General features: G+C 46.7%; 2 non-coding genes across 2 annotated transcripts; both read left to right on the forward strand.

Moving 5' to 3' along the window:
• The first annotated feature begins 28,477 nt into the window (after nt 1-28,477).
• trnan-guu (transfer RNA asparagine (anticodon GUU)) lies at nt 28,478-28,551 on the forward strand. The gene has a single exon. It is a non-coding gene; the product is annotated as a tRNA-Asn (tRNA).
• A 13,612-nt stretch (nt 28,552-42,163) lies between these two features.
• On the forward strand, nt 42,164-42,236 carry trnav-cac (transfer RNA valine (anticodon CAC)). Its single transcript has one exon. It is a non-coding gene; the product is annotated as a tRNA-Val (tRNA).
• The last annotated feature ends 29,853 nt before the right edge of the window (nt 42,237-72,089 follow it).

The following is a 72,089-nucleotide window of genomic DNA, read 5'->3' on the forward strand; positions in this document are numbered from 1 at the left end:
CGAGAGGCACGAGTGCGTGGTTGGTGAGGCCTATAAAGGACAAGCGGCAGCGAGAGGCGGCGGCAGTCCGAGAGGCGGGAGTGCATGGTTGGTGAGGCCTATAAAGACCCAGCGGCAGCGTGAGGCGGCGGCAGTCCGAGAGGCGGGAGTGCGTGGTTGGTGAGGCCTATAAAGACCCAGCGGCAGCGAGAGGCGGCGGCAGTCCGAGAGGCGGGAGTGCGTGGTTGGTGAGGCCTATTAAGGCCCAGCGGCAGCGAGAGGCGGCGGCAGTCCGAGAGGCGGGAGTGCGTGGTTGGTGAGGCCTATAAAGACCCAACGGCAGCGAGAGGCGGCGGCAGTCCGAGAGGCGTACCTGTGCAGCTGCAGCGGGGAGAGAAGGCAAAAAAGAAGTAGAAAGAAATCAAAAGGTGACGTCACAGCCAAGAGGGTGAGTGATTGGTGAGCAGTTTTTCTCTTTTCTTTTTTCTCTTCTATATCAGTGAGTAACTTTTAACATTGTTGTTGCCAATTTAAGTGTATCTAAGGATTAAGTCATGGCAGGAGTGCTTGGTCGGGTGTTATGCTCCCCCTGTACCATGTGGGAACTCAGGGACGACTCCAGTGTCCCTGACGACTATATCTGCAGAAAGTGTATCCACCTCAAGCTCCTGACGGTCCGCGTTGCGGAATTGGAGCTGAGGGTGGATTCACTCTGGAGCATCCACGATGCTGAGAATGACGTGAGTATCACGTGTAGCGAGTTGGTCTTACCGCAGGAGAAGGGTCCACAGCCAGCTAGGGAATGGAAGACCAGCAGGAAGAGTAGTGCAAGGAAGGTAGTGTAGGAGTCCCCTGTGGTCATCCCCCTGCAAAACAGATACACTGCTTTGGGTACTGTTGAGGGGGATGACTCATCAGTGGAGGGCAGCAGCAGCCAAGTTCATGGCACCGTGGCTGGCTCTGTTGCACAGGAGGGCAGGAAAAAGAGTGGGAGAGCGATAGTCATAGGGGATTCGATGGTGAGTGGAATAGATAGGCGTTTCTGCGGCCGCAACCGAGACTCCAGGATGGTATGTTGCCTCCCTGGTGCAAGAGTCAAGGATGTCTCGGAGCGGGTGCAGGACATTCTAAAAAGGGAGGGAGATCAGCCAGTTGTCGTAGTGCACATTGGTACCAACGACATAGGTAAAAAAAGGGATGAGGTCCTACAAAACGAATTGAAGGAGCTAGGAGCTAAATTAAAAAGTAGGACCTCAAAAGTAGTAATCTCGGGATTGCTAACAGTGCCACGGGATAGTTAGAGTAGGAATCGCAGAATAGCGCAGATGAATACGTGGCTTTAGCAGTGGTGCAGCAGGGAGGGATTCAAATTCCTGGGGCATTGGAACCGGTTCTGGGGGAGGTGGGACCAGTACAAACCGGACGGTCTGCACCTGGGCAGGACCAGAACCAATGTCCTCGGGCGAGAGTTTGCTAGTGCTGTTGGGGAGGATTTAAACTAATATGGCGGGGGATGGGAACCAATGCAGGGAGACAGAGGGAAACAAAAAGGAGGCAACAGCAAAAGACAGAAAGGTGACGAGAAAAAGCGGAGGGCAGAGAAACCCATGGCAAAGAACAAAAAGGGCCACTGTACAGCAAAATTCTAAAAGGACAAAGGGTGTTAAAAAAACAAGCCTGAAGGTTTTGTGTCTGAATGCAAGGAGTATCCGCAATAAGGTGGATGAATTAACTGTGCAAATAGATGTTAACAAATATGATGTGATTGGGATTACGGAGACGTGGCTCCATTATGATCAGGGCTGGGAACTCAACATCCAAGGGTATTAAACATTCAGGAAAGATAGAATAAAAGGAAAAGGAGGTGGGGTAGCATTGCTGGTTAAGGAGGAAATTAAGGCAATAGTTTGGAAGGACATTAGCTTGGATGATGTGGAATCTATATGGATAGAGCTGCAGAATACCAAAGTGCAAAAAACGTTAGTGGTAGTTGTGTACAGACCTCCAAACGGTAGTAGTGATGTTCTGGAGGGCATCAAACATGAAATTAGGGGTGCGTGCAATAAAGGTGCAGCAGTTATAATGGGTGACTTTAATATGCACATAGATTGGGTTTACCAAACTGGAAGCAATACGGTGGAGGAGGATTTCCTGGAGTGCATAAGGGATGGTTTTTTAGACCAATATGTCGAGGAACCAACTAGGGGGGAGGCCATCTTAGACTGGGTGTTGTGAAATGAGAGAGGATTAATTAGCAATCTCGTTGTGCGAGACCCCTTGGGGAAGAGTGACCATAATATGGTGGAATTGTGCATTAGGATGGAGAATGAAACAGTTAATTCAGAGACCATGCTCCAGAACTTAAAGAAGGGTAACTTTGAACGTATGAGGCGTGAATTGGCTAGGATAGATTGGCGAATGATACTGAAGGGGTTGGCTGTGGATGGGCAATGGCAGACATTTAGAGACCGCATGGATGAACTACAACAATTGTACATGCCTGTCTGGCGTAAAAATAAAAAAGGGAAGGTGCCTCAACCGTGGCTAACAAGGAAAATCAGGGATAGTATTAAAGCCAAGGAAGTGGCATACAAATTGGCCAGAAATAGCAGCGAACCTGGGGACTGGGAGATATTTAGAACTCAGCAGAGGAGGACAAAGGGTTTGATTAGGGCAGGAAAAATGGAATACGAGAAGAAACTTGCAGGGAACATTAAGACGGATTGCAAACGTTGCTATAGATATGTAAAGAGAAAAAGGTTAGTAAAGACAAATGTAGGTCCCCTGCAGTCCGAATCAGGGGAAGTCATAACGGGGAACAAAGAAATGGCAGACCAATTGAACAAGTACTTTGGTTTGGTATTCACTGAGGAGGACACAAACAACCTTCCGGATATAAAACGGGTCGGAGGGTCTAGTAAGGAGGAGGAACTGAGGGAAATCCTTAGTAGTCGGGAAATTGTGTTGGGGAAATTGATGGGATTGAAGGCCGATAAATCCCCAGGGCCTGATGGACTGCATCCCAGAGTACTTAAGGAGGTGGCCTTGGAAATAGTGGATGCATTAACAGTCATTTTCCAATATTCCATTGACTCTGGATCAGTTCCTATCGAGTGGAGGGTAGCCAATGCAACCCCACTTTTTAAAAAAGGAGGGAGAGATAACAGGGAATTATAGACCGGTCAGCCTGACATCGGTAGTGGGTAAAATGATGGAATCAATTATTAAGGATATCATAGCAGTGCATTTGGAAAGAGGTGATATGATAGGTCCAACTCAGCATGGATTTGTGAAAGGGAAATCATGCTTGACAAATCTTCTGGAATTTTTTGAGGATGTTTCCAGTAGAGTGGACAAGGGAGAACCAGTTGAAGTGGTATATTTGGACTTTCAGAAGGCTTTCGACAAGGTCCCACACAAGAGATTAATGTGCAAAGTTAAAGCACATGGGATTGGGGGTAGTGTGCTGACATGAATTGAGAACTGGTTGTCAGACAAGAAACAAAGAGTCGGAGTAAATGGGGACTTTTCAGAATGGCAGGCAGTGACTAGTGGGGTACCGCAAGGTTCTGTGCTGGGGCCCCAGCTGTTTACACTGTATATTAATGATTTAGACGAGGGGATGAAATGTAGTATCTCCAAATTTGCGGATGACACTAAGTTGGGTGGCAGTGTGAGCTGCGAGGAGGATGCTATGAGGCTGCAGAGTGACTTGGATAGGTTAGGTGAGTGGGAAAATGCATGGCAGATGAAGTATAATATGGATAAATGTGAGGCTATCCACTTTGGTGGTAAAAACAGAGAGACAGACTATTATCTGAATGGTGACAGATTAGGAAAAGGGGAGGTGCAACGAGACCTGGGTGTCATGGTACATCAGTCATTGAAGGTTGGCATGCAGGTACAGCAGGCGGTTAAGAAAGCAAATGGCATGTTGGCCTTCATAGCGAGGGGATTTGAGTACAGGGGCAGGGAGGTGTTGCTACAGTTGTACAGGGCCCTGGTGAGGCCACACCTGGAATATTGTGTACAATTTTGGTCTCCTAACCTGAGGAAGGACATTCTTGCTCTTGAGGGAGTGCAGCGAAGGTTCACCAGACTGATTCCCGGGATGGCGGGACTGACCGATCAAGAAAGACTGGATCAACTGGGTTTGTATTCACTGGAGTTCAGAAGAATGAGAGGGGACCTCATAGAAACGTTTAAAATTCTGACGGGGTTAGACAGGTTAGATGCAGGAAGAATGTTCCCAATGTTTGGGAAGTCCGGAACCAGGGGACACAGTCCAAGGATAAGGGGTAAGCCATTTAGGACCGAGATGAGGAGGAATTTCTTCACCCAGAGAGTGGGGAACCTGTGGAATTCTCTACCACATAAAGTTGTTGAGGCCAATTCACTAAATATATTCAAAAAGGAGTTAGATGAAGTCCTTACTACTAGGGGAATCAAGGGGTATGTTGAGAAAGCAGGAATGGGGTTCTGAAGGTGCATGTTCAGCCATGAAGTCATTGAATGGTGGTGCAGGCTAGAAGGTCTGAATGGCCTACTCCTGCACCTATTTTCTATGTTTCTATGTTTCTAAATACAGTGGAGGAGGATTTCCTGGAGTGTATTAGGAATGGTTTTCTTGACCAATATGTCGAGGAACCAACTAGAGGGCTGGCTATCCTAGACTCGGTGATGTGGAATGAGAAAGGACTAATAGCAATCTTGTTGTGCGAGGCCTCTTGGGGAAGAGTGACCACAATATGGTACAATTCTTTATTAAGATGGAGAGTGGCACAGTTAATTCAGAGACGAGAATCCTGAACTTGAGGAAAGGTAACTTCAATGGTATGAGATGTGAATTGGCTAGAATAGACTGGCAAATGAGACTTAAAGGGTTGACGTGGATAGGCAATGGCAAACATTTAAAGATCATATGGATGAACTTCAACAATTGTACATCCCTGTCTGGAGAAAAAAATGAAACGGGGAATGTGGCTCAACCGTGGCTAAGAAGGGAAATTAGGGATAGTGTTAATTCCAAGGAGAGGCATATAAATTGGCCAGAAAAAACAGCAAACCTGAGGACTGGGAGAAATTTAGAAATCAGTCGAGGAGGACAAAGGGTTTAATTAGGAGCGGAAAAATAGAGTATAAGAGGAAGCTTGCAGGGAACATAAAAACTGACTGCAAAAGCTTCTGTAGATATGTGAAGAGAAAAAGATTAGTGAAGACAAACGTAGGTCACTTGCAGTCAGAATCAGGTGACTTTATAATGGGGAACAAAGAAATGGCAGACCAATTGAACAAATATTTTAGTTCTGTTTTCACGAAGAAAGATACATATAACCTTCCGGAAATACTTGGAAACCGAGGGTCTAGCGAGAAGTAGGAACTGAAGGAAATCTTTATTAGTCAGGAAATTGTGTTAAGCAAATTGATGGGATTGAAGGCCAATAAATCCATAGGGCCTGATAGTCTGCATCCCAGAGTATTTAAGGAAGTAGCCCTAGAAATAGTGGATGCATTGGTGATCATTTTCCAACAGTCTATCGACTCTGGATCAGTTCCTGTGGACTGGAGGGGAACTAATGTAACAACACTTTTTAAAAAAGGAGGGAGAGAGAAAATGTATAATTATAGACCGATTAGCCTGACATCAGTAGTGGGGAAAATGCTGGAATCAATTATTAAAAATGAAATAGCAGCACATTTGGAAAGCAGTGACAAGATCTGTCCAAGTCAGCAAGGATTTATGAAAGGGAAATCATGCTTGACAAATCTTCGAGAATTTTTTTAGGATGCAACTAGCAGAGTGGACAAGGGAAAACCAGTGGATGTAATGTGTTTGAACATTCAAAAGGCTTTTGACAAGGTCCCACACGAGAGATTAGTTCGCAAAATTAAAGCATATGGTATTGGGGGTAATGTATTGACGTGGGTAGAGAACTGGTTGGCAGACAGGTAGCAGGGAGCAGGGATAAATGGGTCCTTCTCAGTATCGCAGGCAGTGACTAGTGGGATGCCACTGGACTCAGTGTTGGGAACCCAGCTATTTACAATATACATCAACGATTTAGATGGAATCAACGGAATTGATTGTAATATCTCCAAGTTTGCAGGTGACTCTAAGCTGGGTGGCGGTGTGAGCTGTGAGGAGGATGCTAATCGGCTGTAGGGTGACTTGCACAGGTTCGGTAAGTGGGCAAATACATGGCAGATGCAGTATAGTGTAGATAAATGTGAGGTTATCCACTTTGGTGGCAAAAACGTGAAGGCAGAATATTATCTGAATGGTGACAGATTAGGAAAAGGGGAGGTGCAACGTGACCTGGGTGTCATGGTACATCAATCATTGAAAGTTGGCATGCAGGTACAGCAGGCGGTGAAGAAGACACATGGCATGTTGGCCTTCATAGCTGGGGAATTTGAGTATTGGAGCAGGGAGGTCTTACTGTAGATTTAAAGGGCCTTGGTGAGGCGTCACCTGGAATATTGTGTAGCAGTTTTGGTCTCCTAATCTGAGGAAGGATGTTCTTGCTATTGATGGAGTGCGGCGAAGGTTCACCAGACTTATTCACGGGATGGCAGAACTGACATATGAGGAGAGACTGGATCGACTGGGCTTGCATTCACTGGAGTTTAGAAGAATGAGAGGGGATGTCATAAAAACATATAAAATGCTGATGGTACTAGGCAGGTTAGAGGCAGGAAGAATGTTCCCGATGTTTGGGGAAGTCCAGAACCAGGGGTCAGAGTCTAAAGGATAAGGGGGAAGCCATTTAGGACCGAGATGTGGAGAAACTTCTTCACTCATAGAGTTGTTAACCTGTGGAATTCGTTGCCACAGAGAGTTGTTGATGCCAGTTCGTTAGATATATTCAAGAGGGAGTTAGATGTGGCCCTTAAGGCTAAAGGGATCAAGAGGTATGGATAGAAAGCAGGAAAGGGGTACTGAGCTGAATGATCAGCCATGATCTTATTGAATGGTGGTGCAAGCTCGAAGGCCCGAATGGCCTTCTCCTGCACCTATTTTCTACGTTTCTATATTTCTATGTCCTGATACTGCTTTTTTAATAATGGACGCCAACATTTTACCAACCACAGACGTTAGGCTAACTGGTCTATAGATTCCTGCTTTTCGTCTTGCTCCTTTTTTAAATAGGGGCATTACATTTGCAGTTTTCCAATCTGCTGGGTCCTCCCCAGAATCCAGGCAGTGCATGTCCACAGATCCCTGAAAGTAGCAGGCCAGGTCGATAAGGTGGTTAAGAAGGAATATGGAATGCTTGCCTTTATTATCCGAGGATAGAATACAAGAGATGTGGTTGGTGGGGCAGGTTTGGCCGCTGCTGGAGTACTGCGTGCAGTTTTGGTCGCCATATTACAGGAAGGACATGATTGCACTGAAGAGGATACAGAGGAGATATACGAGTCTGTTGCCGGGAGTGGAGAATCTTAGCCATGAGGACAGATTGGATAGGCTGGGATTGTTTTCCATGGAACAGAGCCTGAGGGGAGACTTCATTGAGGTGTATAAAGTTATGAGGGGCCTAGATATAGTGGATAGAAAGGGCCTATTTCCCTTAGCAGAGGGGTCATCAACAAGGAGGCATAAATTTAAAGTAATTGGTAGAAAGTTTAGAGGGGAAATTTCTTCAAGCAGAGGGTTGTGGGGGTCTGGAACTCACTTCCTGAAAGGGTGGTAGAGGCTGAAACCCTTACCACATTTTAAAAGTGCTTGGATGTGCACCTGAAGTGCCGAAACCTGCAGGGTTATGGACCTAGAACTGGAAAGTGGGATTAGGCTTGAAAGCCTCTTGTTGGCCGACGCGGACACGATGGGCCGAAATGGCCTCCTTCCGTGCTGTAAACTTCCATGATTCTATGATCTCCTTCACAAAGAGTTGAGGTGCGTGTGAGGTGACTTGGGCACATCTTTCCTCACGTGACAACATTTCAAAGGCAACTCAACAACTGTAAAGCACTTTGGGGCATCATGAGTTCCTGACAGACGCTGCAGAAATGCAAGTCCTTCTTTGCAAAAGTTCGATGCAAATTCAAAATTCGCGGCAAAATGAGGGCTCGTCAGGGATTTGAACCCGGGACCTCTCGCATATTTCAAATAACAACCCCGAAGCGAAAATCATACCTCTAGACCAACAAGCCAACTATGTAGTTTATTTGGAGATAAGATGTAACCATTATTAAGCATTTTTAGTTTGTTGCTATTCCTGATTGGAGGAGCACATGAGACGGAATCAGTGACTTTGTCTTTTTGACATGTCTTCTGAAGCGCCACACGGTCCCACTCCTGCAGTCGGGACGTTAATGTATCCATCATCATCATCATCATAGGCGGTCCCTCGAAATGAGGATGACTTGCTTCCACGCCAAAAAAGGATGAGTTCATGGTAGTATGGTGTTACTCCTCCCTGTGCGATGCCCAAGTTTGGCCAGGGAGCGTACAGCCTGACCTGACGGCCTCTGCGTTTCACTCAACAAGTGAGACACCATAAGTAAAGAATAATTGCGAGTTGACAGACAACCAAAAAGTGGGAAGCTATTCTGATCCCGGCAGGAACTTCTATATTTCTGAAAATGTCCCACCAAGGTGGAATTGTGATCTCTAGAATCTTTCTCCCTATCTCAATTGTTTTCTGTTCTCGAGAATCAAAATGTTTTTGTGAGATTACTACAGCTGCTAGCAGAGCAGTAAGTTGTTCGGGGAGTGGGGGAATTTCATCGCCAAATGAAAAACATAATCCTGCAGGTTTGTGATGTTTTCTCTCACAGTGAGGTGAACAGTGGAGGGTTCAGGAATGGGGACAACCCGTTCCTGGGACACTTGAACTTCTGCCTCGAGTTTAAAGCAAAAACTGCTGTCACTGACCGGACACCAGAAGTGTCCATGTTGGTAGTGGGGCGCACTGGTGGTGACACAATATGTCCCACCCCCGATGTATGCTCCCTGTGGAGGGACATGGTTTTGTGCCATTACCTCCATGGTACAGTTGATAGACTGTGCACCAGCAGCTTTAAACCCACACTGTGGTTTAGAATAGGTGTTCAAGTGCTGGGGACACAGTATTATGTGTGCACCCGGAGAGGTCAGTACCCGTCACAGCGTGTTCCCACTTTATGACATAGGGTGGGACTGCTGTGAAATGAACATGTGCAGCTCCTTGAATGACTCCAATGTTCTCCACCCTGTATACAGTGTGGGAAGGGCTGTCCCACCCATGACCGACATCCTTAGTACTATCCCCATGATGGTGTGATTAGAACATCGCGATCGACTGGGACAGGGTAAGTTTCAGAAGCTAGGCCGAGCTGGCACGGGCTTAGTGAGTTACTGTACGGGTGGAGGGCTGCGAGGTTCTTGTTACTGATCCAGTAGGGGACTAAACCTTGTTTTAAATCCTCCAGGTTGTTGCGGCCCTCGCCCAACAACCATGCCCCGTACAGCACACACACCTCGTTCTGTGCAACCTGGTCAGAAGCATTCCTATCCTCCCGTATGAGTGTATTCCCTGTCTGTGCATGTTTTTCCAGCTCAGCCACGATTTCCTTTCAATGGATCATCATAGCCTGGTCCTCGTGTAGCTCTGAGCCTTCTCGTGTGTTTTCTTCTTTCATGATGTTTCTCAGTTGGTTCTTTAGACCATTTATCTGCATGTGTAGTTCTATATCGTCCAGGCTATATATCACAGAGGATCCTGCATGATATGCAGTTAAAATGTTGTTCAAGGTGCCCCTTCTAGGTCTTCCCGTGCCCATGGTGTCCCTAGCGTATAGGATGTATATATCTGTTTTGTCTACATTCTCAAATTCTAACTCATAAAAGTTCTTGAACATTTCTCTGAGTAGGGCCTGGTATAGCTGCTCTGTTTCCTTCGGGCACCAGTCAGGTATATGCACCTCGGTAAAGTTTAAAATAACTGAAGCTACTGCATAATGTAGCCCCTGGTATAACACCTTTTCGGTTGGTACCAATACTAATCTGTTCCCGAGTCACTTGGTGGTGGTCGGACACCTTTCTATTATTGTTCTCACTGGCGGGGTCGTGGGCAGGGGTTTCTTAATGTGTGCTATAAGTTCGGTGGTGTTAATTGGGAGTGGGGAGTGTGGGACCACAGACCCGTGTAGGCTGGAATCCCACCCCATCCCTTCCCCCTCATCTTGCCATTGCCTGGCAAAGGTGAATGATATGCCTGCAGGACAGATCTCCTCTGACCACCACATGCAGACGTAAATTCCCTGTTCAGACTCCCACCACTTGTTCTAACACACCTTCACTCCTCCCCGTGTCCCCGTGATGGTACGGTACGTGTCATTCCCGAGTCTTTCCCAGTCAGAGTGCTGATCCCCCACATCCTTGCTCAGCTTCCTGAGCCAGCACCATCTACCCAGGGGAATCTTTCCTTTACAAGTCAAACATACACGTTTTCCCTCCGTGACACTGACCCTTGCAGCAACGACCCGTATCCTGGGGCATGGAACGGAGGCCTCCCCAGAGGTAAACCCTTCCTGGCTGGAGTAGTGGGTGGAATGAGACCCCATCCACCCTGGCCACCTTCCCTCGTGGGCGTACATGGCGAGCTCGCTCACCCCCTGCATTCTCGATCGGTGCTCTCTCTCCTGAGACCATAAATGGGGGATTCTTCCACGTCTCCTCAGCTGTCGCTGCTCATCCTTATCAGGGTGAGCAGGAACAGGACCCTGTTCATGTTGTTATCGATCTTGTAGTGCCTCTTTTACTGCCGACAAGGTGGGGTCTTTTCCTTTACCCAATACATATGTCACTATTTAGTCACCGGCTGTCGGCTGAAACTCTTAACTTCTATATTCATATAAACATCCTTATCCTATTCTACTCGTTTCACACCTTCCATACGTGTGGTTTCTTTTCGGTTGTGGTGCCCTGAAATTATTACACGCATAATCTATACTACGCTAGATTCTTACTAAACATACCTTAACACATATCGTATTATTTATGTACATCTGCCACCCATCTCCGGGTGGCCAGGTTAATTTCTGTCCTTCTCTTTTCTTCTCCGGCCTCTGGGTTTCCAGCGGGGCCGGTAGTAGGTCGGACTGTACCGCAGGACCTGGAGTGTCCTGACCGGAGGTGGGTCTGAGTCCCACACTATTGGGGGAATGTCCCCTCCAGTGATACAGCACACCGCTCCTTTGTGGGTGGCTGCCTGTTTCATTTTGTCCCCTGGGGGTTCTGCCTGGTTGAGGGCCGTGGGCTGGGGACCCCCAATTAATGGCTGGTCCACCACTATCTCATCTGGGGCTCCCTCGTCGCCCGAGGCTACCGGCTGGGTGTCCCTGCTCGCAGGCTGGTCCCTGATCTTAGGTACCCTTTCACGGCAGGTCCCTCTCCCGGGGCTGAACCACTTAAATTGGGGCGCTGGTGACCACGGTGCCTTCGGCCGTGGCGTGCGGAGAGTCCTTCTCAGGGTTTTGACCCCTGGGGGTGCGTCCAAGTCCTAAATGATTGGGGGGATAGCTCCTCCAGTAACTCAGTCCATCGCCCCTCTGGTACAGTCTGTGTGTCTGCCACGTCCCCTGTGGGATTTCCACAGTCGGGGGCTGCTGGCTGAGGGTCCCTGCCTTTAACACGGTTCTCTGTTCCTGGCTGTCCCTTACGTTTAGCTGCTGTCCCGGGGTTGAAAAGTTTGCACTGGTTTATGTGGAACCACTTTGTACGGCGAGGTATTTTCACGGCACAGACCATGGGGCTTGCCTTGTCGACAATGTGGTACGGCCCCATGTACAGTGCCTCATAAACCCCTACTCGAGCGTAGTTGCTGACCATAACCTGGTCCCCTATCTCCCATTCGTGGTGTTTGAGGGGCTCTAACAGCAGTCAGTTGCTCTGATGCTGTTTTCCCATATTGTCAGCAGCCTGCCAGTGAATCTGTTTAATGTGTTCAAACAGGTTCCTGACAAAGCTGTCCCTGCTCGCTTCCCTAAGCTGACCTTCCGTGAGTACCGGGGCTAATACATGGGTGGGGGTTCACCTGGCTCTGCCGGTCATGAGCTCATACAGGGAGTACCTCGTGATCTTTGACTGGCTGGCCCGGATCCCTATGAGGACCAGTGGTAGGACCTCTACCCACCTCTTGGGTGAGTCCCCTGTCTCTTTTCGCAGCCTTTCTTTGATGTTGCGGTTTAAACGCTCCACGGGCCCGGATGACTGCGGGTTGTGGGCGACATGCCATTTACCTTTAATGCTGAGCACCTTATTGGGTCTCCTGCATCACCTGCCTGGTGAAGTGGCTCCCCTAGTCGGACTTCACGTACTGGGGTAGTCCCCATCGGGAGAACACCTCCCTGACCAGGATCCTGGCTGTTCCCAGGGAAGTGGCTGTTCGGCATGGGAAGGCTTCCACCCATTTGGTGAATACATCCACCAACACGAGACAGTACTTGTAACCTCCCTGGGCAGTGGGTAGGGGCCCAATGTAATCGACCTGGATCGACTGCCAGGATCCCTCTACCCTCCTGATATGTCCCATAGACACCTTCCTTTTCTGGGGGTCGGGGTTGTTGGCAGCGCACACCAGACAGCTGGCACAGAACTCGCGACGTCTTCCCTGAGTCCCGGCCACCACCCTGCCTGTTCCACCTGTTGCCAAGTGGTCTCAGGTCCAGGGTGTCCTGCTCCTGGACCCTCGTGGGCCAGCTGGAGGAATTCTCTCCGCTGTTGTTGGGGTACTACCCATTGCTCCCCCCTGAACAGCATTCCTTCTGTACGGGCCGTCTACCCTATCCCCTTTTTCTAGCGTGTTCAGGACAGTTTTGGAGACGGGGTCTTGGATCTGAACCGTTTTTAGGTCCGGGGACAATGCTACCCCTGCCCTCCCTGTCATCCCAATCCTGCCCCTGACTGCTGCGATGGGGCCTGGGTTGTACAGATCCTAGAGCTTGCCCGTGCGCGCACCTTGCTTGGCCAACATGTCAGCCTGCTGGTTTCCCTCGCTACGGGGTTCAGTGGTGGAATGTGCCTTCACTTTATGTATATAGATCTTCCCTTCCTCCCCCACGGCTGTCATGATCTTTTCCAGTTGGGGCTTCATTGCCAGGGGCCTCCCGTCTGCAGATGTGTATCCGCGACGGAACCAGATAGCCAGGTACTCCAGACACGAATTGCATGTGAACATACTGTCCGAGAAAATCGTGTGTGGGCTGGGGAATTCTTCGGGGTGTGTGACTACATACACCACCGCAGACAGTTCAGCGTGCTGGGCACTCATCGTACTGGGGAGTTTAATCACCAGGGCAATGCCTGCCTCTGGGTCATAAACTCCACAGCCTGTGAGTCGTTCACCTGCAGATCCGTGCTTGAATCGTCCACAAGGATCTCCCAGCCCGAAAACCTATGTTAATTTCCCACCGTACACAGGTGGGCAGTCCCTGGATAGATCATGTTGGCTGCGAGTCTTGGCTCGCAGAGACCCTTTACCCTCAGGTCCATCTGTGAGAGGAGTCGGGTCCAGCGAGCAATGCGGGCACTGCTCTCTGTCCCGTCCTTGATCCGACCATCCAGGAACATTTGGGTGGGCGTATGGTGGGGAAGGAGTGTGATAGGGGACCCCCCCCTGTGAAGATCAGTGAACTTTTCACAGCCCAGTGAGTGGCTAGGAGATGCCGCTCACAGTTGGAGTGTCCCTTCTCCACATCCGTGAGTATCCTGGAGGAGTAGACCACTGGTCTGAGCCGGCCATGCCACTCTTGGAGCAGTACTGCACTCAGGCTGTCCCTTCACTGGCTGCTACCTCCAGGAAAAACTCTTTTCCCCCATCAATAGCCCCTAGAGCTGGTGCGATCTGCAGGTCTTTCTTGAGATGGATAAATGCTGCCTCTCAGCCTTCGTCCCATTCCCACTCCACTCCCTTGTGTCGGAGTCGGAGCAGAGGGGCTGCTGTGGCTGCATAATCCTCAATGAGATCTCTGCTGTTCCCGGTTAGCCCGAGAAAAGATCTTGCTTCTGTTACTGTGTCGGGAGCTGGTAACTTCTGCACTGCTTCCCTTCTAGCTTTGTCAATGTCCCTTTCCCCAGCGCGCACAGCCAGTCCCAGGAATTTTACTTCCTTCAGGCCGATCTGTGCCTTTGTGGGATTCACTTTAAACCCTTCTTCTTTCAGCAGCTCCAGCAGTTCAACCAGCAGTGGGCCATGCTCCTCCCCCTCATCGGTGAACAGGAGCAGGTCGTCCACATACTGTACCAGCTGCTGGGGTCTGCTGAAGCTCTTTAAACAGTTGGCCATACATTGATGGAAAATACTGGGTCTGTTGTGGAAGCCCTGAGGGAGACAGTTCCAAGTGTATTGCTGTCCTTTAAAGGTAAAAGCAAACTTGTGCTGATCGTTCCTTCTTAAAGGTGTGGACCAAACCCATTGGAAATGCCCAGCACTGTGAAGGTGGTCGCGGAGGCTGGGATACGTCCAATGAGGTCGACGACAGCAGCAACAGTGGGTGCACAGGCGGGGATGTTACGGTTGAGTACTCGATAGTCTACAGTGGCTCTCCAGGAGTTGTCCTGTTTCTTAACCGGCCACAACGGAGAGTTCACATGGGTAGCCATTGGTCTCAATACCCCTGTTTCACTAAAGAACCCAAGGCTGTTTCCATGTCTGCCTCCGCCTCCCTGGGGAAGTTATACTGTTTCTACAGTCGCGTCATAGGGTCCCCATCTATGCTAACCTCGACCACGTTTATCCTCCCACAGTCATGTTTGTGAGTGGCAAAAGCTGCAAGGTTTGCCCTTACATACTTTTGGTACTCCATCGGAGTGTTACTGACCAGTGATTCATGGTCGTAACACTCCTTTACCTTCATGGTGCACACTGTCCCCTTTCCCCGTTTTTCTGGGATAACCATTACCTCACTCTCCTGTCCCGTACAGACTGACCCCCAAAGACAGTCGTTTCTTAAATCTACTAGGATCCCGTGGCCGAGAATAAAGTCAGCCCCCAGGATCCCTCTCCCTTCCTGTTCCCACATCATCAGGACACAAGTCCACTTGGTGTGGAGTGTTCCTAAATGAACAGAGAGCGGAATGGAGAATGAGCCAACCTGCTCGGTGCCTGTGAAACCCACTAAGCTCTAGGGGACCCCGTTAGACAGAGATGAGGCGGCGGGGTTATTTACATAGACAAGGGTGCTTGATGCACCGGTATCCAACAGGTCAGTCCCTTTCACCTTCTCCACTTCCATCTGAACGGTCGGTCTCCCCCACGCATCGTACTCGAGGGAACACAGGTGAACAGGCTGTGTCTGTTCTAGTCACTGTTTTGGCTGGGATGGGGCAGATGGGATTTCGGTACCGGTGGCGGTGGCTACCCTCTCAGAGCCATCCAGCATTGTTCGCAGCGCAGTCAGAAAGGTATCAAACGTGTGGGGAGGGGCTGGCTTCTCGGTCTCGGTATTTTGGGTAGGGGCAGGAGAACTCTTCCCTCCGCTACTCTTCCATGGGTTTCTACAATACTTTCTCCAGTGCCCACTCTTTCCGCACCCAAAACAGGTACGTTTTGTACCGGAGGGGTTGCCCCCCTCGTGGCACCATTCCCTCTTGTCCTCACTAGGTCTGATTTCGAGGACCCTTGGGTGGGTGCTCTTCCATCCCCCTGCCGTTTCAGTAGGCTCGGGTCAGTTCCCTGACCACTCCCTGTTCGGTGGCCTGGGGATCTCTCGGGTCAAACCAGGCCTCAGCCTTTGTCCTTATACGTGGTAAATTGTTTGCCATCAGGCTTCGGAGCCAGTGGGCTCTCTCATCCCGGCTTAGGTGATTCCGGTCAAGGTCCCCTCCACAGACGCTCTGGTACACTGGCCACAGCCTGTCTGCGAAAACCTGTCGGGTTTTCCCTGTGAGCTGCACTGTTGGGACTCCCATCATTACAGTCCATGGCTTCTAGAATATCTTCCTGGACAGCGGCACATGTCCTCTGCTCCCTTTTACTCTCGGCAGAGAGGGACTGGTACAGCTTGCTGTCCAGTGAAAGGAGGTGCATCTTGGCTATCTCAGCATCATCACACCTGTTAATATCCCTTGCCTCTTCCACGTCCATAAAGTGGACCGAGGTGTCCCCCTTTGGGGTGAGCTTTCCCAGGTGACTTATCATAGCCCTAAGGTGTTGGGTCATGTGGGGAACCACAAACTGACTTTCCAGGGGCCCCAGACCCCCAGCACCGGTGGGCGGGCCAAACGTTTGTTGCCGGACTGGGCACATTGGCCCTGGTTCTGGCCCTTCCTGTTCTGGCTCGCCTACCCCTCCTCTCTGCTGCCAAGCCAAGCTGAAACTCGGTGCCACAGGTGGTGGTGGTCCGCTATCCCTGTCCGCCCCACAACTCGTTCACCCTCCTGCTGCCGAACCGGTATAGTCACCGGCACCACAGGTGGTGGTTGAACAGTTTCCTCCTTCTCTTACAGGTTTACCCGGGCCATACCCGGGTTTATTAGGAATACCTTGCCTTTTGCCTTGCACAGAGCAAGGGTTAAACTTTTGTTTGTTGCTGGCAGGGACCGTGGTCTCCTGACTCAAACCCATTAGTGCTGGCTACTTTATAAGCTGCTGTACGTCTCTTAACTTATCCTCCAGCTCTTTTACTTGAAGGGTGAGGCGAGTGTTTTCCTCCCACAGTATCTTTTCATTATTCTTAGCCTCGGTAACCTGACACTGAAAATAGTCCTGCCTGTTTTTGAACCTTTCCATTCGCTGTGTCTTTCCATGTTTTAGTTTACGGAGTTCCCCCCACACCTTTCTTCTGCCATAGCCCTGTCATGTGATGTTTCTGCACATTCACATTGTTCTGCCTGCAGTGACTCGATGTTCTTATCTAGGGGTTGGACCTGTTGCTGTCGTCAGGACAACCAAATTGCCTTTTCTACTGATTCCTTATGGTACTTGCTGGCTGTCCACTGGGCCGCAGCGTCTCCTGAACGCTCAGCGCGCAACAGACAAAGCACCCATTCCTTAGTGACATTCACTTTCTTATACACATAGGAGGAAATCCTCTCTTCCATCTTTGTTCTTTTCTCCAAAACAGCAATCTCTGCATCACATCCTTTATACCAGAGTCCTGCCGTGGTCGCCATTCTGTCGGGCGTGGTGTGTGAGGTGAGGTTCACCTATGACCTTCTGAGCGGTTTGAATCGCTCGCACTTTCTGGGTTCTAGACTTTGGATTTATTTGGGGATGTGACAAAGTGCAAGAGACAATTGGTTTTGGTGCAAAGAACCTCAATTTTATTAAGGGCAAGAACGTAAAATGTCGAGCTTGTAATTACTCGAATAAAAAAACACTTACACACTTTAAAGGGGTTACAGAAAAATAATACACCTCCCACCTCCCAATGCCTAACTCTGACTCGGTGAAACTCGAGGGCAAACAGGGATTATTCTTCTTGAGGACTTTTGTTCTTAGAATTTGCCGATCGCGGTGTTTTCGATGTTACCACGTTGGCTGTGGTCAGTTGCTGCCGCGATGATGATGTCCGAAGTTACTGGGAACTGCTTTCTCTGCTGTGATGTTGTTCTTCCTTCTCCTTCGGTAGCAGGGCAGTGTGGTCCAGGAGTGTCGTCGAGGCTGAAGATGTTGGAGCTCAGAAGAGCTGTATAGGAGGCTGTGTAGCAAACTCTCTGGAAGGCTTGTTACAAACTGCTGCGGCGATCTCTCTCCTTTTTCCCTCCTTCCCGTTCTCCTTCTTTCGTTAAAAAACAAGGCCCCAGTTATACTTTGGGAGCATTTCTAATCTGCGTGCAAAATGAGCCCCGATTCTTTGTTTTAATTTTGGCGGGCTTGATATCTCTTTGTTATATTTTGGCGGGCCCATTAATGGTAACCTGTCTCAGATGTGTTGATCTTTTGAATTTGTTTCTTGATTGGGAAAATTAGATTTTTGGTATTTGCAATGTCAGCCGAGGCCTGGGTTTTCCATGCGGGCTGGATGGGCCATTGTCATTATGTATACGCTTGATGGGTTTCCTGCTCAGAGTGATGGCTGGCTATCTCTGGGTTGATTGTTGCTATGTTAATGTCTCCCGGGGAGATGGGTTTTTGAGTTTACACAATTCCCCAGACAATTTGTTCAGCTTCAATATCCCAGACAGCTTCAATATCCAAACTGGTTTCTTTGAACGATCCTTTAGTTCTCAGCCCTTTCCACACGGACCCAATCTGCCTTGTAAAATTCCAAATTCGATTAAAACTTGTAGTTTCTTCCATGTGCACTTTAGGATCCCAAACTTTCTGGTTGATAGTTCCAAATTAAATTTCCTTTCCAATGAGCCCACACACTGTGGGGTTGTCCAACGAATTTTTGCAATCCTACTCCTGCACCTATTTTCTATGTTTCTATGTTTCAAAAACTTTGGCATGATTGGTTCCATGGTGTAATGGTGAGCATTCTGTACTCAGTAAACCAGTGATCTGAGTTCACATTGTGGTGGAACCTCAATTATTGCTGTCCCAGCTGCTGAAAATTTGGGACAAACAAGTGAAAGACACCTGGTGTTGGTGGGCAGTTTTGTTGCCTTTGTCAGTGATGCTTGATCTGCAAGTCTAGTTGTCAAATCGTGTGTTCAACAATCAGTTACCTGTTACAAATCAGCGGAGGAGAAACCAGTTTTTTTATCTAATGCTGCCTTTACCTGCACAATGTGTGCTGAGATTATCTGTGCAATATGCTTTGAGCAGAATGAATAAACGCAACGCTTTTTGAAAGGCAGGCACTGCATGTTTTGTACTCGAAAAAATTTGCATTTCCTTGTCTGGGGTAAAAATAAAAAAGGGAAGGTGGCTCAACCGTGGCTATCTAGGGAAATCAGGAATAGTATTAAAGCCAAGGAAGTGGCATACAAAGTGACGTGGAATCTGTATGGGTAGAGCTGCAGAACACCAAAGGGCACTGTGTACAGACCTCCAAACAGTAGTCGTGATGTTGGGGAGGGCATCAAACAGGAAATTAGGGGTGCATGCAATAAAGGTGCAGCAGTTATAATGGGTGACTTTAATATGCACATAGATTGGGGTAGCCAAACTGGAAGCAATACGGTGGAGGAGGATTTCTTGGAGTGCATAAGGGATGGTTTGCTAGACCAATATGTCGAGGAACCAACTAGGGGGGAGGCCATCTTAGACTGGATGTTGTGTAATGAGAGAGGACTAATTAGCAATCTCATTGTGCGAGGCCCCTTGGGGAAGAGTGACCATAATATGGTGGAATTCTGCATTAGGATGGAGAATGATACAGTTAATTCGGAGACCATGGTCCAGAACTTAAAGAAGGGTTACCTTGAAGATATGAGGCGTGTATTGGCTAGGATAGATTGGCGAATGATACTGAAGGGGTTGACCATGGATGGGCAATGGCAGACATTTAGAGATCGCATGGATGAAATACAACAATTGTACATTCCTGTCTGGGGTAAAAATAAAAAAGGGAAGGTGGCTCGACCGTGGCTAACTAGGGAAATCAGGAATAATATTAAAGCCAAGGAAGTGGCATACAAATTGGCCAGAAATAGCAGCGAACCTGGGGACTGGGAGAAATTTAAAACTCAGCAGAGGAGGACAATGGTTTTGATTAGGGCAGGGAAAATGGAGTACGAGAAGAAGCTTGCAGGGAACATTAAGGCGGATTGCAAAAGTTTCTTTAGATATGTAAATAGAAAAAGGTTAGTAAAGACAAACATAGGTCCCCTGCAGTCAGAATCAGGGGAAGTCATAACGGGGAACAGAGAAATGGCAGACCAATTGAACAAGTACTTTGGTTCAGTATTCACTAAGGAGCACACATACAACCTTGCGGATATAAAAGGGGTCAGAGGGTCTCGTAAGGAGGAGGAACTGAGTGAAATCTTTATTCGTCGGGAAATTGTGTTGGGGAAATTGATGGGATTGAAGGCCGATAAATCCCCAGGGCCTGATGAACTGCATCCCAGAGTACTTAAGGAGGTGGCCTTGGAAATAGGGGATGCATTGACAGTCATTTTCCAACATTCCATTGACTCTGAATCAGTTCCTATCGAGTGGAGGGTAGCCAATGTAACCCCACTTTTTAAAAAAGGAGGGAGAGAGAAAACAGGGAATTATAGACCGGTCAGCCTGACCTCAGTAGTGGGTAAAAGGATGGAATCAATTATTAAGGATGTCACAGCAGCGCATTTGGAAAATGGTGACATGATAGGTCCAAGTCAGCATGGATTTGTGAAAGGGAAATCATGCTTAACAAATCTTCTGGAATTTCTTGAGGATGTTTCCAGTAAAGTGGACAAAGGAGAACCAGTTGATGTGGTATATTTGGACTTTCAGCAGGCTTTCGACAAGGTCCCACACAAGAGATTAATGTGCAAAGTTAAAGCACATGGGATTGGGGGTAGTGTGCTGACGTGGATTGAGAACTGGTTGTCAGACAGGAAGCAAAGAGTAGGAGTAAATGGGTACTTTTCAGAATGGCAGGCAGTGACTAGTGGGATACCGCAAGGTTCTGTGCTGGGGCCCTAGCTGTTTACATTGTACATTAATGATTTGGATGAGGGAATTAAATGTAGTATCTCCAAATTTGCGGAAGGCACTAAGTTGGGTGGCAGTGTGAGCTGCGAGGAGGATGCTATGAAGCTGCAGAGTGACTTGGATAGGTAAGGTGAGTGGGCAAATGCATGGCAGATGAAGTATAATGTGGATAAATGTGAGTTTATCCACTTTGGTGGTAAAAACAGTGAGACAGACTATTATCTGAATGGTGACAGATTAGGAAAAGGGAAGGTGCAACGAGACCTGGGTGTCATGATATATCAGTCATTGAAGGTTGGCATGCAGGTACAGCAGGCGGTTAAGAAAGCAAATGGCATGTTGGCCTTCATAGCGAGGGGATTTGAGTACAGGGGCCGGGACGTGTTGCTACAGTTGTATAGGGCCATGATGAGGTCACACCTGGAGTATTTTGTACAGTTTTGGTCTCCTAACTTGAGGAAGGACAGTCTTGCTATTGAGAGAGTGCAGCGAAGATTCATCAGACTAATTCCCGGGATGGTGGGACTGACCTTTCAAGAAAGACTGGATCAACTGGGCTTGTATTCACTGGAGTTCAGAAGAATGAGAGGGGACCTCATAAAAATGTTTAAAATTCTGATGGGTTTAGACAGGTTAGATGCAGGAAGAATGTTCCCAATGTTGGGGAAGTCCAGAAGCAGGGGTCACAGTCTAAGGATAAGCGCTAAGCCATTTAGGACCGAGACGAGGAGAAACTTCTTCACCCAGAGAGTGGTGAACCTGTGGAATTCTCGACCACAGAAAGTAGTCGAGGCCAATTCACTAAATATATTCAAAAGGGAGTTAGATGAAGTCCTTACTACTCGGCGGATCAACGGGTATGGCGAGAAAGCAGGAATTGGGTACTGAAGTTTCATGTTCAGCCATGAACTCATTGAATGGCGGTGCAGGCTAGAAGGGCTGAATGGCCTGCTCCTGCACCGTGTTTCTATGTTTCTATGTTTCTAAAAAACAGGGCCCCAGTTATACTTTGTGAGCCGTTCTAATCTGCGCGCCAAATGAGTCCCGTTCTTTGATTTAATTTTGGCGGGCTTGATATCTCTTTGTTATATTTTGGCGGGACCATTAATGGTAACCTGTCTCGGATGTGTCGATCTTTTGAATTTGTTTCTTGATCGGGAAAATTAGATTTTTGGTATTTGCAATGTCTGCCTAGGCCTGGGTTTTCCATGCGGGCTGGATGGGCTACTGTTATTATGTATACACTAGATGGGTTTCCTGCTCAGAGTGATGGCTGGCTATCTCTGGGTTGATTGTTGCTATGTTAATGTCTCCCAGGGAGATGGGTTTTCGAGTTTACACAATTCCCCAGACAATTTGTTTAGCTTCAATATCCAGACAGCTTCAATACCCAAACTGGTTTCTTTGAACGATCGTTTAGTTCTCAGCCCTTTCCACATGGACCCAATCTGCCTTGTAAAATCCCAAATTCGATTAAAAATCGTAGTTTCTTCCATGTGCACTTTAGGATCCCAAACTTTCTGGTTGATAGTTCCAATTTAAATTTCCTTTCCAATGAGTCCAAACACAGGGGAGGTTGTCCCATGATTTTTTGCAATCCTACTCCTGCACCTATTTTCTATGTTTCTATGTTTCGATGTTTCTATGTTTCAAAAACTTTGGCATGATTGGTTCCATGGTGTAATGGTGAGCATGCTGGAATCAGTAAATCAGTGATCTGAGTTCAGATTGTGGTGGAACCTCAATTCTTGCTGTCCCAGCTGCTGAAAATTTGGGACAAACAAGTGAAAGACACCTGATGCTGGTGGGCAGTTTTGTTGCCTTTGTCAGTGATGCTTGATCTCCAAGTCTAGTTGTCAAATCGTGTGTTCAACCGTCAGTAACCTGTTACAAATCAGTGGAGGAGAAATCAGTTTTTTATCTAATGCTGCCTTTACCTGCACAATGTGTGCTGAGATTATCTGTGCAATATGCATTCCGCAGGATGAATAAAAGCAACGCATAGAAACATAGAAGCACAGAAAATACTTGCAGGGGTAGGCCATTCGACCCTTCGAGCCTGCACCATCACTCAATAAGATCATGGCTGATCATTCACCTCAGTACCCATTTCCTGCTTTGTCTCCATACCCCTTGATACCTTTAGCCGTAAGGGCCACATCTAACTCCCTCTTGAATATATCCAACGAACTGTCATCAAAAACTCTCTGCAGTAGTGAATTGCACAGGTTAACAACTCTCTGAGTGAAGAAGGTTCTCCTCATCTTGGTCCGAAATGGCTTAAACTGTGTTCCATGGTTCTAGACTTCCCCAACATTGGGAACATTCTTCCTGCATCTAACCTGTCCAGTCCCATCAGAATTTTATATGTTTCTATGTGATCCCATCTCAGCCTTCTAAACTCCAGTGAATAAAGGCACAGTCGATCCAGTCTCTCCTCATATGTCGGTCCTGCCATCCCGGGAATCAGTCTGCTGAACCTTCGCACTCGACAAAACGTTGCATTTTCTTTTCATGCCAAGCATTTTACATTAATGCATTGCAATGCCAACGCACTTTTTACCTGGCAAGACTGAAGTACAAGCTGTGATGAACAGTGTGAAACAGAAACAGCTGCTTAAGAAACCACATCGACGGCATCTATGTGAATTGCTCTGTGCCGATAATTAGCAGAGCGTAAGGAAGGGAAACTGATGCTATACATGAGAAAAGGCCGAGACAAAGTGTAATGTTGGCAATTTTGAGAACTATTTCAATGATTTTTGTGTGATTGGTTCCATGGTGTAATGGTGCGCGCTCTGGGCTTTGAATCAAGCAATCTGATTTCAAATCTCAGCAGAACCTCAATTCTTGTTGTCCCAGTGGCTGAAAAAGTGCAAGATACCTGGTGCTGGTGGGCAATTTTGTTCCCTTTATCATTGATGCTTGATCTCCAAGTCGAGTTGTCAAATCCTGTGCTCTGTGTTAGCACAGTCCCGCATTGCTGAACTCTTTGCTTCAGCACGCAGTCTGAAGTTTGGATTAAAAAACAGGAAGTTTGAAGTTTGGATGGAAAATAGACTGTTAGACAATGTGGTGCCTTCAGCCAGTGAGATGAGTAACTTGTTATTGTCTGGATGTTATACATTTGAGTACCTTGTTACGGTGGGAATATTGGAAATTCAGGACTAAACGATTTGATGATGTCTGCATGTTCTGTATTTGACTGTAACCTTGTTACTATATAATGAGATCTGTAGGTTAAACAAGCAACATTATGTCTGTCTGTTAAACGATTCAGAAAGCAGTTCGTCACGATTGTCTGAATGCAAAGAATAAGAGTTCAAAGGCTTTTTCAGTATAAAGATGAGACTTTTATGGACTGCAGAGACACAGACAGCAGAGACACTGGACATTTGGAAGGTGTGTGTCTCAAGCAGCCACGGAAATCGAAGCAAGCTGCCTTTGTGAAGTGCTCTCAGTGACTTTCATACTTGGTTTGTTGAGTATGAATGTTTAAATAAAAGACCCGACCCTGCCTTTACTACAACGGAGTGTGCGCGGGTAATTCGACGTTAAAAGCAACAAAGCGAAAAGAGCAAGACAACTGTTTACAACATTTTGGTGACCCCGACGTGATATTCGAAAGTTCGTTGGCTTCTTCGAAGTCCCCAACGTGAAGCAGAAAGTTGGCTGAGTTGTTGGAAGAAGTGTTTCCCACACATCAGTTAAAGGGGTGAGCATTCTCTTCGTTGTCGTGATTAAAGGGATCTTCAGTTAGTAATGGGAGGCTCAGGGGATATTCCAGTTGAAGTCCGGTTATTTCTTAATGAGTGGATTGAGTCGAAAGGGGGACCTTATGGGATAAGACAGGAAACAATGACAGGAGGATGGAGAGAGACACGGCAGTCCTTAGTGGAGAGTGTCCAGTTAAAAAAGATTAAAGTGTTTGGGTTAAAAAGTGATAAAAAGAGAATAGCGTTAGTGTTGCAGTGTCTCATGCTGGGGATTCAAACGTAAGGAGAAGAGGCTGAGGCTCGAGATAGGGAAGTCTCAGAACTCAGAGAGCAGCTAACAGCAGTGAGTAAAGAAGTAGATAATTGGTGATTTCAGGCACTCGGGGCAGCCAGGACTGTTCTGACACTGGATCAGCATCTTGCTGATGAACAGAAGCGTAATCAAGATCTAGAGAAAGGCATATCTAAGCTGCAGCAGTTGGTGGTAATAGGTTGCCCACGGAGACAGCAATTGATAAAGCCGGGTGGTATTCGGAGGATTCCCCGGGTCTGAGACTCGAAAAGGGGTTTAAAGGACAGGGAGAATGCCCACCGATCCCATCCACAGCTCCTTTGTCTTCTCTGACTTCGGAGCCTCGAACCCTTGTGGTTCACGTGTCAACGTTAGGTACGGAGGCGGAGCAGTTAGATGCCTCTTAGGTTACTCAGACGCTTAACACCCCACAACATTACACACGACCTTCCGGTAATGTGGAGAGTGGGGGAAGCATGCTCGAGCGGACAAGGCGAGAGCAGGATCATGATTCCTCTACTCCCTGTGGAGCTCGTGGAGGGAACATGACCTTAAGTGGTTTTGGGGATACCTGGTATGAGCGAGGAGGGGTAAAGTAACAGGACATGAGAGATATCCTTCGTGAAGTGGGACCCGCACACCTTCAGGATCTTAATAAATTTGCCTAGTGGTGGTGTAATATTCTGGGATGGTGGCAGTCAGGGAACATATCAGAGAAACCGAGGGTTCACATGGTTCTGTGAGCTTTAGGGAATGACCGGGGAAAGGTAGTAGGTTTTGAAACAACTTCCAGGTCTCATGCTTGGTAGAATAATAGCTGCAATCTTTGTTACTCACTCAGGGCCACAGTTAATAAAGCGGCTTTCATTATTACCAGGGGAAGGACCCAGGGAAGCTGGGGAATGTATATTCCAGTTGTGTAAAAGTTTGGGAAGTAATTGGATTGATATCAGTCATTACGGGGATAGTACACATAGAGAGATCATTTTGACTCTCCTATCCCCGTCAGTAGTTCTGGAAGTAGATGCCTGGGGTGGGGACAAACGTTTTGATAAATGGTTGGCAAGGGTAGAAAGCTTGTATCAGGGAGCTGCAGGAATTTCAGTCATGGAAGTGAGACAGGGGTTACAGCGATGGAAGGCAGAAGGGCCTGAGTGGATGAATCCCGCGAGGAGTCACATAAAAGGAGCAGGACCAGGTGGTGGCCGTCAGTTGATAGAGGACAGGGATAGACTGGCTAAAGAATTAGAAAAGTTAAAAGAAATGTTGAAGAATCAGGAAAGAGAAGCTGGAGACACAGACAGGAATGATACCTCGGTTCAGTTGCTGAGGTCGGGGGTAGATTCCGCAGATGAGGGAGGATCCCTATAGGGATGCCGCGCCTCAACAACACATGTCGTTCCTTTAGGACCCTTACTTCAGGATAGGGGTGGCCATACACTTATCGAGGCTTGTGTGGAAGGGCAGCGGGAAATGGACACAGGGTCTGCCGGACAAATGAAGGTGCTCCTGGAGGAAGGGGTTTCCCCTCTTCAGAGACAGTTCCCTAACACCCCAGATACACGAGGAACAGTTACTGAACAGTCAGAGATGAAAGCAGTGGGAGAAGCTTGTTCAGAAACATTTAAAGTTTCTGCAGGAATGGGCTGTCTCAGAACTGATGAGATGTTCAGTGAAAAGCTCAAATGTGGGAGTTACAAACATGATCTTAAAGGATGTGAAATAGAAGTTGGATCGTTGCAAATGTCGAGAGAGTGAATTGCAGCAGTTCCGAAGGGTGAACTGAGGGAAGGACTGGGTCTCTCGACTGACTATTCAGCATTTCCGTCATCCTTTACTGTATGTTGTTACACTTCTCCCACAAAGCAGAGGAAATTGTTAAAACCTGTGCAGAGCGTAACAGACTTGGTCGAAGACACCGATTGTTAGTTTACATTTCTGAATGTAAACAGCATGGAATTCAGTTGGAAACATCAAAAATTTAAAATTGACTTTTAAGTAAAAATGGATATGGTGATCACAGACCAACGGACTTTAAAATGGCATCCTGAGAATCTGAATCTACAACAAATCTACTTTGACCCGAAGCGTGCTGCTATTTGGAAGAAGGAAATACGGAAATGGAATACAACATTTCAACAGCTACAGAGTTTGAATCAAGCAATCGTTGTGGACATTAACCATCACACTGCGGAAATCGAGAACGTGCACACAACTTTGGACCAGATTGGACATGTAAGCTGGTGGGAGTCATTGTTGGGATGGAGCCCGATGGCAACAAGCGTGATGAACACAATGATACACCCTGTCCTTATGCTGGTGCTGGTTCAGCTGATCGTGCTGGTCATTTTGATTTACTGCGGATGTCGTGTTGGAAAACAAGGACTACAACTGGACAATGCTGTTGAACGAGCTCGAGCCACCATGCAAATGTATGTTACCCAGATAAGACCTGCAGAGAGGCGAGGAGAAGAAGTGGGGGAATGTGGGAGCACAGTCCCGCTTTGCTGAACTCTTTCCTTCAGCACGCAGTCTGAAGTTTGGATTAAAAAACAGGAAGATTGAAGTTTGGATGGAAAGAGACTGTTAGACAATGTGGTGCCTTCAGACATTGAAATGAGTAACTGGTCATTGTCTGTATGTTAAATATTTGATTGTACCTTTGTTACTATTGAATGACATCTGTAGGTTAAACAAGCAATATTAAGTGTGAATGTTAAACAATTCACAAAGCCGTTAGTTGTGATTGTCTAAATGTAAAGAAATAAGAGTATAAAGATGAGACTCACACACGCAGACACCAGAGACACTGAACATTCGGAAGGTGTGTTTGTCAAGCAGCCACGGAAATCGAAGCAAGCTGCCTTTGTGAAGTGTTCTCAGTAACTTTCATACTTGGTTTGTTTGGTATGAATGTTTAAATAAAAGACCCGATCCTGCCTTTACGACAACTGAATGTGTGCGGGTAATTCGTGGTTAAAAACAACGAAGCAAAAAGAGCAAGACAGCCGTTTACAACATTTTGTAACAGGTAACTGATGGTTGAGCACACGATTTGATAACTAGACTTGTAGATCAAGCATCAATGACAAAGGCAACAAAACTGCCCACGAGCACCAGATGTCTTTCACTTGTTTGTCCCAAATTTTCAGCAGCTGGGACAACAAGGAATCAGGTTCCACCGAGATTTGAACTCAGATCCCAGAGTGCTCAGCATTACACTATGGAACCAACCATGGTAAAATATTTTAAACAATTCTCAAAAACAACAAGATCATCTCCAACAGTACACTTTGGCTCGGACTTTTCTCATCCACACCGTCAGTTTCTTCTCTTTGCTCTCTGCTAATTATCGATGCAGACCAATTCACACAGATGCCATCGAGGCTATGGTTTTTCAAGTAGCTGTTTCTGTTTCACACTGTTCATCACAGCTTGTACTTCAGTCTTGCCAGGTAAAAAGTGCGTTGGCATTGCAATGTATGAATGTAAAATGCTTGGCATTGAAAGAAAATGCAAACTTTTGTCGAGTTAGCGAGTAGGTGACGAGGTTTGGGGTTGATGTGCGTCGCTTTCAATCTTTGAAATTTCACCAAGCAAAGAAACGGTGAATTGAACTGTCCCTGTAAGCATTGTGTTCGCGTTTAATCACAGCAATATCCGCAGTCAGGAGCTGGAAAAGAATTCATACCTAATACCTGCTTCGTGACAATCAGAATACTTCGTCACAGACAAGGCACCGGAAGGCTGGAAGGTAGATCACACCGGTTGTGGGAGAGCTGGTTGGTGGTGACATGGAAGTGTCTGCAGTGTGCGGGACCAGACTGCGTCCACACATCCGCAATGAATGTCCCATTCTTTACTTGGGAAAAGTACAACTGAGAGTGGACAAGTTCCATCCCGGTCAGAGCAATCTGAAGCTTTAACTGACTGACACCCTGGTTTGGGATGTCTTGCAGTGTGTAATTGCGTCAGTCTCTGTGGCGCAATGGGTTAGCGCGTTCGGCTGTTAACCGAAAGGTTGGTGGTTCGAGCCCACCCAGGGACGAAGCATTTAACTGTTTTTCCCCGTGGATTCGGTGCTGCACGATTCCAGGTTGGCATTGTGCGTTTTGGCTGCGCGAATATATTCCACAAACATTGCCAGCTGTGCTGTTATCCAGTGAGTTCCCACTCCAGTATTTTTATGAGCATTCAGTTTGAGTGTATACAGAACTGAACAGAGATATCAGAAAATTTAACAAGGTTGTGGGACATTGTTTTTTGTTAATATTGAACTACTATTATGAATAAATCCATTTCTTCAAATATTTAATTGAACATGTTTTCAAAATGTTTCCGTGCAGTTTTGAACCAGGGACATTTCGCGTGTGAGGTGAATCTAATAACCACTACATTACGGAAACACTACAGCAATATTCGGAACATAACCAGAGCTTTAACCTACACAGCTGGCCTATACTTCAGAACCTGGTTTTATGAGAATAGAGTGATGGTGCTATATTTAGGAAGGCTGTGAGTGTGGCAGGAATTGGTCTAGTGTTTCCCAGACTTTACACATAGGAACAGGAAGTGGCCATTTAGCAGCGAGTGGTTAGGATCTGGAATGTACTGCTTGAAAGGGTGTTGGAGGCAGACTCAATCTTATCTTTCAAACGGGAGCTGGATCAGTGTCTGAAGGAACAACCATTGCAGGGCTACAGGGAAATGGCGGGGGAGTGGAACTCGCTGAGAGTCGGCACGGGCTCGACGGGCCGAATGGCCTTCCGTGCTGTAACCATTCCATGATTCTATAAGTTAGTGGCACATTTCATAGTGTGGTTGGAAGCAGAACATTGCAAAGGGACATGGATTAAGTCGGCAAAACTAGAGGCATCTGATTCAGGAGATTCGGGTGGCGCGGAAATTCGGGAGTTTAATGACTTTGAAAGGAACATTTTTGTTTTGTGCAGTTACGGTCAGAGAAATGTTTGTGAAGGGAATTTTTTGAACAGAGGAATGCAGCATTTAATCTTCTCCCTTAATACTTCTTCCTGGGTGTCGGGGTCACATTTCTTTTCGAGGTTATTCTTCTCTAAAAGGAGTTTGATGTATTCCTTCAGACTTGGGTGATCAAGAGCTATGGCGAGAAAGCAGTAATGGGATATTGAAGTTGCATGTTCAGCCATGAACTCATTGAATGGCGGTGCAGGCTCAAAGGGCCGAATGGCCTAACTCTGCACCTATTTTCTATGTTTTCTATGTTTCTTAAATTTATATTTCCTTTGGTGTTTAACAATTACCAGACCTTTGCTCTAAAGTCTTTCTCACTGTTTGCCCAGTCTCCTGTTGATGTTAGCAGCAATTAACATTTTGAACCAGACACCGAAAACACACTGTGCAAATTGGGAAATTCTTTAACAGTTAACGTGGGGCTCGAACCCCCAAATTCGAGATTAAGATTCTCATGCTCGACCGATTGATCTCACGGGGCTTCTACCAAATAGACGTTTTTGTCGTTGATTGCAGCCAGGCGCCTGTTGGCTCCGCCCCAGATGTTTAAACTTGCTGTCAAGGAACTGCCAGGATCTTCTTGAATGGTGGACCATGCTCGAGGGGCCGAATGGCCTAATCCGGCCCCTAATCCTTACATGTTTATGACCTTATGACCTTTCACAGGAGAACAAACTCGCCCCTGAGCATGCATGAGGAGAAAGCTCCAGAAAATATTCCCACCCGGTGAGCTTTCGCGTGTGAGGCAAACGTGTTAACCGCTACACTGCGGAAACATCTCCACTTTCAGCACCCGGTCAGACAGAAATGTTAAGCGAGCAGGTGAACTGCTGAATCCCACTTTGAAGGAGTTGGTCGTGTTGTCAAACAATGAGTTTCACTTAATGATTAAAAATAAGAAATGTCAGATTTAAACACAGACCTCGAGAGAAGACTGCAACCTGAACACAGCACCTGAGACCGCTCGGCCATCCTGACTATTTAATGATGTATGTGGCCATCTGCAGGTTGATTTTGAACTTTTGTATCCTGTCACATGAAATAAATGAGGACAGCAGGCGTATCTCTGTCTGACACCGGGGAAACAGTGAGACAAACCTTGGAGCAAGGGTCTGGTTATTGCCAAGCAGCAAAGAATATATTAATTCTGGAAGAACAATATCTAAAAGTACAGAAACCCTCATGTGATTTAAACATGCTACCTTCGGAACTGAAATCAGTCACGCTACCATTGCGCCACGAGGTCTACATCATAAGACTCAGATGTTCGTCTATATGAAGGTGTCACAATACAAGGAGCTTTAAAATCTCCGCCCATTCCCACCTGGTGTCAGAAGCAGCGCTCACCTCCCAGTCACTGTATGTTTTTTTCTTAAACTTGTGTGTGCTTTCATGGGAAAGCATCATTAATTAACCCCTCACCTTCTTTTGCACAATGAAAGAAATGCTAACTGAGGGACAGTCGATACTTCAATCATTTGTCCTGTGCTTTGGGGAGCGGGCAGGGAAGTGGACCTGAGTCCATGATCGGATCAGCCATGAACGTATTAAATGTCGGAGCAGGCTCGAGGGGTGTATGGCCGACTCCTGCTCCTATTTCTTATGTTCTTTTTTTATTCTGCATGTTGACCCATTTTACACACTGTATTCTAGGATCTGGTTCAAAATCTTCATTGCCGATGACATCAGGAATCTGGGGCAACTTTTGTCAAATTTAACAGCACCGGTTATTCCCACCATGCACAGAAAATAGAATCAGCAGTGAAGATAAAAGCACATGGTGCTCATTTTCAGATTCAACGCAGTAGGATTTCAAATAAAGTTTAAGAATTTTACAGTGAAATGATTTGGAAGTGTTATTGTATTTGTGTCTTTAATTAAACTTTGTGGCGTCTGACTCCCGTTCATGCCACTGCTGAATAAGAAAGGAGGGTTTGACGTTGACCAGACTGCACTGCCCCTGATATTTGTGAACTCATCCTTTATATTCAGTGGTTTCTCGCCCTTTGATGGGCTGCAGTGTGGCGGATATCACGTTGGCCTCACACGCGAAAGGTCCCCGGTGAATTCGTTTTCTCTCACTGAAAGTTATCTATTTATTGAAGTGAAATAAAGAGCACTTAAGGAATCAGGGATCACTTTTGCCAGGAGAATAAATAGCAAATAAAAACAGCAAATGCTGGAAATCTCAGCAGGTCAGGCAGCATTTGCCAGGAGACGAAACTCGCCTCTGATTGTTCCTCAATAGCAAGTTTAAATATAATGCTCCTTCCCGGGATTGAACCTCATACCTTTCATATGTAATGCAAACGTGATAAGCACACGTGATAACCACTACACGGCAGAAACCTCTCGCACAGCAGCCCCAACAGAGGGGAGCTGACCAGTGAGCTCCCTCTGTGCTGATCGGGAATGTGTTGGCTCACCTTAAACAACTTCTGTCCCACACTGAAAGTTCTCAATCCTTCTCCTCCGCTGCCCTTTACAGAAATGTCACGGATCACCCAGCCACCGTGTTCACTTCCACATCCTCACAGTGGGGCCACAGAGGCTCCTACCGTCTCCCCGCGATCAGCGAACTCAAAATTAAACCCGGAACACGTGTCCGGCAAAGGGCAGGAGAAGCCAGATAGTCTGTCAGTTCGGTCTATCACAGAAAGTATTGGTATTCATGGTGATGACAGCAATTATTAATCGTCTCACAAACCTCAATTATTTTTATGCGATGAATTTATCGACAATTGAAACCAGGTTAGTGCGCCGGATCTTAACCCCTCGACCACCAGGGAACAGTTATGATCCATGTAGATATATTTATATATATTCTTAATTGAACCTGAATATCAATGGCTAGATACCTAGACCTCATGGTGCAATGGAAGTGCATCTAACTTAGAGTGAGAGAAATTGTTCCACAGTGACACCCATTTCATCTTTTGTTCCCTTTTAAACACTAGAGACTGAGACAGGGGGAACAAATAGAGAAATAAAAGCACAGGGATATAGACAAGAGGAAGAGAGAAGGGGAAAGATACTGCCCCCACACAGAACTCATGCAGAAACCACTCTGCTGCGCTCGGGGTGGCCACCCACAGCCTGGATACACTAACGGGAGAACACCAGCGGCAGGATGGGGCCATAAAAGGAACGGCGAGCGGCCCTGGGAGCAGCTTGGAGCTCCCGGGAGACGACTCCAGGGAGCAGCGCGAGCTGGTGCAGGAGGGCGGCGTCAGCGAAGAGTGACGTCATCAACGTCCAGGTCGGTGAGTGGAGCGTGGGCAGATACAGCAGGAGCGGCAAGATCGGGGCGAAGTCGCGGCGAGAGACTGCAGAGGGACGTGGTCAGGGCCCAGGGGAGGCATGAGTTCGGGGCCAGGAGCACAGGGTTAGCACGGGCCAGCCCACACTGCGATATGTGTGCGCACAAGTTCCGTGCAGCAGGACTGGTCTCCAGTCGACCTGCTTAACACTTGCCACTGGACCAAGACCTCGCTCTGTCAAGCCCGTTTGATGGCTGGGGTGCAACGGCCATCACAATTTTTAAAAATCCACGCACAGGCATCTTCCACCCTTTGGGATGTCGTTCGGGTCCTTCATTGAAACACCTGTGAACTCATCTTTTTTCGGCGTGGAAGCAAGTCATCCTCGTTTCGAGGGACCGCCTATGATGATAATGATGATGGATACATTAACGTCCCAACAGCTCATTGACTGCAGGAGTGGGACCGTGCGGCGCTTCAGAAAACATGTCGAAAAGGCAAAGTCACTGATTCCGTCTCATGTGCTCCTCCGATCAAGAACAACAACACACACTAAAAATGCTTCAATAATGGTTACACTTTATCTCCGTGCAGCCTCTACAGTCTAAAGACACCACAACGGTAGTGCGAATACATTCTTCCCATCAAAGTTCTATTTGTGCTACTTGTTGTGGCAACTCTTGATTGCAGTCACCAAGATATCCCTTGAGATATAGGGTAAAACTCATGCTTTTCCTTTGGCAATGCTTTTAATAATCTGAGAAGATTTGACTGGAGGTTTATTCACAGATAGCAGTTCGTAAGGCCTTTATCTCCATATTTGCTAAGCAGTTGGCTCGTTGTTCTAGTTGTATGATTCTCACTTTGGGGTTGTTACTTGAAATTTGCGAGAGATCCCGGGCGAGCCCTTTTTTTGCCGTGAATTTTGAATTTGCATCGAACTTTTGCCAAGAAGGACTTGCATTTCTGCAGCGTCTGTCAGGAGCTCATAACGCCCCAAAGCGCTTTACAGCCGTTGAGTTACCTTTCAAATGTTGTCACGTGAGTAAAGATGTGCACAAATCACCCCACGCGCACCTCAACTCTTTGTGAAGGAGTTCATAGAATCATAGAAGTTTGCAGCACGGAAGGAGGCCAATTCGGCCCATCGTGTCCACGCCGGCCAACAAGAGGCTATCCAGCCTAATCCCACTTTCCAGCACTAGGTCCATAACCCTGCAGGTTACAGCACTTCAGGTCACATCCAAGCACTTGTTAAATGTGGTGAGTGTTTCTGCCTCTACCACCCTTTCAGGCAGTGAGTTCCAGACCCCCACAACCCTCTGCGTGCAGAAATAAATAGGTGCAGGCGAAGGCCATTCGGCCCTTCGAGCCGCACCACCACGGAGAATGAAACAGTTAATTCAGAGACCGTGGTCCAGAACTTAAAGAAGGGTAACTTTGAAGGTATGAGGCATGAATTGGCTAGGATAGATTGGCGAATGATACTTGAGGGGTTGACAGTGGATGGGCAATGGCAGACCTTTAAAGACTGCATGGATAACTGCAACAATTGTACATCCCTGACTGGTGTAAAAATAAAAAAGGGAAGGTGTCTCAACCGTGGCTATCAACGGAAATCAGGGATAGTATTAAAGCCAAGGAAGTGGCATACAAATTGGCCAGAAATAGCAGCGAACTCGGGCACTGGGAGAAATTTGGAACTTAGCAAAGGAGGACAAAGGGTTTGATTAGGGCAATGAAAATAGAGTATGAGAGGAAGCTTGCAGGGAACATTAAAATGGACTGCAAAAGTTTCTATAGATATGTAAATAAAAAAAGGTTAGTGAGGACAAACGTAGGTCCTCTGCAGTCAGAATCAGGGGAAGTCATAACTGGGAACAAAGAAATGGCAGACCAATTGAACAAGTACTTTTGTTCGGTATTCACTCAGGAGGACACAAACAATCTTCCGGATATAAAAGGGGTCAGAGGTTCTAGTAAGAAGGAGGAACTGAGGGAAATCCTTATTAGTCGGGAAATTGTGTTGGGGAAACTGATGGGATTGAAGGCCGATACATCCCCAGGCCTGATGGTCTGCATCCTAGAGTACTTAAGGAGGTGGCCTTGGAAATAGCGGATGCATTGACAGTCATTTTCCAACACTCCATAAATTCTGGATCAGTTCCTATGGAGTGGAGGATAGCCAATGTAACCCCACTTTTTAAAAAAGGAGGGAGAGAGAAAGCAGGGAATTATAGAACGGTCAGCCTGACATCAGTAGTGGTGAAATTGATGGAATCAATTATTAAGGATGTCATAGTAGCGCATTTGGAAAGAGGTGACATGATAGGTCCAAGTCAGCATGGATTTGTGAAAGGTAAATCATGTTTGACAAATCTTCTGGAATTTGTTGAGGATGTTTCCAGTCGAGTGGACAAGGGAGAACCAGTTGATGTGGTGTATTTGGACTTTCAGAAGGCTTTCGACAAGGTCCCACACAAGAGATTAGTGTGCAAAGTTAATGCACATGGGAATGGGGGTAGTGTGCTGACGTGGATTGAAAATTAGTTGGCAGACAGGGAGCAAAGAGTAGGAGTAAATGGGTACTTTTCAGAATGGCAGGCAGTGGCGAGTGGGGTACCATAAGGGCCCTAGCTGTTTACATTGTACATTAATGATTTAGACGAGGGGACTAAATGTAGTGTCTCCAAATTTGCAGATGACACTAAGTTTGGTGGCAGTGTGAGCTGCGAAGAGGATGCTATGAGGCTGCAGAGTGACTTGGATAGGTTAGGTGAGTGGGCAAATGCATGGCAGATGAAGTATAATGTGGATAAAGGTGAGGTTATCCACTTCGGTTGAAAAACAGAGAGACAGACTATTATCTGAATGTTGACAGATTAGGAAAAGGGGAGGTGCAAAGAGATCTGGGTGTCATGGTACATCAGTCATTGAAGGTTGGCATGCAGGTACAGCAGGCAGTTAAGAAAGCAAATGGCATGTTGGCCATCATAGCGAGGGGATTTGAGTATTGTGGCAGGGAGGTGTTACTACAGTTGTACAGGGCCTTGGTGAGGACACACCTGGAGTATTGTGTACAGTTTTGGTCTCCTAACTTGAGGAAGGACGTTCTTGCTGTTGAGGCTGTGCAGCGAAGGTTCACCAGACTGATTCCCGGGATGGCATGACTGACATATCAAGAAAGACTGGATTCACTGGAGTTCAGACAAATGAGAGGGGATCTCATAGAAACGTTTAAAATTCTGGCGGGTTTAGACAGGTTAGATGCAGGAAGAATGTTCCCAATGTTGGGGAAGTCCAGAACCAGGGGTCACAGTCTAAGGATAAGGGGTAAGCCATTTAGGACCGTGATGAGGAGAAACTTCTTCACCCAGAGAGTGGTGAACCTGTGGAATTCTCTTACAACAGGAAGTTGTTGAGGCCAATTCACTAAATATATTCAAAAAGGAGTTAGACGTAGCCCTTACTACTCGGGGGATCAAGGGGTATGGCGAGAAAGCAGGAATGGGGTACTGAAGTTGCATGTTCAACCATAAACTTATTGAATGATGGTGCAGGCTCGAAGGGCCGAATGGCCTACTCCTGCACCTATTTTCTATGTTTCTACATTCCAATAAGATCATGGCTGATCATTCACCTCAGTACCCCTTTACTACTTTCTCTTCATACCCCTTGAGCCCTTCAGCCATAAAGGCCACAGCTAATTCCCTCTGGAATATATCAAATGAACTGACATCAACAATTCTCTGCGGCAGAGAATTCCACAGGTTAACAACTCTCTGAGTGAAGAAGTTTCTACTCATCTCGGTCCTAAATGGCTTACCCCTTATCCCTTAGACTCTGACCCCTGGTTCTGGACATCCCCACATCGGGCACATTCTTCCTGCCTCTAACCTGTCCAGTCCTGTCAGAATTTTATATGTTTCTTTGAGATCCCCTCTCATTCTTCTAAACTCCGATGAATACAGGCCCAGTCAATCCAGTCTCTCATCATATGTCAGTCCTGCCATCCAGGGAATCAGTCTAGTGAACCTTCGCTGCACTCTCTCAGTAGCAAGAACATCCTTCCTCAGATTAGGAGACCAAAACTGAACACAATATTCCAGGTGATGCCTCACCAAGGCCCTGTACAACTGCAGTAAGACCTTCCTGCTCCAATACTCAAATCCCCCAGCTATGAAGGCCAACATGCCATTTGCCTTCTTCACCGCCTGCTGTACCTGCATGCCAACTTTCAATGACTGATGTACCATGACACCCAGGTCTCGTTGCACCTTCCCTTTTCCGAATCTGTCACCATTCAGATAATAATCTGGCTTCACGTTTTTGCCACCAAAGTGGATAACATCACATTTATCCACATTATAGTGCATCTGCCATGTATTTGCCCACTCACCTAACCTTTCCAAGTCACTCTTCAGCCTCTTAGCATCCTCCTCACAGCTCACACCGTCACGCAGCTTAGACTCACCTGCAAACTTGAAGATATAACACTCAATTTCTTCATCGAAATCATTGATGTATATTGTAAATAGCTGAGGTCCCAGCACTGAGCCCCGCAGCACCCCACTAGTCACTTCCTGTCATTCTGAGAAGGACCCATTTATCCCGACTCTCTGCTACCTGTCTGCCAACCAGTTCTCTATCCATGTCAATACATTACCCCCAATACCATGTGCTTTAATTTTGCACACTAATCTCTTGTGTGGGACCTTGTCAAAGGCCTTTTGAAAGTCCAAATACATTACATCCACTGGTTTTCCCTTGTCTACTCTCCGAGTTCCATCCTCGTAAAATTCTAGAAGATTTGTCAAGCATGATTTCCCTTTCCAAAATCCATGCTCACTTGGACTGATTTTGTCACTGCTTTCCAAATGCTTTGCTATTTCATCTATAATAATTGATTCCAGCATTTTCCCCACTACTGATGTCAGGCTAACCGGTCGATAATTACCCGTTTTCTCTCTTCCTTCTTTTTAAAAAAGTGGTGTTATATTAGCTACCCTCCAGTCCATAGGAACTGATCCAGAGTCGATAGACTGTTAGAAAATGATCACCAATGCATCCACTATTTCGAGGGTTACTTCCTTAACTACTCTGGGATGCAGACTATCTGGACCTGGGATTTATCAGCCTTCAATCCCAACAATTTCCTGAACACAATTTCCTGACTAATAAAGATTTCCTTCAGTTCCTCCTTCTCGCTGGACCCTCGGTCTCTGAGTACACTAGGAAGGTTATTTGTGTCTTCCTTCGTGAAGACAAAACCAAAGTATCTGTTTAACTGGACCGCCATTTATTTGTTCTCCGTTATAAATTCACCTGAATCTGACTGCAATGACCAACGTTTGTCTTCACTAATGTTTTTCTCTTCACATATCTATAGAAGCTTTCACAGTCAGTTTTTATGTTCCCAGCAAGCTTCCTCTCATACTCTATTTTCCCACTCCTTATTAAACCCTTTGTCCTCCTCTACTGAATTCTAAATTTCTTCCAGTCCTCAGGTTTGCTGCTTTTTCTGGCAAATTTATAGGCCTCTTCCTTGCATTTAACACTATCCCTAATTTTCCTTATTAGCCACGGTTGAGCCACCTTCCACGTTTTATTTTTTCTCCAGACAGGGATGTACAATTGTTGAAGCTCATCCATGTGATCTTTAAATGTTTGCCATTGCCTATCCAGCGTCAACCTTTTAAGTCTCATTTGCCAGTCTATTCTAGCCAATTCACATCTCATGCAATCGAAGCTACCTTTCCTTAAGTTCAGGTCCCGAGTCTCTGAATTAAATGTTTCAATCTCCATCTTAATAAAGAATTCTACCATATTATGGTCACTCTTCTCCAAGGGGCCTCGCACAACAAGATTGCTAATTAGTCCTTTTTCATTACACATCACCGAGTCTAGGATAGCCAGCCCTCAAGTTGGTTCCTCGACATATTGGTCTGGAAAACCATCCCTAATACACTCCAGGAAATCCTCTTCCACCGTATTTCTACCAGTTTGGTTAGCCCAATCTATATGTAGATTAAAGTTGCCCAAGATAACTGCTGTATCGTTATTGCACGCAGCCATAATTTCTTGTTTGATACTGTCCCCAAACTCACTACTACTGTTTGGTGGTCTGTGCACAACTCCCACTCGTGTTTTCTGCCCTTTGGTATTCTGCAACTCTATCCATCCAGAGTCCACACCATCCAAGCTAATGTCCTTCCTTAATATTGCGTTAATTTCCTCTTTAACCAGCATCGTTCCCCGACCTCCTTTTCCTTTCTGTCTATCCTTCTTGAATGTTGAATACCTCAGGATGTTGAGTTCCCAGCCTTGGTCACCCTGGAGCCATGTCTCTGGAATGCCAATTATAACATATTCGTGAATTGCTGCCTCTGAGTGAATTCATCCACCTTATTCCGAATAATCCTCGCATTGAGGCACAGAGACTTCAGGCTTGTCTTTTTAATACACTTTGTCCCTTTCGAATTTTGCTGTAATGTGGCCCTTTTTGATTTTTGCCTTGTGTTTCTCTGCCCTCCACTTTTACTTTTCTTCTTTCTATCTTTTGCTTCTGCCCCCATTTTACTTCTTTCTATCTCCTTGCATAGGTTCCCATCCCCCTGCCATATTAGTTTAACCCTTCCCCAACAGCACTAGCAAACATTCCCCCAGACATTGGTTCCGGTCCTGACCATGTGCAGACCGTCCGATTTGTACTGGTCCCACCTCCCCCAGAACCGGTTCCAATGTCCCAGGAATTTGAATCCCACCCTCCTGCACTACTCATCAAACCATATATTCATCTGTGCTAACCTGCATTTCCTATTCTGACTAGCTCGTGGCACTGGTAGCAATTCTGAGATTATTACGTTTTAATTTAATTCCTAGCTCCCTCAACTCAGCTATAGGACCTCATCGCGTTTTTTCCTATATCGTTGGTACCTATATACACCACGACAGCTGGCTATTCACCCTCCCCCTCCAGAATGTGCTGCAGCCACTCCGAGACATTCTTGACCTTTGCACCAGGGAGGCAACATACCATTCTGGAGTCTCGATTGCAGCCGCAGAAACATCTATCTATTTTCCTTACAATAGAATCCCCTATCACTTTCGCTCTCCCACTCTTTTTCCTGCCCTCCTGTGCAGCAGAGCCACCCCTGGTGCCATGGACTTGGCTGCTGCTGCCTTCCCCTGATGAGTCATCTCCCCCAACAGTACCCAAGGTGGTGTATCTGTTTTGCAGGGGATGACCGCAAGGGAATCCTGCACTGTCTTCCTTCCACTGCTCTTCCTGATGTTTACCCATTCCATCTCTGCCTGAGTAACCTTTACCTACGGTGTGATCAACTCACTAACCGTGCTATTCTCGACATCCTCAGCATTGCGGATGCTCCAGAGTGAATCCGTGCGCAACTCCAGTGCCGCAATGTGGCGTGTCAGGAGCTGCAGATGGATACACTTGCTGCACATGTAGTCATCAGGGACACTGGAAGCGTCCCTGACTTCCCACATAGCACAGAAGGAGCATAACATGTGTCCGAGCTCTCCTGCTATGACTTAACCATTAGATTTACTTAATTTGGCAACAATTCTAAAGTGTCCTTGCTGCTAAGAACAAGAAGAAATCCAAGAAACAGAAAACTACTCACCAATCAACCAGCAATCACTTACCCGCTTGGCTGTGACGTCACCCTTTGATTACTTTTGACTTCTTTCTTACTTTTGACCCTGCACCAGCTGTAGCTCGCTGCTCGCTGCTCCTCCAGCCGCTGCTCCTCCCACTGCCGCCGATCCCCGGACTCCCGTTGGGCCTTTATAGGCCGCTGCTCACACCTCCTCCGGTCTCTGCTCCTCCAACTTTTGGAAAAAAATAATTCAGTCAGGCAGAGTCTGCATGGATTTATGAAAGGGAAGTCATGTTTGACAAATTTGCTGGAATTCTTAGAGGATGTAATGAACAGGGTGGATAAAGGGGAACCAATGGATGCCGTGTATTTAGACTTCCAGAAGGCATCTTGACAAGGTGCCACGTAAAAGATCACTGAACAAGATAAAAGTTTCCGGGGTTGGGGCTAATATATTAGCATGGAGAGAGGATTGGCTAACGAACAGAAAACAGAGAGTCGGAATGAATGGTTCATTCTCTGGTTGGCAATAAGTAACTAATGGGGTGCTGCAGGGATCAGTAATGGGACCCCAACTATTTACAATCTAGATTAATGACTTGGATGAAAGGACCGAGTGTAATGTAGCCAAGTTTGCTGATGACACAAAGATGGGAGGAAAAGCAATGTGTGAGGAGGACACAAAAAATCTGCAAAAAGACATAGCCAGGCTAAGTGAGTGGGGAAAATTTGGCAGATGGTGTATAATGTTGGAAAGTGCAAGGTTATGCATTTTGGCAGAAAAAATCAAAGAACAAGTTATTCGTTAAAAGGAGAAAAATTGCACAGTGCTGCAGTACAGAGGGAGCTGCGCGTACTTGTGCATGAAACACAAAAGGTTAGTATGCAGGTACAGCAAGTGAACAGGAAGGCCAATGGAATCTTGGCCTTTATTGCAAAGGGGATGGAGTATAAAACAAAGAAGTCTTGCTGCAGTTATACAGGGTATTGGTGAGGCCAGACCTGGAACACTGCGTGCAGTTTTGGTTTCCATATTTAAGAAAGGATATAGATGCTTTGGAGGCAGTTCAGAGAAGGTTCACTCGATTGATTCCGGAGATGAGGGGGCTAACTTATGAGAAAAGGTTGAGTAGGTTGTGCCTCTACTCATTGGAATTCAGATGATTGAGAGGTGATCTTATGGCAACGTGTAAGATTATGAGGGGGCTTGACAAGGTGGATGCAGAGAGGATGTTTCTGCATACTAACCTTTTGTGTTTCATGTACAAGGATCCCCAGGTCCCTATGCACCGCAGCATTTCTTAATCTCTCCACATTTAAATAATTATTTGCTTTTTTATTATTGCTACCACAGTGGATAACCTCATATTCCCCACATTATACTCCATCTGACAAATTTCTGCCCACCCACTGAGCCTTTCGATATTGCTTTGCAGATTGGTTGCGTCCTCCTCACAACTTGCTTTCCCACCTATCTTTGTATCATCAGCAAACTTGGCGACATTACAAACATGCAGAGCACAGAACAAATTATTGACGTATTGACTCTCCCTCAGTTAGTATTTCTTTCATTGTGCAAAAGAAAATTATCGAATCATTAATTATGTTATCCCATGAAAGCAAAATAAAAGTTGAACGAAAATAATTGCCACATTTGAAAGGAACATTTTTGTTTTGTGCCGTTTCGGTCAGATAAATGTTTGTGAAAGGAATTTTTTCAGAAAAAGGGATTCAGCATTTCAGCTTGTTGCTGAACACTTCTCTCTGGGCACTACACTAGGTAGCAGTTTCCGTAGTGTAGCGGTTATCACGTTTGCCTCACGCGCGAAAGGTCCCCGGTTCAAGCCTGGGCGGAAACATTATTTTTGAAACAAAAACTGGGTTTCAATGTTCATTGCTCATGCAACAATGGTCTCCTTCTGTGCTGTAAACTTCTCTGATTCCATGAAGAACATTTAAAACCAGTCTCCTAAAATACAGAGTGTGTAAAATCAGAAAGGGAATAAAACTTCCTCAATGATTAAAGTTTCACAAATTATTAAAATGAAGTTGTTGAAGTTTCGACTGAACCTCAGTGATCATGTTAGCATTTCTTTCATTCTGCTCAACAATGCTGTCGGTTAATACCAGCAGATCTAAGCCGCATTTCAAACCCGGAAACAACTCATTCATTATTCACCCTTCCCAGTTCCAGTGCACAGAGCGTTATTTATACACCATCCCAGAAACTCAAGTCCAACTTCTGACATTCCTTATTTCTAATTACTAACTCATTTATTTTGATACCACTCTGAAGTGCTTTGGGTCATCTATGTAATTTAGTTAAATTACTTCACTTTAACTAAAAACGGTGGTAGCAAAATTATTTCCCGAACTGGGAACCGAACCAGGGAAGCTGAAGGGATCGGAATGGTTTTGTGAAGCATTTAAAGATGCTCTGTAAAAATCTCACACTGCTAATTTAAAAACACGGTTACGATTTGTTTCAGTGTGAAAGAAGGGGATTGCAATGACAACAAAATCACCAGGCAGTGACTGCATTAAGACCAATTCAAACATTTCACAAAGTTGGTGTCACGAAGTAACAGCTGAGCTAAAGTGGGCACTGACCAATGGGTAAAAACATCTCATTATAACCGATGAGCTCACAAATATCAGGAGCAGTGCAGTCTGGTCAATGTCAAACCCCTCCTTCCTTATTCAACAGAGACATGAATGGCAGACAGATGCCACAAAGTTTAATTAAAGACCGAAGTACAAGTCACATTTAATTTCCAAATGCTTTCACCATAAAATTCCTTCACTTTATTTCAAATCTTACTGCGTTGATTCTGAAAATGAGCACCATGTGATTTTACCTTCAATACTGATTCTATTATCTGTGCACGGTAGGAATTACCGCTCCAGTTTTGAGCCCAATTTGACAAAAGTTGCCCCAGATTCCTGGTGTCGTCAGCAATGAATATTTTGAACCAGACTCCTAAAATAGTGTTTTTTTATGAGTTCACAGGATCTGGGTGTCACTGGCAAGGCCAGAATTTATTGCCCAACCTTAATTGCCCTTGAGTAGCTGGTGGTTTTTATGTATCTGTAAAGCATGCACTCCCATGTTCCGCCACCAGGGAGCTCATCCCTTGAAGTCCCAAGGGATCTCAGCATCCCTTTGGAGCACGGTATATAAGCCGGCCCCCAAGGCCTGTTCCTCACTCTGGAGTGTCTTATTAAAGACTGAGGTCACTGTTACTTTAACCTCCCTGTGTGCAGCCTCATCTGTGTTAGGAACACAATAACTGGAGACGAGAATACGAATCCAACGCAAAGATGCAGCAAACTGTGGGCATCCTGGAGAAGTTCTCGGAGGTAGCAAGCTCGGAGGAAGCTTATGTCGAACGGCTAGACCAGCACTTTGTAGCCAACGAGCTGATGGAGAAGGAAGCGCTGCAAAAAGGAGAGCGGTCCTCCTCACAATCTGTGGGGCACCGACCTACAGCCTCATGAATAATTTTCTGGCTCCGGTGGAACCCACAGATAAGTCATATGAGGAGCTGTGTACAGTGGTTCGGGAGCATCTTAACCCGAGGGAGAGCGTGCTGATGGAGAGGTATCGGTTCTACACGTGCCAGCGATCTGACGTTCAGGAAGTAGCGAGCTACGTCGCCAAGCTAATGCAACTTGCAGGACAATGTGAGTTTGATGGCTGCCCGGTGCGAATGGTCAGAGACTTTATTGTTCTGGGCATTGGCCAAGAGACCATCCTCCGAAAATTGTTGACTGTAGAGACACCAACCCTCAGTGAGGCCATTGCAATAGCACAGGCGTTTATGTCCACCAGTGCGAACACAAAACAAATCTCTCAGCACACAAGTGCTCGCAATGTTCATAAATTAACTGGAACTGTGTTTGCGAGCAGAAATGTACAGGGCAGAAACTACGAGTCTGCAACTGCCAGCAGGCCTCAGGTGATCCAGATGACTCAGAGTCCCCAACAAAGAATAAATGCAAGGCAATTCACAGCTTGTGGAGGCTTCCATTCAACCTTTTCATGACGCCTCAAAGGGTATGTTTGCAAGTGCTGTGGAACAATGGAGCACCTCCAATGAGCTTGCAAACGAGCTGCAAGCTCTGCAAAACCTGCTAAGCACCACGTGGCGGATGAAGATCGGTCCATGGTGGATCAAAGCAATTTAGAGCCTTCGATAGAGGAGGCAGATGCTGAAGTACACGGGGTGCACACATTTTCGACGAAATGCCCACCAATTATGCTGCACGTAAAATTGAATGGCTTAGCCATAGCCATGGAACTGGACACTGGCGCCAGCCAATCCATCATGAGTAAAAATATGTTTGAGAGACTGTGATGCAACAAGGCATTCAGTTCAGCCCTGAGCCCCATCCACACGAAACTGAGAACATACACCAAAGAGCTTATATCTGTCCTGGGCAGCGCCATGGTCAAGGTCACCTACGAGGGCATGATGCATGTACTGCCACTCTGGATTGTCCCGGGCGATGACCCCACAGTGCTTGGAAGGAGCTGGCTGGGCAAAATCCGCTGGAACTGGGATGAAATCCGAGCGCTATCACATGTCGATGAGGCCTCATGTATCCAGGATCTTAAAACATTTCCTTCCCTTTTTGAGCCAGGATTTGGAAACTTTTCCGGGGCGAAGTTGCGGATCCACTTGGTCCCAGAGGCTCGACCCATTCACCACAAGGCGCGAGCAGTACCTCACATGATGAGGAAGAGAGTGGAAATGGAGCTGGACAGGCTGCAACTCGAGGGCATCATCTCCCCAGTGGAATTCAGCGAGTGGGCCAGACCGATTGTTCCAGTACTCAAAAGTGATGGCACAGTCAGGATTTGCGGCGATTATAAAGTAACTATTAATCGTTTCTCGCTACAGGACCAATACCCGCTACCTAAGGCAGACGATCTAATTGCAACGCTGGCAGGAGGCAAGACGTTCACCAAGCTCGACCTGACTTCGGTTGCATGACACAGGAAGGCCAGGCTCACCCAGCAGCCCTGCAGGGCTAACAACACGCCAGTCCAGCGAGGACACAGACAGCACACCAGAACAGACATTTGTACCGAGGCGGTCCACCAGGGAAATAAAGGCTCCCGACCGCCTCACCTTGTAAATACTTTTCAACTTTGACTTTGCGGGGAGTGATGTTGTGTATCTGTAAAGCATGCACTCCCATGTTCCGCCACCAGGGAGCTCATCCCCTGAAGTCCCAAGGGATCCCAGCATCCCTTGGGAGCACTATATATAAGCCGGCCCCTGAGGCCTGTTCCTCACACTGGAATGTCTTATTAAAGACTGAGGTCACTGTTACTTTAATCTCTCTGTGTGCAGCCTCATCTGTGTGAGGAAGACAATAGTGGTGAGGCATCATCTTGAACCGCTGCAGTCCGTGTGGTGAAAATGCTCCCACAGAGCTGTTAGGGAGGGAGTTCGAGGCTTTTAACGCAGTGATGATGAAGGAACGACCGATATATTTCCAAGTCAGGATGGTGTGTGACTAAATCTAACAATGGCTGGTGTCACAGGCACCAAACATTTTTAAGCAATGTCCTAAAATGCAGTGTGTAAAATGGGAAGGGATAATAATTCATGACATGCAAAGCCTGTTTAAAATGGGACTGTATAAAATTAATGTGAATATTTTTCTGCCTGACAGGGTTTTGGAAGCAGATTCAATAGTAACTTTCCAAAGGGAAATATAGTTGAAAAAGAAACATTTGCAGGGTGCTGAGGAATGGGACCAATTGGAAATTTCTTTCACAGAGTCAGCACAGGTAACAACATAAGAAATCGGAGCAGTTTTAGGCCATACGGCCCCTCAAGACTGCTCCACCATTCAATAAGATCATGACTGATCGTTGATCTCAACTCCACGTTCCCCGCGCGATCTCCCGATCCCTTGATTCCCCGAGACTCCAAAAATCTATCTTACGCAGCCTTGAATATATTCAGAGACTCAGCATCCGCAGGCCTGTGGGGCAGAGAATTCCACAGATTCATAACCCTCTGAGTGAAGAAATTCCTTCTCATCTCTGTCTTAAATGGTCGACCCCTTAACCTGAGACTGTGCCCCCTGGTTCTCGACACTCCAGCCCGGGGGAAACAACCCCTCAGCATCGACCCTGTCAATCCCCTTCAGAATATTGTGTCTTTCTATGAGATCACCTCTTATTCTTCTAAACTCCCGAGAGTATCGGCCCATTCTACACAATCCCTCAACTTAAGACAGTCCTCTCATCCCAGGAATCAATCTGGTGAACCTCTGTTGTACCACCTCCCAGGCAAGTGTATCCTTCCTCAGATAAGTAGACCAAAACTGTGCGCAGTACTCCAGCTGTGGTCTCACCAGGGCCCTGGGGTTGGGGGAGGTGTACTGACGTGGATTGGGGGCTGGTTGTCAGACAGGAAGCAGAGGGAAGCAAAGAGTGGGTGCGTTTCAGAGTGGCGGGCGGTGACTGGTGGGGTGCCGGGGGGTTCTGTGCTGGGGTCCCAACTGTTTGCACTGCACATTGGTGATTTGGACGGGGGGATTGGGTGTGATATCTCCAAGTTTGCGGATGACGCTGGGTTGGGTGGCAGTGTGAGCTGCGAGGAGGATGCGGTGGGGCTGCAGAGCGACTTGGATAGGTTGGGTGGGGGACAAATGCGTGGCAGATGAAGTGTGGTGTGGATGTGTGTGAGGTTGTCCACTTTGGTGGTAGGAGCAGAGAGACAGACTGTTGTCTGAGTGGTGACAGATTGCGGGGGGTGGAGATGCAGCGGGATCTGTGTGTCATGGTGCATCGGTCATTGGGGGTTGGCATGCAGGTGCAGCAGGCGATTCGGAGGGCAGATGGCGTGTTGGCCTTCATGGCGAGGGGATTTGGGTGCGGGGGCGGGGAGGTGTTGCAGCAGTTGTGAAGGGCGTTGGTGGGGCCGCGCCTGGAGTATTGTGTACGGTTTTGGTCCCCTGACCTGAGGAGGGACATTCTTGCTGTTGGTGGAGTGCATCGAGGGTTCGCCGGACTGATTCCCTGGATGGCGGGACTGACCTGTCGGGAGGGACTGGATTGACTGGGCTTGTTTTCGCTGGAGTTCGGAGGAGTTAGAGGGGACCTCATGGAAACGTTTAAGATTGATGGGTTTGGACAGGTTGGATGCAGGGGGAGTGTTCCCGGTGTTGGGGGGGTCCAGAGCCAGGGGTCGCGGTCGGAGGGTGGGGTGTGGGCCATTTGGGACAGGGATGGGGAGGAACTTCTTCACCCAGAGAGTGGTGGACCTGTGGAATTCTCTGCCGCGGGGGTTTGTTGAGGCCAGTTCGCTGGATGTATTCGAGGGGGAGTTGGATGTAGTCCTTGCTGCTGGGGGGATCGGGGGGTATGGTGAGAGGGAGGGAATGGGGTACTGGGGTTGCATGTTCAGCCGTGGACTCGTTGAGTGGCGGTGCGGGCTGGAAGGGCCAGGTGGCCTGCTCCTGCACATATTTTCTATGTTTCTATGTTTACAGGAGCTAAGGTCACAATTACTCATTGTTCACAGTACTCAGTTTCATACTTTATTATCAGTGTATCAATTGGCGACGAGACAATGAACAACCACGTGAAAATGCAAAGACCAGTTGGTATCCTGGAGAAGTTCTCAGAAGTGGGCGATTGCGAAGCCTTTGTGGAGAGACTCGACCAATACTTCGTGGCCAACGAGCTGGAAGGGGACGAGAACGCTGCCAAATGAAGGGAGATCCTCCTTACCGTCTGTGGGGCAACAACCTATGGCCTCATGAAGAATCTTCTAGCTCTGGTGAAACCAACAACTAAATCCTTTGAAGAATTGTGTACGCTGGTCCGCGAGCATCTCAATCCTAAAGAAAGCGTTCTGATGGCGAGGTATCGGTTCGACACGTGCTAACGGTCGGAGGGCCAGGAAGTGGCGAGCTATGTCGTCGAATTAAGGTGCTTCGCAGGACATTGCAAATTTGACGGATTCCAAAACGAATGCTGAGAGACTTTTTGTTCTTGGCATTGGCCATGAGGTAATCCTTCGCAAACTATTGACTGTTGAAACTCAGAATCTGAGCAAAGCCACAACGATAGGTCAGACAATTTCCACCATTTCCTTTAAACCCAATAACGTAATTTATTTCTGGTGGACTGGATGGAGGAACATGATCCATGTAAAAAATTGTTATTACATGAAATGAATGTTCCTAAAAGTATGAGAGTGCGAACTCACTGGATAACAGCACAGCTGGCAATGTTTGCAGAATATATTTGTGCAGCCAAAACGCACAATGACAACCTGGAACTGTGCGGCACCGAATCCTCAGGGAAAAACAGTTAAAGGGATCTTCCCTGGGTGGGCTCGAACCACCAACTTTTCAATTAACAACCAAGCGCACTAACAGATCGCGCCACAGAGACTAACTTAAATGCACCTTGCAAGACATCCCAAACCAGGATGTCAGTCAGTTAAAGCTTCAGATTGCTCTGACCGGGATGGAACTTGTCCACTCTCAGTTGTACTTTTCCCAAATAAATGGAGGGACATTCATTGTGGATGTGTGGAAGCAGTCTGGTCCCGCACACTGCAGACACTTCCATGTCACCGCCAACCAGCTCTCCCACAACCGGTGTGATATACCTTCCAGCCTTCCGGTGCCTTGTCTGTGACGAAGTATTCCGATTGTCCCGAAGCCGGTCTTATGTTTTAATTCATTTTCATCTCCTGACTGCAGATATTCCTGTGATTAAACCCAAACAAAATGCTGACAGGGACAGTTGGATTCATCATATCTTTGCTTGGTAAAATTTCAAAGATTGAAAGTGATGCACATCAACCCCAAACCACGTCACCTACTCGCTAACCACGACACGCTGCTCCCGTGAGATGGAAGCCCAGTTGCTGTTTCAAGCTTGAATGCAGGTACAAGCAGAACTCATTCAAAGAAAGTCCAAGTCCCTAAGGCACCTGATTATTTGCACCGAACTCCTTCGCAAAGAGTTGAGGTTCGTGTGGGGTGATTTGGGCACATCTTTCCCCACACTACAACACTTCAAACATAACTCAACGGCTGTAAAGTGCTTTGGGCCGTTATGACTTCCTGAAAGGCACTGCAGAAATGTAAGTCCTTCTTCGCAAAAGTTCGATGCAATTTCAAAATTCGCGGCAGAATAGTGGGCTCGGCCGGGATCTCTCGCAAATTTCAATTAACAAGCCAGAAACGAGAATCATACCCCTTGACCAACGAGCTAACTTTTTGACAAACCTGGAGATCAGGTGTAACTTTTATAAAAGCATTTTTTGTGTGTAGATAATCTTGGCAGAAGGAGCACATGGGATCGAATCAGTGACTTTGCTTTTTCGACCTGTCTTCTGAAGCGCCGCACGGTCCCACTCCGACAGTCAATGAGCTGTTGGGACGTTCGTGTATCCAGGCTGTGGGTGGCCACCCCGAGCGCAGCAGAGGGGTTTCTGCATTAGTTCTGGGTGGGGACAGTATTTCCCCTTCTCTCTCCCTCTTGTCTGTATCCCTCTGCTTTGTTTTCTGTATTTATTCCCCGGCCTCACTTTATGTGTTTAAAAGGGAACAAAAGATGAAGTGGGCGACACTCTGGAACAATTTCTCTCACTCAAATATATCCATTTAGTGAAGTGAAATAAAGAGCAATTAAAGAATAAGGGAGAAGCCACTGTCGCCCTTTTGACAGGAGAATAAACTCGCCCATGGCTGTTCATCCACAGCAAGTTTAAACATAATCTTCCTGCATGGGATCCTTTCACGTGGAAAGCAAACGTGATAACGGCTCCACTGTGGAAACTGCTCTGACCAGAAGTACAGCAGAGGGCAGCTGACCAGTGAATGCCTTCTGTGCTGATCGGGAATGTGTTGGCTCACCTTAAACAACTTCTGTCCCTCACTGACAGCTGTCAATCCTCCGCTGCCCTTTACACAAACATGTCAATGATCTCCACCCACCACCCCACATCCCCATCGTGTTATCTTCCATGTTAGCACAGTGGGGCCGCGGAGACACCTACTCTCTCCCCGCGGTTAGTGAACTCAGTCAGTCTGTAAAATTAAAGGGAACAAGTGTCCCGCAAAGGGCAGGGGAAGTCGGAGAGTCTGTAACCTGGGTTTAATTGTTTGTCAAAGGCTACCCGTCCTGTTGTGTATTTCCAGCAGTTTCCTACTTTCACAGGGGGAGATACCGGGGCTGGACCATGCTCCTAAAATACAATGAGGTCGGGATAAAAGTTCTTCACGTACTCAGGGCAAAATAAATGATTGAAGATCTACAATGGATTCAGTAAAGATGTTTAAATCAATGAATTGTTTTCTCCTCATGAGATTCATGTAACTCTTCCTGATAAGGTTTTAATTTTGATGTAAGTACAATTTCCCTGGCCGGAAATCGACCCAGGGCCGCGGTGGTGAGAGCGCCGAATCCTAATCACTGGACCACCAGGAAACGCTGCATTGCTGCATCGCTGCATCGTAATGCTTGGTGTCATTATTGTCCTTTTGAATCCACTTGTTTCACACCGAAACACATTGTAACCATGATCTGAATTTAATGCCACATGATTCTTTGAAATCACCTTCAAATGATTGGATAAAACCACCCCTTATACCACCGAAAAACAGCTTCGATTCCAGGTTAGGGCGGTAACTTTTGTAACACCGTTTTTAAATTCAAAACATCTAAAATTGACGACATGCAACTGATGAGAAAAAATAAGAATTCATTTAATCACCGTTAAATAACCGATAACCTTTTTCAGAATAAAATAAATAATTATATAGTGACTGAGGGACACTGGTATCCTCAATCATTCATTTTCTCTTTACATGTGATGAACTTTTATCCCTATCTCATTTACACGCTGTATGTTATGAGACAGGTTTAAAATTGTACGTGTTTATGACTCAGTTGTAAAACCATTGAATGTGTGTGTGCCTATTCTTGATAGGAGGAGCACTTGAGATCGGAGTTCCAGTTCTATGAGCCCAAGTTTCCACATGATTCGCGCCTGATTTTTAGGAGCAACAGGTGGAGAACGGACTCTCTTAGAAATCGCAATTCTCCACATTTTGTTTCTGCAGTTCTAGTCAGGTAGAACAGTTCCACTATGGAACAGAATTTTTTCTTCAAAAGGGGGCGTGTCCGGCCACTGACGCCTGATTTCAAAGTTTCCACAGTGAAAACGTACTCCAAACTAACTTCGAATGGAGCAAGTTAAGATTTTTGTAGAACTGAAAAAACCTGTTCTACACATTAAAAAATCAGGCGCAGGTTAAAAATTAGGCGTCCAGAACGAGGTGGGGGGAAGGAAAGTCATTAAATTCTATAATAAATCCTTATTTATACTTACACAAACATTATACAAAGAAGTCCAAACTGAATAAACATTTATAAGCAAAAAAAAGATTAAATAAACCATCTTGCTACCTGTGTGAAAGTGCTTCAGGCAGGCCTTTCGGGACCGAAGCGTGAACGGGCCGGCCCGAGATTTCGGGCAGGGCCCGTCCCCAGCACCAGATTTACAGGAAGGTGGCGTTGGGTCGGGTCGGGGAGGTTCAGTTCGGTTTGGGTCAGGGGGCGGGAGGGAGAGAGAGGGGGGGAGGGAGGGAGGGAGAGTGGGGGGGGAGGGATGGAGAGAGAGGGAGGAGGGAGAGAGAGGGGGGGAGGGAGAGAGAGAGAGAGAGAGAGAGGGAGGGAGGGGGAGGTCAGGTCGGGGAGCGGGAGGTCAGGTTGGGGAGGGGGAGGTCAGGTCGGATCCAGTCCGGGGGCGGGGGCGGGGGAGCGGGTATTGGGTCGGGTCGGGTCGGGTCCAGTGGGAGGGGGGCGGAGCGGGAGCGCGGGTTGGGTCAGGTCCAGTCGGAGGCGGGGCGGGGAGCGGGAGCAGGAGCGCAGGTCACGTATGGTCCAGTCGGGGGGGGCGGCGGAGTGGGAGCGGGAATCGGGTCGGGTCCAGAGGCGGGGGTGGAGCGGGAGTCGGGTCGGGGGGCGGGAGCAGGAGTCGGGTCGGGTCCAGTCGTGGGGCGGGGGGGGGGGGGAACCGGGTGTCAGGTCGGTTCTATTCCGGTGTGGGGTGGGGGGGAGCAGGTGTTGGGTCTGGTCCGGAGGCGGGGAGTTTCAGATTGCTCCGACCGGGATGGAACTTGTCCACTCTCAGTTGTACTTTTCCCAAATAAAGGGTGGGAGATTCATTGTGGATGTGTGGAAGCAGTCTGGTCCCGCACACTGCAGACACTTCCATGTCACCACCAACCAGCTCTCCCACAACCGGTGTGATCTACCTTCCAGCCTTCCAGTGCCTTGTCTGTGACAAAGTATTCTGATTGTCCCGGTGTAAGGTTTTAATTCCTTTTCAGCCCCTGACTGCGGATATTCCTGTGATTAAACGTGAACTAAATGCTTACAGGGACAGTTGGATTCACCGTTTCTTTGCTTGGTGAAATTTCAAAGATTGAAAGCGATGCACATCAACCCCAAACCTCCCGTGAGATGGAAGCCCAGTTGCTGTTTCAAGCTTGAATGCAGGTACAAGCAGAACTCATTCAAAGAAAGTCCAAGTCCCTGAGGCACCTGATTATTTGCACCGAACTCCTTCGCAAAGAGTTGAGGTTCGTGTGGGGTGATTTGGGCACATCTTTCCCCACACTACAACACTTCAAACATAACTCAACGGCTGTAAAGCGCTTTGGGGCGACATGAGTTCCTGAGAGGTGTTGCAGAAAAGCAAGTCCTTCTTTGCAAAAGTTCTATGCAATTTCAAAATTCACGGCAAAATAATGGGCTTGTCTGGAATCTCCCAAATTTTAATGAACGACCCCAAAGGATGAATCATACCCCTGGACCAACGAGCTGACTGCTTGAAAACATGGACATAAGGTGTAACCAATATAAAAGCATTTTTGGTATGTAGCTATTCTTGATTAGAAAGCACATGAGACCGAATCAGTGACTTTGCTTTTTCGACCTGTCTTCTGAAGCGCCTACAGTCAATGAGTTGGGACGTTAGTGTATCCAGGCTGTGGGTGGCCACCCCGAGCGCAGCAGAGGGGTTTCTGCATTAGTTCTGGTTGGGGTCAGTATGTCCCCTTCTCTCTTCCTCTTGTCTGTATCCCTGGGCTTTTATTTCTCTATTTATTCCCCCTATCTCAGTTTCTAGTGTTTAAAAGGGAACAAAAGATGAAATGGGTGTCACTGTGGAACAATTTCTCTCACTCAAAGTTAGATGCACGACCGTTCGCCATGAGGTCGAGGTAGCTAGTCGTTGATATTCATGTTCATATATAAATATATATAAATATATCTACATGTATCATAACTGTTCCCTGGTGGTCGAGGGGTTAAGTTCGGCGCACTAACCTGGTAACGATACTCGATCAATTTGTCAAATAAAAATAATTGAGGTCTGTGAGACGATTAATAATTGCTGTCATCACCATGAATACCAATACTTTCTGTGATAGACCGAGCTTACAGACTATCTGGCTTCTCCTGCCCTTTGCCGGGCACGTGTTCCGGGTTTAATTTAGTAAACTGGGCGAGTTCGCTGATGGCGGGGAGACGGTAGGAGCCTCTGTGTCCCCACTGTGAGGATGTGGAAGTGAACACGGTGGCTGGGTGATCCGTGACATTTCTGTAAAGGGCAGTGGAGGAGAAGGATTGAGAACTTTCAGTGTGGGACAGAAGTTGTTTAAGGTGAGCCAACACATTCCTGATCCTCCTCTCTTCTTAGGTTATCCCCGGAGTCGAGGATGACTTGCTTCCACATTAAAAATCAGTGGTGATCAGCACAGAGGGAGCTCACTGGTCAGCTCCCCTCTGTTGTGCCAGCTGTGCCAGAGGTTTCGGTGGTGTTGTGGTTATCACATTTGCTTTACACGTGAAAGGATCCCGGGCGGGAGCATGATGTTTAAACTTGTTATAGGGGAACAATCGGAGACGAGTTTAGTCATCTGGCAAATGCTGCCTGACCTGCTGAGATTTCCTGCATTTGCTGTTTTTATTTGCTTTTTATTCTCCTGGAAAAAAGGCTCCTTTATTCCTGATTTGCTCTTTATTTCACTCCAATAAATGGATAACTTTGAGTTAGAGAAAACGGATCCACCGGGTACCTTTCGCGTGTGAGGCCAACGTGATATCCGCTACAATGCAGCCCATCAAAGGGCGAGAAACCACTGAATATAAAGGATGAGCTCACAAATATCAGGGGCAGTGCAGTCTGGTCAACGTCAAACCCTCCTTTCTTATTCAGCAGTGGCATGAACGGGAGTCAGATGCCACAAAGTTCAATTAAAGACACAAATAAAAGTAACACTTCCAAATCTTTTCACTGTAAAATTCTTTCACTTTATTTGAAATCCTGCGATGTTGAATCTGAAAATGAGCACCGTGGGATTTTATCTTCACCACTGGTTCTATTTTCTGTGCATGGTAGGAATAACCAGTGCTGTTAAATTTGACAAAAGTTGCCCCAGATTCCTGGTGTCGTCAGTGATAAATATTTTGAAACAGACTCCGAAAATACAGTGTGTAAAATGGGATATGGTTTAACAGTTTACATGCAAAGCACAGAAGAAATGATTGAAGTATCCGACTGTCCCTCAGTTAGCATTTCTTTCATTGTGCAAAAGAAGGTGACGGTTTAATTAATGATGCTTTCCCGTGACAGCAACACAAAAGTTTAAGAAAAAAACATACGGTGTCTGGCAGGTGAGCGCTGCTTCTGACACCCGGTGGGAATGGGCGGGTATTTTAAAGCCCTTGTGTTGTGGAACCTTCATATAGATGAACAATGCAAGCGCATGGCGAAGATCTCGTGGCGCAATGGTCGCGTGTCTGATGCCGAATCAGTTGGCTGTGTGTTCAAATAACGGCAAGGTTGCATTTGTTTCGGATAATTCTTGAATTAATAATTTCTTTTGCTGTTTGGCAATAACCAGACCCTTGCTCCAAGGTCTGTCTCACTGTTTCCCCGGTGTCAGGCAGAGATACGCCTGCTGCCCTCATTTATTTCATGTGACAGGACACAAAAGTTCAAAATCAACCTGCAGATGGCCACATACAGCATTAAATAGTCAGGATGGCCGAGCGGTCTCAGGTGCTGTGTTCTGTTTGCAGTTTTTTTTGGAAGCGTGGGATCAAATCCCACTTTTTCATTCTCGTCATTGAGCAAAACTCATTGTTTGACACCACGACCAACTCCTTAAAAGTGGGATTCAGCAGTTGACCTGCTCGCTCAACATTTCCGTCTGACCGGGTGCTGAAAGTGGAGATGTTTCCACAGTGTAGCGGTTAACACGTTCGCCTCACACGCGAAAGCTCACCGGACGGGAATATTTTCTGGAACTTTCTCCTCGTGCTCAGAGGCGAGTTTGTTCTCCGGTGAAAGGTCATAAGATCAAAAACCATGTTCGGATTAGGAGCCGGTAAAAATACATCCCCTCACCCCACATCCCCCGTCCCGGATTTTTCTTTTTACCAATTATCTTTTGTCTGTGTCCTCTGGTTCCCGACACTCCTGCCCGTAGAAACAGTTTCCCCATAATTCTGAAAAGCTCCATTAAATCTCCCCTTGACTGTGATTACTGGGGTTCAATGTGGGGAAGGGTCACTTCATCCACTTTGCACCGAGGAATGATCGGCCGGGGCATGATCGAAAAACATTATGTTCGAGAATATGTTTTCTGTGATGTAGCCGGTCCTATTAATTTTCACAAAAGATGCACCGGATTCCTGGAGTCATAAGCACTTAAAATTTTAAACCTTCTCCTAAAATACAGTGTGTAAATAAGATAGGGATAAAGGTTCATCACATGTAAAGAGAAAACAAATGATTGAAGCTATCGCTATCCCTCAGTAACCACATTATCATTTCTTTCATTCTGCAAAAGAAAGTTATCGGTTAATTGAATTCATTTTTTTCACATTAGCTGCATGTCGTCAATTATATAGGGTTATTAGTCTGAAAACTGTGTTGTAAATATTATCTCCCTGACTAAGAATTGAACCTGTGTTGCGGTGGTACAAGGGGTGGATTCAGTGAATCATTTGAATGTGATCTCAAAGTGGCGTTAATTTAAGATCACGGTTACTGTAGTGTATGTAGGAACCTTTAGTAATGACTCCTCGAGGCAAGATATGATACTTAAACTGTGTAGACCTGTAGTCCTTTCTTTGAAGCTCCTCGATTGAGGACACCAAGCTCTGAGTTCCTTTATATACTGGGTTGCATGTAACCTTTCGGTCTCAAGCAGCAGCATCCTCTGGTGTACAGGTAAGGTGTGTACAGTGTAAGAGTACATTAAGTGTTGCATAACAGTGTTACAGACATGACACAGTAAACAGGCATGCATACACAACAGTTACAATCTGTTTCGGTGTGAATCAAGTGAATTCAAAATGACAATAATGTCATGAACTATAACGATGCAGCGATAAAACGGCATGTAGCTTCCTGGTTGTTGAGTGGTATTGATTCAGTGCGCTCAACGTTATGTCCTGAGTTCGATTCCCATTTTAGGAAATGCACTTTTAATTCAAAACCTTATAAAAAAATGATGTCATTTATTTTGCAGATCTATATGCGAATCATGTATAAAAAAATAAGAATCATTGAATTGAACATCATTAATTAATACATAAATTATTTTGCAAATATTCAACCATTTATTTTGCCATGAGCATGTGAGGAACTTTTATCCTGATCTCATTGGGTTTAATTTTGGTACAAATGACGAACCGGGGGCTGGGTTAAGGAAAGGTTTACATAGTGTAGCGGTTATCATGTTCACCTCCCGCACGAAATGTCCCTGGTTTGAGCCTGGGCGCGTGCTTTAGGTTAGAATATATTTTCTGTGAAATACATTGAACAAAAGTAGCCCCAGGTTCCGTGTCTTATGAGCAATGAACATTTTCAACAAATCTTCTAAAATACAGGGTGAGTAAAGTCAGATTTATGGATTGAGTCAGCACAACTAGAGCGTTCTGATCCAGAAGATTCGGGAGAAGCATTAATTTGGGAGTTTAACGACTTTGAAAGGAACATTTTTGACTTGTGCAGCTTCAGTCAGAGAAATGTTTGTGAAATGATTTTTTCACAGAAAGGGATTCAGAATTACACCTTCTGGCTTAACACTTCTCTCTGGGCAGGGAGTTAAGCTGTGGCTTCTGTAGTGTAGTGGTTATCACGTTCTTCTTACACACGAAAAGTTCCTGGTTTGAGCCCTGGCAAAAACACCATTTTAGAATATATTTTCTGTGTAATAAATTGAACAAAAGTAGCCCCAGGTTCCTTGTCTTATGAGCAATGAACATTTTAAACCAATTTCATAAAAGACAGGGTGTGTTCAGTCAGATAGGATGTAAAATATCATCTATGATTAAAGCTCCTGACATTATTACAGTTCAGTTATCGACTGTCCCTCGGTGACCAATCCGCAAAAGCATGCTATCAGTTAATGAATGGTGAGTAAAACAATTATTCACACCGCCTCCCACAGAGTTCAAATGATTGCATGTAATTATTTGAAAATAGTTTGAATTAAAAAGTTACTTTCCGAACTCGGGCTCCCTCTGTGAATGCCTAACCACTAAACGAGCAGGATACACGTTAAATAATTTAATTCCAGACTTAATATTTTCTTTGCTGTTTCAGAACAACGAGACCTATGCTCCAAAATCTGTCTCACCGTTTCCCCGGTGTCAGTCAGAGAAGCACATGGGACTGAATCAGCGACTTTGCTTTTTCGACCTGTCTTCTGAAGCGAAGCACGGTCCCACTCCGACAGTCAATGAACTGTTGGGACGTTCGTGTATCCAGGCTGTGGGTGGCCACTCCGAGCACAGCAGAGGGGTTTCTGCATTAGTTCTGGGTGGGGACAGTATTTCCCCTTCTCTCTTCCTCTTGTCTGTATCCCTCTGCTTTGTTTTCTGTATTTATTCCCCCGGCCTCATTTTATGTGTTTAAAAGGGAACAAAAGATGAAGTGGGCGACACTCTGGAACAATTTCTCTCACTCAATAATATCTATTTAGTGAAGTGAAATAAAGAGCAATTAAAGAATAAGGGAGAAGCCACTGTCGCCCTTTTGACAGGAGAATAAACTCGCCCATGGCTGTTCATCCACAGCAAGTTTAAACATAATCTTCATGCACGGGATCCTTTCACGTGGAAAGCAAACGTGATAACGGCTCCACTGCGGAAACCGCTCTGACCAGAAGTACAGCAGAGGGCAGCTGACCAGTGAATGCCTTCTGTGCTGATCGGGAATGTGTTGGCTCACCTTAAACAACTTCTGTCCCTCACTGACAGCTGTCAATCCTTCTCCTCCGCTGCCCTTTACACAAACATGTCACTGATCCGTACCCACCACCCCACATCCCCATTGTGTTATCTTCCATGTTAGCACAGTGGGGCCGCGGAGGTACCTACTCTCTCCCCGCGGTTAGTGAACTCAGTCAGTCTGTACAATTAAAGGGGAACAAGTGTCCCGCAAAGGGCAGGGGAAGTCGGAGAGTCTGTAACCTGGGTTTAATTGTTTGTCAAAGGCTACCCGTCCTGTTGTGTATTTCCAGCAGTTTCCTACTTTCACAGGTGGAGATACCGGGGCTGGACCATGCTCCTAAAATACAATGAGGTCCGGATAAAAGTTCCTCGCGCACTCAGGGCAAATTAAATGATTGAAGTTCTACAATGGATTAATTAATGATGTTTAAATCAATGAATCTTTTTTTCCACATGAAATGCATGTAACTCTTTTTTATAAGGTTGTAATTTTGATGGAAGTGCAATTTCCCTGAGCGGAAATCGACCCAGGGCCGCGGTGGTGAGAGCGCCGAATCCTAATCACTGGACCACCAGGGAACGCTGCATTGCTGCATTGCTGCATCGTAATGCTTGATGTCATTATTGTCCTTTTCAATCCACTTGTTTCACACCGAAACACATTGTAACCATGGTCTGAATTTAACGCCACGTGATTCTTTGAAATCACCATTAAATGATTGGGTAAAACCACTCCTTATACCACCGAAAAACAGCTTCGATTCCAGGTCAGGGCGGTAACTTTTGTAACACTGTTTTTAAATTCAAACCTTATAAAATTAACGACATGCAGCAAATGTGAAAAAATAAGAATTCATTTAATCACCATTAAATAACCGATAGCATTTTTCAGAATGAAAGAAATAATAATATAATTACTGAGGGACAGTGGTATCTTTAATCATTCATTTTCACTTTATATGTGATGAACTTTTATCCCTATCTCATTTACACGCTGTATTTTATGAGAATAGTTTAAAATTATAAGTGTTTATGACTCAGTTGTAAAACCATTGAATGTGTGTGTGCCTCGTCTTGATAGGAGGAGCACTTGAGACCGAAGTTCCAGTTCGATATATGTATCAATAAAATCAATTTCCACCAGTTTCTTGAAACCCAATAACTTCATTTATTTCTCGTGGACTGGATGGAGGAACATGATCAATGTAAATTTTTTTTATAGTTTTACATGAACTTAAAGCTCAGAAATGTATTGGAGTGGGAACTCACTGGAGAACAGCACAGCTGTCAATGTTTGCGGAATATATTCATGCAGCCAAGACGTACAATGACAACCTGGAACCTTGGGGAAAAACAGTTGACGGCTTCGTCCCTGGATGGGGTTAAACCACCAACCTTTCGGTTAACGCCGAACGCCCTAACCCACTGTGCCACAGAGGCTGACACATATAGCTGTTGCAAGACATCCAAAATCAGGGTATCAGTCAGTTAAAGCTTCAGATTGCTCCGACCGGGATGGAACTTGTCCACTCTCAGTTGTACTTTTCCCAAATAAATGTTGGGACATTCATTGTGGATGTGTGGAAGCAGTCTGGTCCCGCACACTGCAGACACTTCCATGTCACCACCAACCAGCTCTCCCACAACCGGTGTGATCTACCTTCCAGCCTTCCGGTGCCTTGCCTGTGACAAAGTATTCTGATTGTCCCGAAGCCGGTATTAGGTTTTAATTCCTTGTCAGCTCCTGACTGCAGATATTTCTGTGATTAAATGTGAACAAAATGGTAACAGGGGCAGTTGGATTCACTGTTTCTTTGCTTGGTGAAATTTCAAAGATTGAAAACGACGCACATCAACCCCAAATCTCGTCACCTACTCGCTAACCGCGACACGCTGCTCCCGTGAGATGGAAGCCCAGTTGCTGTTTCAAGCTTGAATGGAGGAACAAGCAGAACTCTTTCAAAGAAAGTCCAAGTCCCTGAGGCACCTGATTATTTGCACCGAGCTCCTTCGCAAAGAGTTCAGGTTCGTGTGGGGTGATTTGGGCACATCTTTCCACACACTACAACACAATGGGCCCAAGTTTCGGTCCGCACTTAAAATAGCGCAGCCCGGACCTGGACGACCGTGTTTCGTGCCACAAAGTGCAGCGAAAAGAAACTTAGCTGTTCTCCGGCTCCCTGCAGGTCCTTTGGAGCTGTGTGCGACGCAGCACGAGCTGTAGGGGGCGGAGCCAAGTCCCTGCGCTGAAAACAGTGCCGGGACCTCTGCACATGCGCGCTACAGTGGGCGCACATGTGCAGTAGCTCCAGGCGCCCAAAACTGTGGGAGGGGCCCGAAGCACGCAGTCCCTAGCCCTGGTCGAATGGCCTCACTGGGGCTGCGTGCATAAGGCTCCTCCCACCCGACCGGACCCGACCAGACCTCTGCTTCCCCCCAGTGGCCCCCCCACGGCGACCTGACCTCCGCGCCACCCCCCCTCCACCCCTACGACTCTCTCTCTTCCCCCCCACCCCCCACGACTGCCACCCGGACCTCCGTGACTCTTCCCCCCATCCCGGACCTCCGCGACCCCGCCCCCCGAGACCCGATGCCACCTATCTGTAAATCCAGCCCGAGGTCTTGGGCCCGGCCGCTCAGCCTCCTTCCCTCCCTCCCTCCCTCCATCCTCTCTCGCTTCTCGCCCTCTCCACCCCACTCCTCTCCCCCCCTCTCCCCCCCACTCCCGCCTACCCCCCTCCTTTCCCCACCCTCCTCCTCCCCCTCCCCCCCTCCTCTCCCCTCTAACTCCCCTCCACATCACCACTCCTCCTCCCCCTCCTCCTCCCCCCTCCTCTCCCCCCTACTCCCCCTCCTCTCCTCCCTACCCCTCCTCTCCAACCTACCCCTCCCCTCCCCTACCCCTCCACTCCACACTACCCCTCCCCCTCCTCTCCCCCCTACACCCCCTCCTACTCCCCCTTCTCCTCCCCCCCAACCCCCCTCCTACTCCTCCCCGCACCAAACCTCTTCCTCCCCCCACCCCTCCTCCTCCTCCTTCCCCCCCACCCCTCCTCCTCCTCCCAACCAACCCCCCTCCTCCTACCCACCCCCCTTCTCCCCCCTCCTCCTCCCCTCGACACCTCCCCCCCACCCCCCACCTCCCCCCACTCCCCCTCCTCTTCCTCCTAGTCCCCCTCCTCCTCCCCCCAACCCCCCTCCTCCTCCCCCCAACCCCCTCCACCTCCACCCCCTCCACCCCTCCCCCACTCCCTCCCACCGCCCTTCTCCCTCTCCCAACCCCCTTATCCCCCCCAACCCCCTTCGCCCTCTCCCCCCCACCCCACTTCTCCCTCTCCCCCCTTCACCCCCTCACTCCTTCTCCCCCTCCCCTCGCTGTCAAAAACACAGACACTGACAGACAGAGAATGAGAGACACACACACACAGTCAGAGAGATAGAGACACTGACAGAGATACACTCGGGGGGCCGTCCCAGCACGCTATTGGAGGACTCCCGGTGCTGCAGTCGGTAAGTAGAAAATAGTTTATTTATTGATTTTTTTAAAATTTATTTTTTATAAATTTTTTTGGATTGATTTATTGGCTGATTTATTGATGTAGTTATCATTTATTATTGATGATGGCTCTTTATTTGTAAAACTGAACTGTTTAATGTTTGTAAACTTCCGTTTAAGCCCAAGCCCCCACCCCCGTTGCCCCCACCCGCCCCCATTCCCTGCGGCTAATTTGGAACCTATGCCTGATTTTCGAAAGTGTAGACAAGGTTTTTTCGAACGGACAAAAATCTTCACTTACACCATTGGAAGTTAGTTTGGTGTAAGTTTTCATGCCTAAACTTTGAAAACGGGCGTAAGTGGCCGGACACGCCCCTTTGGAAAAAAAATTCTGTTCCAAAGTGAAACTGTTGTAACTGACGAGAACTGGAGCAAACGAAATGCCAAGAATTCAAATTACGAAGATACTCCATTCTAAACCAGTTGCTCCAAAAAATCAGGAGCAACTCAGGCCGAAACTTGGCCCCTTCAAACATAACTCAACGGCTGTAAAGCGCTTTGGGGCGTCATGAGTTTCTGAAAGGCTCTGCAGAAATGTAAGTCCTTCTTTGCAAAATTTCTATGCAATTTCAAAAGTCGTGGCAAAATAATGTGTTCGCCCAGGATTTGAACCCAGAACTTCTCGCAAATTTTATTTAATCACGACTAAACAACAATCACGCTGTTCGATCAATGAACCAAATGCTTGACAATCATGGAGATAAGGTGTAGCCATGATAAAAGCAAGTTTTTGTCAGTAGCTATTCTTGATTAGAGAAGCACATGAGACCGAATAAGTGACTTTGCTTTTTCAACCTGTCTTCTGAAGCGCCGCACGGTCCCACTCCGACAGTCAATGAGCTGTTGGGACGTTATTGTATCCAGGCTGTGGGTGGCCACCCCGAGCACAGCAGAGGGGTTTCTGCATTAGTTCTGTGTGGGGACAGTATTTCCCCTTCTCTCTTCCTCTTGTCTGTATCCCTGTGCTTTTATTTCTCTATTTATTCCCCTGTCTCAGTTTCTAGTGTTTAAAAAGGAACAAAAGATGAAATGGGTGTCACTGTGGAACAATTTCTCTCGCTCAAAGTTAGATGCACTACCGTTGCGCCATGAGTTCTCGGCAGCTAGCCGTTGATATTCAGGTCCATAAATAAATATATATTTTTATATTTATACAAATTATCGAAGCTGCTCTCTGGTCGAGTGGTTAAGATCCCGAGCATTAAACCTCTTTCCATTCTCAATCAGTTCATCGCAGAAACATAATTGAGGTGTGTGAGAGGATTAATGATTGCTGCAATCGCCGTTAATAACCCCACTACTATCTGTTACAGAACGAGCTTACACACTCTCCCGCTTCTCCTGCCCTTTGCTGGACAGGTATTCGGGGTTTAATTTTACAAACTGGGTGAGTTCGCTGATCGCAGGGAGACGGTAGGAGCCTCTGTGACCCCACTGTGAGGATGTGGAAGTGAACACAGTGGCTGGATGATCCGTGACATTTCTGTCAAGGCAGCGGAGGAGAAGGATTGAGAGCTTTCAGTGTGGGACAGCAGTTGTTTAAGGTGAGCCAGCACATTCCCGATCAGCACAGAGGGAGCTCACTGGTCAGCTCCCATCTGTTGGGAATGCTGTGCCAGAGGTTTCCGTAGTCTAGTAGTTATCACGTTTGCTTTATACGTGTAAAGTCCCTGGTTCGATCCCAAGTGGGACATTATGTTTAAACTTGCTGTGGATGAACAATTAGAGCCGAGTTCAGTCTCCTGGCAAATGCTACCTGACCTGCTGAGATTTCCAGCATTTGCTGTATTTATTGATTAAAGTATCGACTCTCCCTCAGTTAGCATTTCTTTCATAGTGCAAAAGAAGGTGATGGGTTAATTAATGATGCTTTCCCGTGAAAGCAGCACAAAAGTTTAACAAATAAACATACGGTGACTGGCAGGTGAGCGCTGCTTCTGACACCCGGTGGGAACGGGCGGGGATTTTAAAGCCCCTTTTATTGCAGAACCTTCAAATAGACGAACATCTCAGACTCACTGTTTAGGCCTCGTGGTGCAGCGGTGGTGTGTCTGCCTCTTGATCAGAGAGTTGCGTGTTTAAGTCATGTTGAGGTCCCTGTTCTTTTGCGGAATTCCAGAATTAATATTTTCTTTGCTGTTTCGCAATAACCAGACCCTTCCTCCAAGGTCTGTCTCACTGTTTACCCGGTGTCAGGCAGAGATACGCCTGCTGTCCTCATTTACTTCATGTGACAGGACACAAAAGTTCAAAATCAAACTGCAGGTGGCCACATATAATATTGAGCAGTCAGGATGGCCGAGCGGTCTAAGTTGCTGCATTCAGGTTGCAGTCTGCTTTGAAAGCGTGGGTTCCGCAGTGTAGTGGTCATCACATTCGCTTAACACGCAAAAGGTTCCCGTTTAAAACCAGCTGAAAACGTGCTCAATTAAATATGAGAAGCATTGAGTAATGTGCATTTCTGGTTCAGTATTAACAAAGCACAATGTGTCCCAGTCCTGCTATATTTGTTGAATACTCTGTACAGTTCGGTACACATTCAAACTCTACAGTTTCCAGCCCTGACGGTGCAGAAAGCCCCTCTCAAATCTGCACATTCCAGCTGCTTTCAGTTGAGTTGTGAGAGATTATTGACGGATCCTGCAGCTGTGTAAAGGAATGATGTGTGAGAGGGGTCAACAAACGAGACCATGTGGCTTGAATTAAAGAACAAAAAAGGGGCGATCACTCGACTGGGAGTGCACTATAGACCTCCGGGCAGTTAGAGGGAGATAGAAGAACAAATATATGGGCAGATTGTTGAGAAGTGCAAAACCTATAGAGCTGTAATAGTGGAGGTTTTAACTACCCGAATATTAACTGGGAAAATGATAGTGTGAATGGTACAGATGGTGGAGAATTCCTAAAATGCATTCAGGAGAACTTCCTTATCCAGTATGTAACAAGCCCATCAAGGGGGGGCGGTTCTGGACTGGGTCTTGTGATCGAAGAGGGGCAGGTAGAAGGGGTATCAGTGAGAGAGCATTTTGGTGCGAGTGATCATACTCAGTAAGGTTTAGGGTAGTTATAGAAAAGGACAAAGGGGACCAGGAATAAAAGTTCTCAATTGGGGTAAAGCCAATTTTGCTGAGCTGAGATGGAATTTGGGCAAAATGGACTGCGAACTGCTACTTGCTGGTAAATCAGTGTCAGAGCAGTGGGAGGCATTCAAGGAGGAGATCCTGAGGGGACAGAGCAAGTATGTTCCCTTAAAACAAAGGTGGGACTAACAAATCTAGAGCTCCCGGGATGTCAGGGGACATACAGGGAAAGTTAACGAAAAAAAGGAAGCTTATGACAGATACCGATAACTCAATACTGCAGAAACTCTAGAGGTGCAGAGGTGCAATTAAAAAATATATCAGGAAAGCAAAGAGAGAGCATGAGAGAATGTTGGCAATTAAATCTGGGAAAACCCAAAGATGTTTTCCAAATACATTAAGAGCACGATGATAACAAGATAAAGAGTGGGGCCTATTAGAGTCCATAAAGAGAATCTGTACACGGAGGCGGAAGACGTGGGTAGGGTTCTTTATGAATACTTTGCATCTGTTTTCACAAAAGAGAGGAGCGATGTGGACTTTGCAATGAGGGTGGAGAAGTGTGAAATATTAGATGAAATAAACATAGTGAGAGAGGAAGTATTGGTGGTTTAGCAGCTTTGAAAGTGGATAAATCCCCAGGCCAGGATGAAATGTATCTCAGGCTGATAAAAGCAGCAAAAGAGGAAATAGCAGAGGCTCTGACCACCATTGTCCAAACCTCACTGGCTACAGGTGCGGGGCCAGAGGATTGGAGCACTGCTAACGTTGTACCTTTGTTCAAAAAGGGAGAAAGGGATTGAGTAAATACAGGCTGGCCAGCCGAACCTTTTACAATTATTTGTAAAAATCCTGAGGGACAGGATAAATCTTCATTTGGAAAGACATGGATTAATCAAGGATAGTCAACATGAATTTGTCAAGGGAAGGTCGTGTCTGACTAAGTTGATTGCATTTTTTGAGGAGGTAACCAGGAGGGTTGATGAGGGCAGTGGTACGATGTAATGCATATGCACTTTAGCAAAGCTTTAGATAAGGTCGCACTTGGCAGACTGGTTACGAATGTAAGAGCCCATGGGATTCAAGGGCAAATTGGCAAGTTGGGTCCAAAATTTGTTCAGAGGCAGGAATCAAAGCATAATGGTTGATGGGTGATTTTGTGATCCAGTGGGGTTCCGCAGGGCTCAGTGCTGGGTCCCTTGCTTTTTGTGGTATACATCAATGACTTGGACCTAAATGTTGAGGGTATGAGTAAGAAGTTTGCAGATTTCACTAAAATAGGCTGAGTGGTTGATAATGAAGAAGAAAGTGGCGGACTACAGGAAGATATCAATGGATGTCTCAAGGTACTTTGCAGCCAATGAAGTACTTTTTGAAGTGCGGTCACTCTTGTAATGTGGGAGACACAGCCGCCAATTTGCACACGGCAGGATCCTATAGGCAGCAGTGTGATGATGACCAGATCATCTGTCTCTGTGATGTTGATTGAGGGATAACTATTGACCAGGACACGAATCCTGTCCACATTGATCCTCCCAGGGACCAGCGCGATGATACTAAAACAACAAGCGAAGTTGGTAAGCTATCCATGCAGTCCATCGGAATCCAGCCACACCACCTTATACCACGGGTAACATCTCTCCATGGATTCTGGAATCTGGATCAACAAACCATAATCCCATCTGAGAAGGAATTCCGGGAGGTGCTTCAAGTTTTATTACATATATGTTAACAGTTTTAAGGTATTAAACAAATACCGACATTTTTGAAATGGGCGTCTGGGGGACGTCATCAAAACGCTGGTCGTCATTTTGGAGCGTGAGCAGGAACATCGGCAGGGCCCAGGTAGAGAGGAGTGGGAAGATCGGGGCGGATGAGCGGTGAGTTTTTGTGGCGAGATGCATTGAATGTTTATGGTGGAGGAGCGGCGACAGATCGTGGAGGAGGTGTGACAGATGAGGGGACGTGGCCCAGAAGAACCGAGGGCCCAGGGGCAGCACGGGCCCAGCCCACACTGCGATATGTGTGTGCGCTAGGTCCGTGCAGCAGAGCTGGTCTCCTGTCGTCTTGGTTAACCCTTGGCACTGGACCAAGACCCAGCTCTGTCAAGCCCGTGTGGTGGCTGATGTGCAACGGTCACCCCACATTAAACAAATCCACACAAAGGCATCTTCCACCCCCTCAATTGGATTCAGGACTGGAACATCGGGTCCTTCATCGAAACACCTGTGAACTCATCAAAGCAAATCGTCCTCGATCGAGGGACCGCCTATGATGATGTTGATCAATGTACTGGTCAGTTGGACAGAACTGTGGCAAATAGAATTCAATCCGGATAAGTGTGAGGTAATGCATTTGGGGAGGTTTAACAAGGCAAGGGAATACGCATTAAATGGTACGATACTGAAAAGTGTAGAGGAATAAAGGGACCTTGGAGTGCAGGTCCGCAGATCCCTGAAGGTAGCAGGCCAGGTAGTTAATGTGGTTAAGAAGGCATATGGAATACTTGCCTATATTAGTCAAGGCATGGAGTACAAGAGCAAGGAGGTTATGCTTGAACTGTACAAAACACTGGCTACACCACAGCTGGAGTACTGCGTGCAGTTCTGGTCACCACATTACAGGAAAGATGTGATTTCACTGGAAAGGGTGCAGAGGAGATTTACTGGAATGTTGCCTGGTCTGGAGAATTTTGGCTATGAGGATAGTTTGGAGATGCTGAATCTGTTTTCTTTGCAACAGAGGCTTCTGAGCGGAGACCTGATTGAGGTGTATAAAATTGAGGGGCCTGGATAGAGTGGATAGGAAGGTCCTGTTTCTCTTGGCAGAGGGGTCAACAACAAAGGGGCATAGAATTAAAGTAATTGGGGGAGGTTTAGAGGAGATATGAGGGGACATTTCATAACCCAGAGGGTGGTGGGGGTCTGGAACTCAATGCCTGAAAGGGTGGTAGAGGGAGGGTCCCTCACCACATTTAAAAGATACGTGGATGTGCACTTAAAGTGCCGCTACCTACAGAGCTATGGACCGAGAGCTGGAAAGTGGGATTAGGCTGGATAGCTCTTGGTCGGCCGACGTGGACACGATGGGCTGAAATGGCCTCACTCTCTGCTGAATCTTTCAGATTCTATGATTCTATTAATATAGATATATATATATATATATAATATATACCATTATCGTCATTTTTCCTTGGTGGTCGGGTGGTTGAGATCTCGAGCACTAACCCTCTTTCTATTCTCAATCAGTTTATCACATGAAAATAATTGAGGTCTGTGAGAGGATGAATAATTGCATACCTCTGGAGCCTATTATCAGCGAGGGCAGGCATCGACGACGAGGTTCAACACTGCCTCCAGTGCGCCAGTGCAGCCTTCGGCCGCCTGAGGAAGAGAGTGTTCGAAGATCAGGTCCTCAAATCTGCCACTAAGCTCATGGTCTACAGGGCTGTAGTGATACCCGTCCTCCTGTATGGCTCAGAGACATGGACCTGATACAGTGGGCACCTCAATCGCTGGAGAAATACCACCAATGATGTTTCTGCAAAATCCTGCAAATCCCCTCGGAGGACAGATGCACCAACGTTAGCGTCCTCGATCAGGCCAACATCCCCAGCATTGAAGCACTGACCACACTCGACCAGCTCCGTTGGGCGGGCCACATTGTTCACATGCCTGACACAAGACTCCAAAAGCAAGCGCTCTGCTCGGAACTCCTGCACGGCAAGCGATCCCCAGGTGAGCAGAGGAAACGTTTCAAGGACCCTCAAAGCCACTTCATAAAATGCAACATCCCCAACAACACCTGGGAGTCCCTGGATAAAGACCACTCTAAGTGGAGGAAGAGCATCTGGAGGGCGCTGAGCATCTCGAGTCTCATCGCCGAGAGCATGTATAACACATGCACAGGCAGCGGAAGGAGCGTGTGGCAAACCAGTCCCACCGACCCTTTCCTTCAACCACGGTCTGTCCAACCTGTGACAGAGACTGTAATTCCTGTATTGGACGGTTCAGTCACCTGAGAACTCACTTTTAGAGTGGAAGCAAGTCTTCCTCGATTTCGAGGGACTGCCTATGATGATGATGAATTGCTCTAATCACCGTTAATAACCCCGTTACTTCCTGTTACACACTGAGTTTACAGACTCTCTGGCTTCTCCTGTCCTTTGCGGGACACTTGTTCCGGGTGTAACTTTACAAACTGGGTGAGTTTGCTGATCGCGGGGAGACGGCAGGAGTCTCTGTGGCCCACTGTGAGGATGTGGAAGTGAACATGGTGGGTGGTAATTACGTGACATTTCTGTAAAGGGCAGCGGAGGAGAAGGATTGAGAGCTTTCAGTGAGGGACAGAAGTTGTTTAAGGTGAGCCAACACATTCCTGATCCTCCTCTCTTCTTCTGAGGCAATCCCCCGGATTCGAGGATGACTTGCTTCCACATCAGCATCGGTCCCGATCAGCACCGAGGGAGCTCACTGTTCAGCTTCCCTCTGTTGTGTTTCTTGTAACAGAGGTTTCTGTAGTGTAGCGGTTATCACCTTTACTTTACATGTGAAAATTTCCTGGTTCGATCCTGGGCGGGAACATTATGTTTAAACTTGCTGTGGATGAACAATCGGAGGCGAGTTTCGTCTCCTGGCAAAAAAGCAGATGCTGCCTGTGCGGTACCAGAACTGAACACAGTCCCCCAAGTGAGGTCTAACCAGGGCTTTGTGTAGCTGCACACAACATCTGTCCCCTTGTGTTCCAGTTATACGAACATAAGAAATAGGAGCAGGAGTTGGCCACACCATCCCTCGACTCTGCTCCACCATTTAATAAGCTCATGGCTGATCTGATCATTGACTCAGCTCCACTTCCCCGCCCGCTCCCCATAACTCCTTATCCCCTCATCGTTTAAGAAATTTACGATTTCTGTCTTAAATATATTCAATGTCCCAGCTTCCACAGCTCTCTGAGGCAGCGAATTCCACAGATTTACAACCCTCTGAGGGAAAAAAATTCTCCTTATCTCAGTTTTAAATGGGCGGCCCCTTATTCTAAGATCGAGTTCTAGTCTCCCCCACCAGTGGAAACATCCTCTCTGCATCCACCTTGTCGAGCCCCCTCAAAATCGTATACATTTGGATAAGATCACCACCCATTCTTCTGAATTCCAATGATTAGAGGCCAAATCTAAACAACCTTTCCTCATAAGTCAACCCCCTCAACTCCGGAATCGACCAGTGAACCTTCTCTGAACTGCCTCCTGAGCAAGTATATCCTTTCGCAAATATGGAAAACAAAACTGCATGCAGTATTCCAGGTGTTGCCTCACCAATACCCTGTATAACTGTAGCAAGATTTCCCTGCTTTTATACTCCATCCCCTTTGCAATAAAGGCCAAGATTCCATTTGCCTTCCTGATCACTTGCTGGTGATCGAGTACGCGAGATATGAAGGCCAGCTTAACATTAGTTTTATTTGATTATTTTCTGTACCTGCCCATGACATTTACATAAAACCATGTTGACTCTGTCAAATCATGTTATAATTTTCAAAGTGCCCTGACACCACTTCCTTAACAATGGATGACAGCATTTTCCCGATGACTAATGTCAGACTAACTATCCTGTAATTCCCGGTTTTCTCTCTCCCTCTTTTCTTGAATAGCGATGTTACATTTTCTACCTTCCGATCTGCTGGGACTGTTGTAGAATCTGGACATCGTGGTGCAACGGTTACGGGTCTAACTCCCGATCAGGAGGCTGCGTGTTCAAATCAGTTAATTTAGCTATTGTTCTTCCGGAATTGATATTGTGTTTGCTGTTTCACAATAACCAGACCCTTGCTCTAAAACCTGTCTCACTGTTTCCCCAGGGGCACGTTCATGTTACAATGAACATTCTGAATCAGATGCCTGAAGTACAGTATGTAAAATGGGATATGGTTTAACAGTTAACATGCAAAGCACAGACCCAATTATTCAATTATCAACTCTCCCTCAGTTAGCATTACTTTCACTGTGCAAAAGAAGCTGATCGGTTAATTCATGAAATTTGCCCGAGAAAGCGACATAAAATTTAACGATAATGATTCACGCAACATGTGGCTCAAACCCACAACTCTGAGAATAAGAGCCTCATGCTGTATCTACTGAGCTAGAAAGGACTATGTAAATCACACGTCCCTGTCGGTGATTGCAGCCAGGCGCCTGTTGGTTTCGCCCCATTTCCCGGTGTTTCCCGATCCTGTCTGTCTCTCTGGCTCTGTTTCATCTGTGTGTGGCCACCTCCAGTTTGATTTTGAACAAATACCTGTGTTTGTGTATTCAGTAAAAACAGAAAATGCTGGAAACACTCAGCAGGTCGGGCAGTATCTGTGGAGGTGGGGAACTGGGAATAATCGATGGGTTTGTTTGTGGCTTTAATCTGCTGCTGGGAAGTGAGGCAGCGCTGCAGGATGCTTTTTTTCGAGGTGTAAGCAGAGGTTTCCGTCGTGTAACGGTTATCACCTTCGCTGCACATCTGAAATATCCTCGGTTTGAGCATGGACAGAAACATTATTTTGGAGAATATTGTTCTGTGGAATACATTTTAAAAAGTCGCCCCAGGTTTCTTGTATCATGAGCGATGGGCATTTTAACTCACTCTCCTAAAATACAGTGTGTGTAAAATCAGATAGGGGATAAAACTTAATCAATAATTAAAGTTCCTAAACTCAGTAAAGTTCAGTTATTGAAGTTTCCATCGATGCATTGCATAAACATAATTGAGGTGTGTGAGAGGATTAAAAA

This window comes from Pristiophorus japonicus, chromosome 28, assembly GCF_044704955.1.
Source record: "Pristiophorus japonicus isolate sPriJap1 chromosome 28, sPriJap1.hap1, whole genome shotgun sequence".
Lineage (NCBI taxonomy): Eukaryota > Metazoa > Chordata > Chondrichthyes > Pristiophoridae > Pristiophorus > Pristiophorus japonicus.